This window comes from Ascaphus truei, chromosome 1 (assembly GCF_040206685.1).
Source record: "Ascaphus truei isolate aAscTru1 chromosome 1, aAscTru1.hap1, whole genome shotgun sequence".
Lineage (NCBI taxonomy): Eukaryota > Metazoa > Chordata > Amphibia > Anura > Ascaphidae > Ascaphus > Ascaphus truei.
The window spans coordinates 465,423,345-465,495,433 of NC_134483.1; positions in this window are offsets into that span (position 1 = coordinate 465,423,345).

Consider the following 72,089-nt stretch of genomic DNA (forward strand, 5'->3'; position numbering starts at 1 on the left):
CTCTCCCGCGTTAAACCTTTCTCACTCACTGCCCCACACGTCTGGAATGCCCTTCCCGTCAATATCCTACCAGCACTCCTACCCACCTTAAAACACACATCTTTAACAAAGCATATGGGTAGCTCCGTGGCTGATACAATACACCTCCTACATCCACCTTGGCCCCTTGCAGACGCACTTACCAGAACACCTTCCTACTGTCTCTGTACAATCCGCCTACTTACCACTTAGATTGTAAGCTCTTCAGGGCAGGGATTCAGTTTCCTAATGTTACTTTCTTTACTGAAGGGCTTATTCCCATTATGTGTTATACAGCTCAACCCCCTTATAACGCTGTGCTTGGGTCCAAAGAATCACATCGCGCGATAAGCGAATCGTGTTAGAAATAATGTACAATTGTATGCATTGTTCAATAAAGTATTTAAGTTACCAATAATGGGTCTTGTTCCTGCAGCAAGTGAAATGACCTTCCAAGTTAAAAGGGTGAAGGAGGAGGAGTGAGCTCTGGGGGGAGGTGCCACAGCCTCCAAAGAGACATAGGTTAACACAGATACCCAGCAAGCTCAAACTCCCCCACCCACCACAAAGTGAATATATATTTATGTCAACCAGAGAGCTACTGAGCGTGGCAATTGTATATAACAAGAGACAGGGGGTGCCCAATGCTGCATCCAATTGACAAAATATATAAAGTAAAATACTTCAATAATAATAATTGGTTATTTAGTTAACCCTTTGGCCAAAGGCGTCATAAGCCTGCATACCAACGTCAAGGTATAACCAAAATAATGCAGGTCCTACACTACACTGTGAAACCTTTCCTTTTACCTCTGTGAGAGGGGAAAAAACCATAATGGGTCTTGTTCCTGCAGCAAGTGAAATGACCTTCCAAGTTAAAAGGGTGAAGGAGGAGGAGTGAGCTCTGGGGGGAGGTGCCACAACCTCCAAAGAGACATAGGTTAACACAGATACCCAGCAAGCTCAAACTCCCACACCCACCACAAAGTGAATATATATATATATTTTTCCCCTCTCACAGAGGTAAAAGGAAAGGTTTCACAGTGTAGTGTAGGACCTGCATTATTTTGGTTATACCTTGACGTTGGTATGCAGGCTTATGACGCCTTTGGCCAAAGGGTTAACTAAATAACCAATTATTATTATTGAAGTATTTTACTTTATATGTTTTGTCAATTGGATGCAGCATTGGGCACCCCCTGTCTCTTGTTAAGTTACCAATAATCGTGTTGTAAAGTATTCATATATACAAAAATTGGGAGCCACGCTTGCATCGCGTTATAAGCGGATTCGCGTTGTAACGGATCGTGTTTTAACGGGGTTGAGCTGTATTATTATGTCACGTGTATTACGGCTGTGAAGCGCTATGTGGATTGTGCTATATAAATAAAGATATACATATGTAAGGATGTAGTAGGAACCTCATGTGTGTTCAGTGTGTGCTGCCTCTGTTCAGTGAGAAGCTTGTGGAGTGTTGCAACAGTGTTGCAGTGTGCCCTAGCAGAGTGAGACAGGCAGTGTGATGCAATAGCTGAGCTGTGTGTCTGTGCAGATTAGGCAGAGAGGCTCAGTGGAGAAACTACAATTCCCATGAGCTCCTGGGCAGTCACCTGATGTGAAGAACCAATCAGAAGGCTAGGATGACAGGGACAGGAAAGGGAAGCGTGGGGGAGAGGTCACGCTGAGAGAGAGGGAGGTGAAGGAGGAGGTTGGCGGAACCTCGTGTGCGCGAGCGGAGGGTCAGTGACCCGTCCGCTTAGGTGAAAGGTATTCCCCCGGCCCGAGGAGTATTCCCCTGTCATCGTAGGGTGCTGTTTTATAAGGACGGCCTTAGTTGGTAGGGACATTTCCCATTAGTGTGATTTGGCTGCGGAGCTGCGGCCGCCATCTTGGATTGGATACAGACGGCGCTGCAGCAAGGAGTGACGGCGAAAGGCTGGAGCAACGCAAGGACCCTGCGTGGAGTGTGATGGTCATCGCAGTGACCGGAAGGTATCATTGTTTATAAGTGCACCTACACCGGTCACCAGGCGCTGATCCCGCCTCCCACTAACTAATTGGGCCAACTGTGCAAATCCTATGGTACCATACCTATACTGGTTATAAGACATACTCCTAGGGAGAGTGGCAGAGCCACCTATGTACAGGACATTATCCCTAATAAGGTGTGGCCGAGCCACGGTGTGTGTGTGTAATGTTATATGTTTATTCTGCAGATCATTTGTTCTTTATGCATGATATATAAAAGGTTGCTGTTGCATAATGCTGTTGTGATGTTCTTGCTCAGGGTATAATCTCTATCATGGGGATCCCGGGCAAGTGGAGGTGCTGCACCGCGATTAATAAAGGTATGACCCCAGGCTCCCAAATAGCGGAGGCTCAGAGCTCCTGAGGACACAGGTACATGCACCACAGTAGTTCCTTATTGCAGGCGTTCACAAAAAGGGCTACATTTGGAGGCGCTGCTGAGATATCAGACCTGGGGTGCCCTATATTTTTTTTACTGTGCAACCAATTTTTTTTCCCGCCATGTTTGTGCCCTCGCAGCCTGAGGTGCGCAAGTGGGCCCAACGGCATGAAATTCCCCTGACACGTGCCTTCGGCCTGGGACACGTGCCCGCTACCCTCTGCCTGGGCACTGTGACCGATCTTGTCAGGAAACTCCCGCTCATGGACACTGCCCGAGTGCAAGATCACTATTACGACCGGGAACAGGACTGGCGCAAAATACTATTTGTCACTGACCAGGACATATGCCCTAAAGCCCTGCCCTTAGTATTACTTCTGCCCGAGGCTCCCGGCATCCACTGTCCGATAGTACAGGTGGATTCCACCGAACCACTGGCTGCGGCCACACCCCAGAGGGGATACCCCGGCTCGTTAGGTACCGTCACAACCAGTTCTGAACGCACCCCTGAGAACAGTTTGAACCCCCGGTGGCCCGCCGCAATGGGCCTAGGCACTTCGTTCACTCCCTCGGCCTTTAGGCCCGCGCTGAGCAGAACCAGCCTGTCAAGGCTAGATGCCTATTCACATGCTGGGAGTAGACTGCCGGATAACGCCTCCATCCCTGCGCTAGCAGAAGCCATTCACCACACTATACAGTCCCTCCAATACCGAAAACTGAAGGCGTTTTCTGGGGACAAACCCATTTCCCTGGGAGAAGTCGGGTTCGAGGAATGGCTAGACCACACGGAACAGGTACTACCCGAATGGTCATGCACAGATGCCGTCCGGAGGCAGCGCATAATTGAATGCCTGAGGGCCCCAGCATCCCACATGGTGCACTGCTATCGGGATGACCACCCGGATGCTGACGTGGCTGGCATCATCCACTGCCTGACCAAAGTGTATGGGGTTCCTGTGGATGTTTTTGCGCTAATGGCAAGGTTCCGCGCTCTGGCCCAGAAAGAAGGAGAGATGGTGTCTGACTTCCTTCGACGGTTGCATCTGGACCTGTGGACCCTGGTGAGGAAGGGGGTGGTGCAGAAGACGGATGCCGACGGCCTACGCACCACCCAGCTACTGAGGGGACTCCTCCCCTTGCACCCGGTGTCTATACGCGTCAGCAGCTGTCTCACGCCGGGGCAAGCACTGGCGTTCGACGACTTGATGGATCGGGTTCAGGCCCATGAGACTGTGCTACTGGGGCGTGAGCTGACCCCGGGAAAGAAGGCGGTGGTTGCGGCTAAAGACACCAGGACGTCGGATGCTAATACTGAGGCGCCCGGGAATGCGAACCCGAAGAAGGAGGACCTGGAAGCGCCTGCAGCCGCCAGGGAACGCCCCGCGTCGGGGCGAGCATCGCCGACCTTCCGAGACAACTCCTACCGCAGTCATCTCCAGTGCTATGCTTGCAGAAAAATGGGGCACATTCGTGCGCATTGCCCCTCCCTACAGAAAACGGGGTCCCGACCGGCCAAGTCTATGCTGTGTACTCCGCAGACCGACGAAGCAGTGGCCTCGTCCTCGCCGAGTAGTCGAATAGGGCCAGCGGCCATCGTCAAGGTGGTGATTGAAGGCATCTACGCCTCAGCGCTGATGGATACTGGGTCCCAGATGACCATCGTGTATCGGCCCTTCTACGATCAACACTTGCACCGGCTGCCGCTGCTATCTGCTGACTCCTTGCGGTTGAGAGGGTTGAGCCATGAAGACTACCCTATTGACGGTGTGGTGAAGGTACATCTGGACATTCCCCAGTTGAACACAGGCAAGCATCACCCCATGGAGGTGGAGGCCTTAGTATGTCCAGAACCCCAGGATCATCCCAGCGCCCCGATAATCATGGGGACCAACACAGACATCGTACAGGATGTGCTCCGCAAGTATCTACAGGAAACGGGTGAATCCCCATTGCTGGCTCTAGCTGCTTGCCCGGTGTTGCAAGAGGTTTGCGGTAAGATTGCGACCGAAGAGGAACATGGGATGCTGTATAGTCAAGAGCGGGGGCTAACCGAGATCCTGCCCGGGGAAGGAAGAATGATGATCGCCGCCTGTCGTTATCCGGCCAGACGTCCGGAGGATCAACTGTTCTCCCTGGAAAGCTCGATCCGCGAGGACCAGCGACTCGGCTACGAAGTATTGGCCTCGATAAAGAAGTGGTCGGGAAAAATTCCGGCTCGAACCCAGGTGTACGTACGGAACCTTTCTCCCTACACCATGTGCATTGATCGGCGGCAACCATTGGGTCGCATCTATCCAGTAACCCCGGTGGAGAATAGTGTAGGTGAGCGCCCGGTGGTCACCACTCATGCCGTGACCCCAAGGTTGGCATTCGACTTTGGAGATTCACCCTTGATGGAGGGCTGGAAAGGAAGACTGCAGACCAAACTGGAAGAACGACGGGGGGTATTCTCCATTAGTGATATGGATGTAGGGTGCAGTCGCAGCGCCCGCCATACCATTCGACTGAGCGACCATGCCCCGTTCCGGGAACGTTCTCGCCGCCTAGCACCCCGAGACGTGGAAGAGGTGAGGAGATTACTAGCCGAAATGGAGGAAGCTGGTATCGTTCAAGGATCACGCAGTCCCTATGCCTCCCCCATCGTAGTGGTTCGCAAAAAGAATGGGACCGTACGTCTCTGCGTGGACTATAGGACCTTGAACAGCCGTACGGTGCCTGATCAGTATACCCTCCCACGCATCGAGGACCTCTTGAACGCCCTGACGGGAAGTAAATGGTTCAGTGTACTAGATTTGAGGTCGGGGTATTATCAAGTACCCATGGATCTGGAAGATCAGGAGAGAACGGCCTTCATCTGTCCGCTAGGGTTCTACCAGTTCACCCGCATGCCGCAAGGGATATGCGGGGCTCCTGCCACCTTTCAGAGGCTAATGGAAAAGACCCTGGGGGACCTGAACCCGCAAGAATGCTTGGTGTACCTGGACGACATTATAGTGTTCGGAAAGACGCTAGAGGAGCATGAGGAGCGGCTGATGAAGGTGTTGGATCGACTTCAAAAGGAGGGGTTGAAACTGTCCCTGGATAAGTGCAAATTCTGCCGCACGTCCGTGACATACGTGGGTCACATTGTATCAGCTGAAGGTATATCCACCGACCCAGGGAAGATAGAGGCAGTGGTGAATTGGCCCCGGCCTAACAACGTTCAAGAACTTCGATCCTTCCTGGGGTTCTGCGGCTACTACCGGCGATTCATGGAGGGCTACTCCAGCAAAGCTAAACTCCTGAATAATCTCTTAAAAATCTGTCCTGAGGACACCGGCAGGAAAATCACCACAGCACAAACGCCATTTGGAGAGAAATGGACCTCTGCTTGTGAGCAAGCGTTCTTGAAATTGAAAGCCAGCCTAACGCAGGCCCCAGTGCTGGCCTATGCCGACCCCGACCGAGAATACGTTCTACACGTGGATGCTAGCTTCAGTGGCCTGGGAGCAGTGTTGCACCAGAAACATGACACAGGGCTCCGCCCAGTGGCGTATGCGAGTCGAAGCTTAACTCCAAGCGAACAGAACTATCCTGTCCACAAGCTGGAGTTTCTAGCCCTCAAATGGGCTGTAGTGGATAAGCTACATGATTACTTGTATGGGGTACAATTTGAAGTCAGGACAGATAATAACCCAATGACTTACATCAACACGTCCGCCAAATTAGATGCGACAGGTCACCGGTGGTTGGCGGCACTGGCCAACCATCGGTTCAACCTTACATATAAACCAGGGCCCACTAACATAGGGGCCGATGCTCTGTCACGGAGGCCGGGGCTTCAACCCACCATGGATGAGGAAGTATGGGAGGAAATTCCGGGGCCTGGCATACGTGCTCTATGTTCACTAGCAGCAGTGGTCAACGATCAGGTGGCGTTCTCAGAGCTAAGAGTAGCTGATTCATTAGGGTGTCAATCCCGAGCCATTCCCCGGGCCTACCGAGGTCGGGAAGGAATGAACATTACCGAAGATAAAATCATTTCCTGGAAAGAATTGGTGCAACACCAGATCCAAGATCCAGTGGTGGAACTAGCTCGCCAAGCTCTGCAGCAAGAGAACCCTTCTATTCTTAAGCAAGCCCCCAGAGAACTGGTGAAGCTATTGTTGAATGAGTTCGGGAAGTTCGAACTGGACAATTGCCTATTGTACCGGGTCATTCCATACCACAATCATCCCGATCAGCGACAACTATTCTTGCCTGAAAGTCTGAGAAATATGGTCCTTCGGGCCCTTCACGATGATCATGGCCATCTGGGCATTGACAAGACATTCGGGTTACTTCGAGACCGGTTCTATTGGCCAAAAATGAGAGAATCAGTGGAAATGCATTGCCGAAGGTGTACCCGCTGTATACAGAGGAAAACACTCCCCACACGGGCGGCTCCCATGGCCCATCTGAAAAGCTCTTGTCCTATGGATTTGGTGTGCATGGATTTCTTGTGTATCGAGCCAGACACCCGGGGCATTGGTAACGTACTAGTGATTACAGACCACTATACAAGGTACGCCCAAGCGTTCACTACCAAAGATCAACGGGCGGTAACAGTGGCTAGAGTATTGTGGGAGAAATACTTCATTCATTATGGATTACCGAACCGACTCCACTCTGATCAAGGCAGGGATTTCGAGAGTACTCTCATTAGGGAACTGTTGAAGTTGTTAAACATAGCTAAGTCACGGACTACCCCGTACCACCCAGAAGGGGATGCTATGCCCGAACGGTTCAACCGAACACTGCTGGACATGCTGGGGACATTAAAAGGCTCTCAGAAGACGGAGTGGAGCAGGCATGTGGAGACGTTGGTGCATGCCTATAACTGTACTCGACACGAGTCTACAGGGTATACTCCGTACTTCTTAATGTTTGGGAGAGAAGCCCGACTACCTGTGGATGTGCGACTGCGGATATCTACCGATGGGGTATCCAACAGAACGCATTTCCGTTATGTACAGAGGTTACAGGACAGCCTGCAGCAGGCCTATAAATTGGCTGAAAAGGCGGCGGCGCAATTAAATGCGGGTAACAAAAGGCGCTATGACCACAAGGTGCGACATAAGGAGATTCGCCCGGGGGATGCTGTTCTCCTTCGTAATTTAGGCATTCCCGGAAAGCACAAACTGGCTGATCGGTGGAGAGATGGGGTGTATGAGGTAGAATCACAGATGCCTGGCCTCCCGGTATACCGCATCAAGGACTCCGATGGGCGGGTAAAGGTGTGGCATAGGAATCACCTACTCCCCATACCTCAAGTAGGGGACAACGAATTGGAGGTACCCACTGTTTCAATTGATGGAGAAACTGAAAGTACAGAGGATGGCCTAGAGACTGTAATAAATGCCACCTCTGAGAATCCTATGGAGGGAACCTCTCAAAGGGGCCTTCCGGCCGCGGGGGCATCTCCCGAAGGAGCTACGGGTAAAGAGCCCCTTGGTCCAACGACAGATACGCTGACTCCCGTGAGCCAGCCACTAGACCCGCAGAGCCCGTGCTTTGTGCCACAAAGAGACTTTGCAGACTTATCAAGCCCCTCAAGAGCAGAGTTGGAACTGCCAAATGGGAATTGCTACTCTCCAGAGGAGGTAGCTGAAGAGCAAATTCGCAGAAGCCAAAGAGCTAGTCAACCTCCAATGAGGATGGCTTATGATCAATTTGGGGCACCCCATTATGAGGCTCAGCAGTGGTCTCGGAGCAAAATCCAATCTGTGATTGTGATGCTCACAGAATTGTGCAATATCGTATAAAGTCAATGCGAATGTGCTAAGTTATATAATTGAACTGCATTTTTATTATATAACATTCTGTGTATAGTTATGTAGGTGTAGCCCAAGCGAGGACGTTGGATTCTGCAAGGGGGAGAATGTAAGGATGTAGTAGGAACCTCATGTGTGTTCAGTGTGTGCTGCCTCTGTTCAGTGAGAAGCTTGTGGAGTGTTGCAACAGTGTTGCAGTGTGCCCTAGCAGAGTGAGACAGGCAGTGTGATGCAATAGCTGAGCTGTGTGTCTGTGCAGATTAGGCAGAGAGGCTCAGTGGAGAAACTACAATTCCCATGAGCTCCTGGGCAGTCACCTGATGTGAAGAACCAATCAGAAGGCTAGGATGACAGGGACAGGAAAGGGAAGCGTGGGGGAGAGGTCACGCTGAGAGAGAGGGAGGTGAAGGAGGAGGTTGGCGGAACCTCGTGTGCGCGAGCGGAGGGTCAGTGACCCGTCCGCTTAGGTGAAAGGTATTCCCCCGGCCCGAGGAGTATTCCCCTGTCATCGTAGGGTGCTGTTTTATAAGGACGGCCTTAGTTGGTAGGGACATTTCCCATTAGTGTGATTTGGCTGCGGAGCTGCGGCCGCCATCTTGGATTGGATACAGACGGCGCTGCAGCAAGGAGTGACGGCGAAAGGCTGGAGCAACGCTAGGACCCTGCGTGGAGTGTGATGGTCATCGCAGTGACCGGAAGGTATCATTGTTTATAAGTGCACCTACACCGGTCACCAGGCGCTGATCCCGCCTCCCACTAACTAATTGGGCCAACTGTGCAAATCCTATGGTACCATACCTATACTGGTTATAAGACATACTCCTAGGGAGAGTGGCAGAGCCACCTATGTACAGGACATTATCCCTAATAAGGTGTGGCCGAGCCACGGTGTGTGTGTGTAATGTTATATGTTTATTCTGCAGATCATTTGTTCTTTATGCATGATATATAAAAGGTTGCTGTTGCATAATGCTGTTGTGATGTTCTTGCTCAGGGTATAATCTCTATCATGGGGATCCTGGGCAAGTGGAGGCGCTGCACCGCGATTAATAAAGGTATGACCCCAGGCTCCCAAATAGCGGAGGCTCAGAGCTCCTGAGGACACAGGTACATGCACCACAGTAGTTCCTTATTGCAGGCGTTCACAAAAAGGGCTACACATACATAGCTACTTACTGAAGTACCATAGAAAATTATTTATCAAAATCTACTTTTGCAGTTGGGAGATGTTGAGAAATAGCCTCCGTAGTTAGAAATACTCCAACAATGCATGCAATGTCTTGTATACAGTATAATGTATAAGGCCAGGGCCATGGTCAAAAAGGCCGTGCTGAGCCGCGCTGGGCAGATGCACTTACCCCCTGCATCTGTAATGAGCGCGGCTTTAGGAGCCTCTTCCGCATTCGTGCGGACGCGTGTGGAAATGCAGGAGACAGGCAAGTTTAAATTTTGCCGCTGAGTGAAGCGGAGGGCCCGTCACGTGACTGCCAAAAGCCAATGGCAGTCCGTGACGTCGGCGCCGTGACGTGGCGCACTAGCCCCACCTCCCGCCCGGCTCCCACACGGCATTTACAAACGCGCACGCTGACGCTCATGCAGGGACACTAAAAAGCTCCTGCTTGAGCAGGAGAGCATGAGCGTCAGCGCTGCCCAGCGCTCTTCTTCTCACCATGTCCGAGGCCTAACCCTGTTCACTTAATGTAACTACTGTATGTATTTGTAACCATAACTCTATGCCCAGGACATACTGTACTTGGAAACGAGAGGTAACTCTCAATGAATTACTTCCTGGTAAAACATTTTATAAATAATAACAAAACATGCAACGAGAGCAATGTATACCAAGCAAATTTGGAGTAACAGATAAATAAAAAATAATATTTCCCATCCCCTCCCCCTCATGGGAAGCAGGGGGTCTCTGGAGCTGGACCGATTTAATTTCAGCTCCGCTGCCCCCCCAAGATATTTACAGGAGAAGGTGCTGCCGGTATCCCTCTTCTGTTTAAAGGTCCCGCGTCATCCCTTGCACCTTTCTATTAACAGGAGGCGTTACATAACACATAGATTATAATGATATGTATCATGTGTAATGATATACGGATCTCTGTGCGTCACATCTGCCTATCTGTCAGGTCTGCAGTGGCGCAAATAAACTGGCTAACAAATGAACTGTTTTTCTTATTCAAATGAACTTTTCCCAGGTCTTTCAGGTGTGTTCCCAGTTATCCCTACATATAGGTGAGTGTTTTGGGAGTTCCCTGAGGACTGGAGTTGAGAAACACTGACCTACGGTATCGTGCAAATTATATAACCAATTGACCCATGCATGTTACCGATGATTTAAACACAGACATGTTTTCATAATATTACTCTAAAGTTGATGATAACAATAGCAGAAAATCCATCTACTTTAAAAGGGCAAACCAAGCCATTTTCTTTCTTACTTTTTAATAAAGGATTTTGGCAGGGGGTTTCTGGAGCTGAACCCCATTAATTTCAGCTCTGGGGACCCCCTGATTCCAGAGGTACTTACTTCTGTAGTGTGTGCCAGTAGCCACCTCAGGGGTCACTATATAGCTGCTTTTCAAAGCTCACTAAGTGCAGCTTCGTATTGGCCCATGTGACGTGAGAACTGAAAACTGCAGGAGATACTGGCCCTTTGGTACCCCTTTGGAGGTCTGTGTCCCTGAAGCTGAAATGAATATGTAACATAGCAATTTATATTTACACCTTCAGTTCTATGGCTGTCTTTTCAACTTGTTACCATTTATTGTCTTGAATCTCCCTAATGATTACAAGTTACATCATCAATTGGTTTTGCAAGCTATTTTGGGATTTGTTTCCTTCGCTTGCATCCAAATATTCTTGGCATATATGGGAAACAAAAGCTTCAGGGATTGAAAAGGTAAGAGAAGAGATCAATGCACTGAATGAAATCAATGCAGCAAAGACGCAGGCAAATGTCTGCCTGGGGGGCATGCCCCCCAAAAACCAGGCGACCCACACACCATTCACAGATGCGCACACCAGATACACACACTATACACAGATGCGCACACCAGATACTGTACATGCACAATACACAGATGCACATACCAGATACTGTACATGCACAATACACAGATGCACACACCAGATACTGTACATGCACAATACACAGATGTGCACACCAGATACTGTACATGCGCCATACACAGATGCGCACACCAGATACTGTACATGCACCATACACAGATGCACGTACCAGATACTGTACATGCACAATACACAGATGCACACACCAGATACTGTACATGCACCATATACAGATGCACACACCAGATACTGTACATGCGCCATACACAGATGCACATACCAGATACTGTACATGCACAATACACAGATGCACACACCAGATACTGTACATGCACAATACACAGATGCACACACCAGATACTGTACATGCACAATACACAGATGTGCACACCAGATACTGTACATGCGCCATACACAGATGCGCACACCAGATACTGTACATGCACAATACACAGATGCACATACCAGATACTGTACATGCACAATACACAGATGCACACACCAGATACTGTACATGCACAATACACAGATGTGCACACCAGATACTGTACATGCGCCATACACAGATGCGCACACCAGATACTGTACATGCACCATACACAGATGCACGTACCAGATACTGTACATGCACAATACACAGATGCACACACCAGATACTGTACATGCACCATATACAGATGCACACACCAGATACTGTACAGGCACCATATAGAGATGCACACACCAGATACTGTACATGCACAATACACAGATGCACACACCAGATACTGTACATGCACCATACACAGATGCACACACCAGATACGATACACACACACACCATACACAGATGCCTAGACCAGATACAGTACATGTGCCATCCACAGAAGCGCACCCAGATACTGTACATGCACCATACATAGATGCGCATATCAGATACTGTACGTCAGCCATACACAGATGCACACACCAGATCAGGTTGCCGACAGATTTCTCAATGCCCAGGACCAGCATTTCGACCGGGCCCCCCCAGCGCACCCTCAGATGTCGGTGATTTTGTGAACCACCCATTTTCCTCTTTCCTCTATTACCCCCCCCCTCCCAATCTATTTAATTCCCCCAGGTATCACTCTTACCCCCATCTCTTCCTCACTCACTCTCCCCCTCAAACCTCTCTCTCTTCCTCACTCACTCTTACTCTCCCCCCTCCTCTATCACTAAATTACCTCCCTCTCACTCAAGCCCACTCCCTCAATCCCCCCGCCTCACACTTATATCCTCCTCCCCCATGGCCATTCACACACAATTCACACCCCCCAATAGCCACACAATCCCCCACAAAATACATACAACACTACCCTCCCCCCAAATACATACAACACTACCCTCCCAAATACATACTTACACTAACCCCCAAATTCATACTTACACTACCAGTGTCACGGGAGACCAATGCTTTTAACACCCAAATACCCGGATCCTTTGATTGAGCAAAGCAAGAGATAAAATAAATTGTAATTTATTTACAGAATGAACATACACAGCTTGATTTACAATTACAACGAAAAATACATTTACTAGTTACGCTGTTAAGTCTGGTTACAGGATGGATCTTTCACTTCATAACAAATCTTGTTACATGATGGAACTGCTTCCCCATGGGCTGCAGGGTTTTTTATGCATTAAACAGGCCTATACTTAACCCATGCAGCCAATCTACTCTGTGGGAATAATTCCTTCCCTGTCACAGAATTGCCACTACTTTGCAAACCTGGCAGAGGGGCTTCTCAGTCTGCTCTGGGCATGTGCCAACTTTGCACCTTGGCTGCATAGCATATGAGACCCGTCAGCCAATCTACTCTGTGGGAATAATTCCTTCCCTGTCACAGAATTGCCACTACTTTGCAAACCTGGCAGAGGGGCTTCTCAGTCTGTGCCAACTTTGCACCTTGGCTGCATAGCATATGAGGCCCGTCAGCCAATCTACTCTGTGGGAATAATTCCTTCCCTGTCACAGAATTGCCACTACTTTGCAAACATAGGCTGCATAGCATATGAGGCCCGTCAGCCAATCTACTCTGTGGGAATAATTCCTTCCCTGTCACAGAATTGCCACTACTTTGCAAACCTGGCAGAGGGGCTTCTCAGTCTGCTCTGGGCATGTGCCAACTTTGCACCTTGGCTGCATAGCATATGAGGCCCGTCAGCTCTACCTGGCGCCGCTCAGTCTGGGCAGAGCAGCCATTTGACAGGGTGGCTTTGAAATTCTCTTCCATGCTTACAAAAGGTTTAACACCTCCATATCCTGGATCGCCTTTGAAGCTGTTGCTAACAAAAGGTTTAACACTCCCATATCCTGGACTGCCTTTGAAGGCTGGAGTAGCCACTCTGTCTCTGGCGTGTTAGATGAAAATTCCCATATGCCTAACATGTTGGTACAATTAAAATAGGGGGACTTTAATTCATCCATTTTTTATATAACTCTATAAAAATTGTGCGACATGATAGTTCCTGATTTTACCCGAACAGTGCTCACATCAAATCTCACGGCGCTAGGAGCTCCCTAGCGAAAGTTAGCAAAAAGCCGCCTGCTATGCTGCAAGGTTTTAAAACCATTTTTCCTGTCACACGCTTACACGAAAACACTGCCACAGTTATACACATAATCTTAAAAATTACTTTACTCTGAACCCCCCCTGGTTCTGGGGTACGCGGGCATATACCGGGGGACCTGAATGTAATTCATTCCCCTGCCCGGTCTTACTATTCTGGTCTGTGCTGAAGCAGCGAAATGTCCACTGCTTAACACTCCTGGAATAATAAGACATACATATACAGTTTTATTACAAGACACAGTGTTTCTGCCATGATTGGGTTGCAGAGCTGACAATCACAATTCCCCAATATGGCTCAGGGGCACCCAGCCAGGGCCAACTACCTTTATTTACTGGCCTGGGTACCCCTTCAACGTCACAACCACCCCCCAAATACATACTTACACTACCACCCCCAAATACATACTTACACTACCACCCCCCAAATACATACTTACACTATCACCCCCAAATACATACTTAAACAACCCCCCTAATACATACTTACACTACCCCCTAATACATACTGTACTTACACTACCCCTCCAAATAGGCAGCAGAATCCAGACGAGGAAAAAGCAGAGCACTAAGAAAACAAGTGAGAGGGGGCTACGAACCTGATGTAAATAAAAATACCCTTTATTGATCCAGCGACAGAGGAAAAGATATGTGCAGCTCGGACGCGTTTAGAGCAACAGCGCTTTGTCAACGAGTTCCTCCTACCTCACAAACATGTACATTAATATAGAATATCTCCCTAGTCCACCCGGAAGTGACGCCACTCTAATTTTGGCACCAAAAATCTCCACTTCACTTCCGCGTCCGAGCTGCACATATATTTTCCTCTGATGTCGCTGGATCAATACGCTTTTTCCTCGTCTGGATTCTGCTGCCTATTCATCCCTTTCAGCGTGATGCACATGAATCAAGCTTAGGGTGACCAGATTTTCAAAATGAAAAACCGGGACACATTAAAAAAATTTTTATAAAACAAATTACATCACATGACGCACCCCGTTGCCATGACAACGAGACACTGACGTCAGGCGGTGACATGTTGCCATGACAATGTGGCATCACGTGATGCCTCTGTGCCATAATGCGTCTCGTTGTCATGCCAACTTGATGCCGCGTGACATCACGGAGCGGCTCGTTATTATGGCAATGTGCATTACGTGATGTCGCGCGGCCATGTTAACGGAATTTGGAGGGGAGGATACAGCCAAAGGCAAGATAAATATATAATAAAATATATAATATAAAGATCTAAAAAAAAAATATCTCCACACAGAGCCACTGACCCACACACCCACTGACCCACAGAGTCACTGACCTACACAGAGAGCCACTGACCCACACACGGAGCCACTGACCCACACACACAGAGCCACTGACCCATAACACCCACACACACACAGAGCCACTGACTCCCCCCCCCCACACACACACACACACAGAGCCACTGACCCCCACACACACACACAGAGCCACTGACCAACACACACACACACACACACACAGACACACCGAGCCACTGACCCACACACACATCCAGAGCCACTGACCCACACACACACACACTCACACACACTGAGCCACTGACCCACACACACAAACAGAGCCACTGACCCACACACAGAGCCACTGACACACACACACACACACAAACACACACACACACACACACACACAGAGCCACTGACCCACACACCCACACACACACAGAGCCACTGACCCACACACCCACACACACAGAGCCACTGACCCACACACCCACACACACACAGAGCCACTGACCCACACACCCACACACACAGAGCCACTGACCCACACACCCACATACGGAGCCACTGACCCACACACACAGAGCCACTGACCCATAACACCCACACACACAGAGCCACTGACCCCCCCCCACACACACAGAGCCACTGACCCACACACACCCAGAGCCACTGACCCCCACACACACACACACACACACACACACACACACACACACACACACACAGAGCCACTGACCCATAACACCCACACACACACACAGAGCCACTGACCCACACACACACACACACACACACACACACAGAGCCACTGACCCCCCCCACACACAGAGCCACTGACCAACACACACACAGAGCCACTGACCCACACACACACAGAGCCACTGACCCACACACACACACAGAGCCACCGACCCACACACAGAGCCACTGACCCACACACAGAGCCACTGACCCACACACACACAGAGCCACTGACCCACACGCACGCACACACACACCCAGAGCCACTGACCCACACACAGAGCCACTGACCCACACACACACACACAGAGCCACTGACCCCCCCACACACACACAGAGCCACTGACCCACACACAGAACCACTGACCCACACACACACAGCTACTGACCCACACACACAGCCACTGACCCCCACACACACACACAGAGACACTGACCCACACACACACACAGAGCCACTGACCCACACACACACACAGAGCCACTGATCCCCCCCCCACATACACACAGAGCCACTGACACACACACACTTACACAGCCACTGACACACACAGAGCCACTGACCCCCCCCCCACACACACACACACACAGAGCCACTGACCCACACACACACAGAGCCACTGACCCCCCCCCCCCACACACACACAGCCACTGACCCACACACACACAGCCACTGACCCACACACACACACACAGAGACACTGACCCACACACACACACAGAGACCACCGACCCACACACACACACGCAGAGCCACTGACCCACACACACACACACACAGAGCCACTGATCCCCCCCCACACACACACACACAGAGCCACTGACACACACACACACACACACACACACACACGCACACACACACACACAGAGCCACTGACCCACACACACACAGAGCCACTGACCCCCACACACACACACACACACAGAGCCACTGACCCCCCCCCCCCCACACACACACACACACAACCAGTGACACACACAGAGCCACTCTCTCTCTCTCTGTGTCCTACCTGTCACTGTGGAGCATGGAGGGGGGGGAGCCATCTTGACTGGCAGCAGGCATCTCACTTCCGGCTCTCACTGCTGAGGCTCCGCTGACACTAACCCCGCCCCCACCCTCTGCAGTCAGACCCCGCCCCCACCCTCTGCAGTCAGACCCCGCCCCCACCCTCTGCAGTCAGACCCCGCACCCACCCTCTGCAGTCAGACCCCGCACCCACCCTCTGCAGTCATACCCCGCACCCACCCTCTGCAGTCAGACCGGCCTCCGCTCTCCTCCTGCTCTCCTCTCTGCCTGCATTCTGTGCTCTCTGCTGCCCCCCTGCTCTGATGGCCAAATCCAGAACAGCCACAAAAAACGGAACATTTAAAAAAATGCGGGGCAGCCGGGACAGCAATTAAAAAACCGGGACTGGCCAGGCTAAAACGGGACACCTAGTCACCCTAATCAAGCTGGACAGTTTGCAGAACATACCTGCCGTACATTTTTATTCCTTCAGCTGGAGAGACTGTATCAGAAGCGTGTGACTCTAGGGAGTTAGTCCAGGATTTTTGACAGAGTGTTTATATACAGTCTATTTCTGTCTATATCCAGGACACATGTATTATTCACTCACACATTCATACATATAAACACTCACCTTTATAAAGGTACTCACCTTTATTCATACGGTGTTTCTTATTGTCAAAGATGCTGACATTTGAAGCTTGAGCACTGACACAGGGAACTCCGTTTCTCATCACCAATTACCCCTCCAAATACACACATTTATCTTGGGGATGGTCTCAGGCCGCAGGGCCCTGGCTTTCCCCAACTGCTGCGGGCCTGCCACTCCCACACTACTGTGGGCCTCCCTCACTCCCCTGAGCTGGACCTCATTCCGGTGGCTATGGGGGGCACGTCCGGCGAGCCGGCGTTAGAAGTTGGGCCCGGTCAGAGGTCAGACTCAACGCCTGCGTCCGGTGAGCCCCGGAAGCTGGGCCCAGCTTCTGGCACGCAATGGTAAATGAGAGAGGCCCGACATGACAAAGTGAAAGAGGCCCACATCAGTATGGGACAGCTGGGGCCTGGTGGCAACGAGATGCCCAGCAGCCGAATACAGAAGTTGGGCTCAACCTCTGACCCCGCCCAACTTCCAGGTGTGGCCCTGCACCAGATACACACATGCACACAAGAGATGCGTGCACACCATAAACAGATGCGCGCACACCAGATACGCGCGCATCCCCACCATACACAGATGCGCGCACACACCAGATACGCGCGCACCCCCACCATACACAGATGCGCGCACACCAGATACGTGCGCATCCCCACCATACACAGATGCGCGCACACACCAGATACGCGCGCACCCCCACCATATACAGATGCGCGCACACACCCTATGCACGCACCCCATCATGTACAGATGTGCGCACACACCAGATAAGCGCTCACCCCCACCATACACAGATGCGCGCGCACACCAGATACACGCGCACCCCCACCATATACAGATGCGCGCACACACTCTATGCACGCACCCCATCATGCACAGATGTGCGCACACACCAGATACGTGCGCACCCCCACCATACACAGATGCACGCGCGCACCCCCAACATACACAGATGCGCGCGCGCACCCCCACCAAACACAGATGCGTGCACACACCAGATGTGCACGCCCCCACCATAAACAGATGCGCGCGCTCACCCCCACCATACATAGATGCATGTACATACCAGATACACGTGCACCCCACCATACCCAGATGCGCGCACACACCAGATACGCACGCAAAGCCACCATACACAGATGTGCACACGCACACCAGATATGCGCGCAACACCACCATACACTGATGCGCGCACACACCAGATATGCGCGCAACACCACCATACACAGATGCGCACACACCAGATACGTGCACACCTGCACCATACACAGATGCGCGTGCAACATGTTCTGGGAGCTGTAGACTGGATCCACAGAGCACAGGTGCATAGGGCCACAGACAGCTCTCCTGGGGCCCAGGACAAGAATTTCCAATGTCACCTCCCAGTGTTGGTGGCCTTGAGAGACCCACCTCTCTTCCTCTCTTGCCCCCACTTCTCTTACTCTCGCCCCTGCCTCTCGCTCTCTCCCTCTCTTCCCCCACTTCTCTTACTCTCGCCCCTGCCTCTCGCCCTCTCCCTCTCTTCCCTCCACCTCTCTCTCTCCGCTCTCTCCCTCTTGCCACAACCTTTCCCTCTCTCCCACTCCACCTGTCTTCCTCTCTCGCACCCACCCCTCTCTCTCTATCTCTCTATCTCTCATCCCCCACCTCTCCCTTTCTCTACTCCCTCTCTCTCCCTCACTCTCTCACGCCACCTCTCTCGCCCCCAACCTCTTTCTCTCTTCCTCTCTCATCCCCACCTTTTTCTCTCACTTTATCGCCCCCACCTCTCTCTCTTTCCCTCTCACGCCTCCACCTCTCTCTCCTTTTCTCTCCACCTCTCTCCCTCCCTCTCTCGCCCCACCTCTCTCCCCCTCTCATGCCCCCACCCCACACTCTCTTTCGCCCTCATCTGTTTTTTTCCCTCTCTTGAGCACAACTCTAATGCAACACCATAACCCCCCTCCTTCAATCCAACGTAATAACCCCCCCCATCCAACACAATAACCACCATCCAACCCAACAACTCCCCCCAATCCAACACTATCCCCTAGTAACACACATATACTTAACTTGGGTGGGAGGCCACCGGTGGAGCGTCGTTCCGGAAAGCAGGCCCAACCTCTGACGTGCATATTGGGCCGGTGCTTACACCTGAGGCCGGGCCCAGCAGCAGGAGAAACTGGAGAGGCTCGCTGCAGAGGGGGAGAGCTGGGGCCAAGCATCTGAAAACGGATGTTGGGACCGACCTTTGGCTGAGCCCAACTTCCAGGGCCAGCTGGCTGGGCTCGACACAGTTGTCCCGGCTTTCCCCCCTTGTCAGCGACCCTGCTGGTGCATCTACAGACGGGCAAAGCTCTTCCATTCCATAAATGTCCAGCTTATTGGTAAGGCTTCACTTACCATCACTTGTCTTGTTGGTAAATACCCTGGCTGCACCCATGACTTTTGATTGCAAAAGACATTAAAATGACGCATAGCCAGTGGCACTAATCTAAGACCTAATTATCACATTATACGACCAGCTGCTAATGACTGTAGTGTTTAACTCTAAATCAGCTCCTAATTCCAGAAATAGAGATGTCGCAGTGCCCGCATTTTAAACTCACTATTTTTGTGATTAAACGGAAACTCTATATCAGGCTCACAGTCCCTAAATGTGTTCTGGCAAGGTTTTATTATACTGTATCAAAGCATCTATACAGTAACAGTAGAATGCAATGTGACACTGTCAAAATACACTATCATAATGAGTTAGAGCACTCTAATAAATACATAAATGGTACCTAAAATACTTAACTGTCAGCAAAGAATTTTAATAGTTACAGCACATAAATAGTGAGTTAGAATAGATATATACTGTAGAAGAATTTGTCTGGATTATGAGGTTGAGACAGTGGTTAAAGCAGATCTTTGATTATTATAACTAAAATATTTCACATTCTTTTCAAAGAATTATATGTTGCCATAATTTACCATGTTTACGTATTATTTATGATAACGTATTACAGTTTAATAGAGTTTAACAAATTAATGGTTAGTGTTCTGTAAATTACAATCATTTTGACCACTATAACTATTAAATTACAACTGTAAAGGCAAAACTTCTTTTTTTTTTTTTTACATTTTATACTTTGCGTGCCAGTTTGATTCTGCATAAACAACTGTGTGGTTATGTCTTAATCTTTCATCCTGTGGCATCATTTTCCTCAACTATCAGTTTTATGTAACATTGATATTGGCCTTTCCGTGACCTTGTCAAGAAAGCTATAATAACATGGTCTCATTTGAAATAAATGATCAAAAACCATATTATATGGGTTCAACAAAGACTTTACATTTCAGAAAGGCAGATTTTAATAAACTGAGTTGTAATCTACAAGGAATAAATTGGGATGACATTTTTGCAGGAAATGTGTTCTCTAGTATTAGATAATACTGATTGCATTTTTGTTAACTCCTAATGCCATTTTTAATGACTTGGTTAATGTACTGAGAATCCTTTGGTTACTATAGCAACCATTTAGATTGTAATATCCACTTCCTCTTTTGAAATAGGCTCTGACACACACCATTTTTAGCTCTGGCCATTGGCAACAAAGTATCACAAACAGATCTGTTGCTGTGTTCCAAACAGCAGACTGTCTATTACTCTGAAAGCTGTAACAATAATATGTTACACTTAGTAATGTAATGTTATATATCAGCTGCAGCATTTCACTGCTACAGTCAGAAGGTAGCCATTTCGTCACACACACACAATCGGGATTTTTACAGATTTATAACAGGAGCACCAAACAATTGCCTGAGTCAATGTGACGCGCATGGCGCAGCGTCTGTGGTAAAAACGGAGATGGATTTGGTGATCAACAATATTTCGCCTGACCACAATGACTCCCTCTGGATGGAGGATCAAGTTACTATGTTAGTCACAACATATAAAAAAATGATAAAACAATGCTATCTAACAATGCTAAATCATTACCAAAAAGTCTAAACAAAACAAGAGAACCTGCAATGGAATCATCATACTAAGGCATGATCAGACATATACATATAGACTCTTGATAGTAAATAAGATTAAATCTCAAGTACTAGCATTATAGGTTATTGCTGCACATGTAGAATAATGAAATAAGAAATCCCTTTCAAAAAGGATATAGTAGTATAAAAAATGTTGTATATATTAATAATCACTGTTTACCAAAAGGATTTTTGTATTCACCAACCGCAAATCAAACCCACTGTAGCTAAAGAAGTGAACTTGTCATAGATAGAAATAGATGAAGACCTCAAAAGACCCTTGTGTTATCAATGATCTTCAATGTTGTAGATGGTAATAACGTTCTATTAGTATGTATATATATATTTTGATATCTAAAAGTATGATCGCGGTTTTGAAAGCAAAACGAGGATCCACTTCAATACAGGATGTATACCCTGTCTATATTATTTCAGATGATAAAAATAGCATTCAAGGCTCATGCCAGTTTTTTAATGTTGAAGGTGATACAAAAAGTGGTATACATGCAAATAATTATATGTTTAATGATGATGCATAAATGACATAAATGATATTACTCTCCTGAGGTGACACATCGATCGGCTGAATCTATTTTAGCAGAAAGAAAACAAAATAAAATAATACCGTATATGAGTATAAAGAAATTCTTCTCTCTAAGAGACGATTCACAAAGCAGTGATAAAATCAGTGCTTTTGCGTCAGAATATGAATTTTTTGATCGTGCTATAAGAAATTAAAAAACATATAGGACACCCACAAGCTCATATTGAACCCCCAAAATAACCACAACATATATATAAGCATATAAGTGTCACAGAGGAGTGCTACTGTGCATGGCAATATATATATTTAAAACCAGAGACATAACATAAAACACAGACAGAGCTCAGTGCACATCCAGTAAAACTTATACACGGTACAGTGCCTAAATATACATGTATAGATATCTATTAAATAAAATGGTCTTTTAGTTTAACATTTTGGCCAAATTGTTGTAAGCCCCTGAGCCACTACACGGCAGACCACATCTCAAGGGTCCCTAACACTAATATGAATTCTTAATAACCTGTGCATTACCAGGAAGAATGATTTATAATAAATCTGTCAAAATTAGTTGCAAAGTTCTAAGTCTGATTGAAGCTTTTATTAACCTGTACATTACCAGGAAAAGCACTCTGTATTAGATTTGTCACAATCACATTGCAAACAAGCAAGTTCCCCTGAGAATGGGAGATGCTATGGAGTGAGCTTTTAACCATTTAAATGTGATAGCATCTCCTACTCTCAGGTGAATTTGCTTGCTTGCAGTGTGATTGTGACAAATCTAATAAAGAGTGCTTTTCCTGGTAATGTACAGGTTAATAAAAGCTTCAATCAGACTTAGAACTTTGCAACTAATTTTGAGAGATTTATTATAAATCATTCTTCCTGGTAATGCACAGGTTATTAAGAATTCATATTAGTGTTAGGGACCCTTGAGATGTGGTCTGCCGTGTAGTGGCTCAGGGACTTACAACAATTTGGCCAAAATATTAAACTAAAAGACCATTTTATTTAATAGATATCTATACATGTATTGTGACAGAGTCACTGACTCAGTAGGCTGGAATAGTGAATGGAGAGACGCTGCAGCCAGTTCACAGAGTGTTAATCTCAGACAGAAGGAAGCACACCTGCAGCCTAATTAAGTAGGAGGCCTGAGAGACTGCAGGTTTAAAAGCAGGAAGTGACACACACACAGGGAGCTTGTTTTTCCACAGGAAGGTGGAGAGAACTCTCCTGGCTGGGAAGCCGTTGCTGTTGCTCTGGTCCCCAGTCCTGCGAGGAGCTAGGCTGCTGGGACCAGCTGGGACCCCAACCCAGGATAAAGATCAAGATTGCTGCGAGGCTGGACACAGCCTGCTCCCTGGAACTGTGTTCCTGTTTGATGTTGGAGCTGCAAAACAGATAAGACTTTATTCTTATTATGCTTATTGGTTATCGTTTGTGTAGCATGTTTTGGGCATGACCAGATTAGCTGGCTGTCCTGTTAGTAAGGGCTCAAGAAGTGAGTTAGTGTCCCTAACGGGACTAGGCTTTAATTTGCAAGAAAGTAGTTTCTTAAAGGGACAGTGCACCCGTGCTTATTTTGGTTGTGGCTAATAAACCACTAGTGTTTGAAGTTTCCCATCGTGTCAAGCGTCTTATTGACCCCGCTGCGAGGCCGTCCTGCCACAGTATATTTAGGCACTGTACTGTGTATAAGTTTTACTGGATGTGCACTGAGCTCTGTCTGTGTTTTATGTTATGTCTCTGGTTTTAAATATAAGAAATTAAGCCAAAAGTGGGATTCACTAAAAAGTGAAGGCCATTTTTTAAGGCCAATAAAAAAAAATCACTATTGTGCGACCTGTTTTTTGTATCAGTGCTATTGTGCTATAAATTCTATCGCGTGAAAGCTGATAGAAAACAAAGCAGACAGTTGAAAAGCAAAACCTGCGCCGAGTGTTTTTAGAAAGAAAGAACTAGAACAGCCACAACAGTGGTTACCAAAACCTATTGTTTTTTTCAATTGTTTTACATGTTGTGACAAACGGCTTACTCCGGGGCTCCGCCGTCTGTCCGGGACTGTTAGAACACGGTCTTTTAGGGTAGGTTAAATGATGAGACGTCACGTACTGTTCCTTTAAACAGGCTATGCCTGGTTTATTCAGTCCCAGGCACTGAGACTGCCACAGTTTAAACAGAAAACAAAGCCAAACAAAAAGCTGCTCGTCTGAGCGATAACTTAAACTTAGATGTCCCTGACTCAGAGTTGGAAGTGGCTTGTCCACTTCCACCAACAAAATAAGTACCTTTGCAGTCTTTAGACAAACTAACAGAATGAATGAAGCGATTTGGGAAAGAGGCTTTCTCACCCCTCTGCAGTTCAGCAGCCTTCCAGGCTCTTGGGCGGGGCCCAGAGGAAACAGGAAACAGGTCTTATATACCTGAACTCTAATCAGCATGACAGGTGACAGAAAACAGGCAGCAGACAAACTGTGGAATGGAGTGCCTGTACCACGAGGCTGCCCTGTTCAGCTTAGACAGGACAGAAACTGTTCAGTATCCTGGGAGCCCTGTATATGGAGTTTATTACCAACCCCTGGTTTCTGTCACATATCCTCCCCCCCAGCTCAGACCTCGAGGGGTGAGCGACCATGGATATTAGGGAGTGCATCCTTGACAACCCGTCGGCATTGCCATGTTTGTGCCCCGACCTGTGTTCCACAGAAAATTTAAAGGGCTGTAGGCTTAGGAACCACCTGGTCACCCTAGCGTTCTTCTCCCTATTTTGACACATCCAGGTAAGGGGTGCATGATCTGTGACCAATCGGAACTTTCTCCCCAACAGATAATACTTGAGTGTCTCTACAGCCCACTTTATTGCGAGACACTCTTTCTCGACTATGGAGTAATTTTTCTCCTGGGGATTTAGTTTCCTACTTAAATAAAGGATGGGGTGCTCCTCCCCTTGAGACTCCTGGGAGAGTACCGCCCCCAGCCCTACCTCAGATGCGTCGGTTTGGACTACGAACTCTTTGGAGAAGTCAGGTGTGACCAACACTGGTTGGGCACAGAGAGCTTCTTTCAGGCTTCTAAAGGCCTGTTCGGCTTCGGGGGACCACTTTACCATTAGCGGTCCTCTTGCTTTTGTGAGGTCGGTTAGTGGGGTTGCCTTAGTTGCAAAATTGGGAATAAACCTCCTATAGTAGCCAATTAACCCCAAAAAGGTCCTTACTTGTTTTTTTGTGACTGGCCTTGGCCAATTTTGTATCGCCTCTACTTTGAGTGTTTGTGGTTTGAGTAACCCTCTACCAATAGAATACCCCAGATACTTGGCCTCCTCCAGACCAATAGTGCATTTAGCGGGGTTAGCAGTTAGTCCAGCAGACCGAACTGCGTCGAGCACAGCTTGGACCTTTGGAAGGTGGGACTGCCAATCTTCACTATGGATTACCACATCATCCAGGTAGGCGGCAGCATACCGAACATGTGGTTTTAAAATTTTATCCATCATTCTTTGGAATGTGGCGGGAGCTCCATGTAAGCCAAAAGGCAGCACCTTATATTGAAAGAGGCCGTCTGGGGTTGAGAAGGCTGTTTTTTCTTTTGCCCTTTCTGTGAGGGGAACCTGCCAGTACCCTTTTGTTAGGTCTAGGGTTGTGAGATATCGGGCTTTGCCCAGTCTCTCTACAAGTTCATCCACCCTGGGCATAGGATAAGTATCAAATTTTGACACCGCGTTTAGTTTCCGGTAGTCATTACAAAACCTTGTTGTACCGTCTGGCTTTGGGACTAAAACTATAGGGCTGTTCCACCCACTTTGGGATTCCTCAATTACGCCTAGTTTTAGCATTTTTTTAACCTCTAAACTTATAGCCTCTCTCTTGGCCTCTGGGATTCGGTACGGTTTAAGGTTAACTCGGACCCCCGGTTCAGAGACTATGTCATGTTTAATTACGTTAGTTTTACCTGGCTGTGTAGAGAAGATTTCTTTGTTCCTTCTCACTAAACTCTGGACCTCTCGTTTCTGATGCACGGACAGTGTTTCAGCTATGCTAACCTCTGGGTCAGTTTCTTGATTCTCTGACGGACCTGGGGGTACTAGGGTTAACAAGACCTCTCTATCTTTCCAGGGCTTGAGTAGGTTTATATGGTAAATTTGCTCAGGTTTCCTCCTACCTGGCTGCCTTACCCTATAATTTACTTCTCCCACTCTTTCCAAGACCTCATATGGCCCATGCCATTTAGCAAGGAATTTACTCTCCACGGTGGGAACCAGAACTAGTACCCTATCACCTGGAAAAAAAATTCTGACCCTAGCACCCTTATTATACGTATTCCTTTGTGCTTCTTGAGCTTTCTCCATGTGTTCCCTCACTATGGGTAGGACTGCAGCAATGCGGTCCTGCATTTGGGCAACATGCTCTATTACACTTCTGTAAGGGGTAACCTCGTGTTCCCAAGTTTCTTTGGCTATATCCAGTAAGCCCCTTGGATGTCGGCCATACAATAGTTCAAACGGGGAGAAGCCTGTGGATGACTGGGGAACTTCCCTAATGGCAAATAACAGGTATGGTAACAAACAGTCCCAGTTTTTCCCATCCTTATCGACCGCCCGGCGTAACATGCTCTTTAAGGTTTTATTGAACCTTGCCACTAAACCATCTGTTTGTGGATGATAGACTGAGGTTCTGAGATGCTTGATTTTTAGGAGTTTACATAGCTCTTTTGTTACTTGGGACATAAATGGTGTTCCCTGGTCAGATAAGATCTCTTTAGGAATTCCGACCCGGGAAAACAGAAGTACTAACTCTTTTGCTATGTTTTTAGCAGAGGTGCTACGTAGGGGAACTGCCTCCGGATATCGGGTAGCATAATCTAATATTACCAATATATGCTGATGTCCCCTAGCAGACTTTATTAGGGGTCCTACTAGATCCATAGCAATCCGGTCAAATGGTACCTCTATTATGGGAAGGGGTACCAATGGGCTGCGGTATGCTTTGAACGGGGCGGTGATCTGACATTCTGGGCATGAGGAACAATAGTTTGTAATTTCTGCCAGAACCCCAGGCCAATAAAAGCTTCGGAGAACCTTTTCTTTTGTCTTTTCCACCCCTAGGTGTCCCCCCAATGGATGACTATGTGCGAGGTGTAATACTACGTTACGGAATGTCCGTGGTACCAACAATTGTTTAGTTGTAACTGATTTTCTTTTATCAACCCGATATACTAGGTCATTCTCTACCTCGAAGTAGGGGTAAGCAAGTGACCTATCTGGTTGGCCATGAGTACTATTCTGGTCCCGTATATTTCCCCTTGCTACCGCTAATGTGGGGTCCTCCCACTGGGCCTTCTTAAAACTCCCAGGACTGACCTCTAGGTCAGCGAGGGTCTTATCCTGTACTGGGGTGGTAAGTGCCTGATCAACATCTTGATTTGGGGTATTCCCTACCAAAGTAGTGATGGGGAAGGGAATTTCACAGCACTCCTCCTTTTCCCCTTTCTTATTTGGGCCCTCGTCAACCTCCATTTCTGAAAAAGGGAAAGGATTTGTTTCTTCTAACACTTCGTTATGGTCTGCTATTGAACTCTGGGCGCTATTCTGAGCTGGGGACCACATTTTTAGAAAATGGGGAAAGTCGGTCCCTATTAACACATCATGTGCCAGTTTGGGTACAACACCCACCTTGAAATCTAAAGAACCAAATTCTGTTTCAAAAAAAACATCAACAGTGGAATATTCATGATTATCCCCATGTATACAACAAATTGCCACTCTTTGTGAACTGTTTACCTGTTTCTTCTTAATGGGCAATAGGTATTCGGACACTAGTGTGACCATACTCCCAGAGTCAAGAAGTGCCCGAACCCTCTTACCATTAACCTTTACAAATGCCCACAGATGGTTATTCAAGGGGTCCTCTGGGCTAGGGCCCATACATTGGGACAACAGCGAATAAGGTTCCACGCTGTTGCATTGCATGGGCTCATCATTTAGTGGGCAGATTTTTGCTGTGTGGCCCCTCTCATGACAATTTACACATTTAGGTACATAGTCTGTGTCCCACTTAGAGCCTTTTCCCGGCTCCCCATGTTGGCTATTGCCCTTAGTGTGCGAACCACTGTTGCTGGTGCTGCGTGAAGGTGGTCGCCGCTCTTCAGCTCCCCTTAACCCCGGTACCCTTTTACCGTCTCTGGAAGAGTCCTGGAACCTCGGGTAGTGGGGTTGCTCCACGACTGTGGGTTGCGGGTGCTCTCCTGCTGCATTGTACCTTTCTACGAGGGCCACAAGCTCATCCGCATTGTGGGGGTCACTCCGACTGACCCAATGGCGTAAGGCAGAGGGAAGTTTCCTCAAGAACTGGTCCATGACCAACCGTTCCACGATGTGGCTTGCTGAGTTGATCTCGGGTTGTAGCCACTTCCGGGCGAGGTGGATGAGGTCATACATCTGGCTTCGGGTGGCTTTATCCATCGTGAAGGACCATGCGTGAAACCTTTGGGCGCGAACAGCCGTGGTTACGCCGAGGCGGGCGAGGATCTCGAACTTCAATTTTGCATAGACGTTAGCTTCGGCTGGCTCTAGATCAAAGTAAGCCTTCTGGGGTTCGCCGCTTAGGAAGGGTGCGATTAGACCAGCCCACTCAGCTTCTGGCCATCCCTCTCTCTGTGCCGTGCGTTCAAACGTGAGAAGATAGGCTTCCACATCATCCGAGGGTCCCATCTTCTGAAGGTAGTGGCTTGCCCTGGTCATTTTCGGAACTGGGGCTGCCGCTGCCAGTGGAAGGTTACTGATAGTCTCCCTCAGGATCTCGAGTTCCTGCTGTAAGCCCTGAGCGAACCGCTGTTGCTCCTCTTTCAGCAAGCGGTTTGTCTCTTGCTGGTTTGCATTCGCCTGTTGCAGGGCTTCATTCGCGTCTCTCTGGACAGCGACATTGCGTACCAGCGCACTCACCACGTCTTCCATCTTGTTTGGAGATTTTTTTTAAAGTTCTTTAACCCCCAGACCTTTTAGTGTTCTGCCCGCATTCTCCACCATATGTGACAAACGGCTTACTCCGGGGCTCCGCCGTCTGTCCGGGACTGTTAGAACACGGTCTTTTAGGGTAGGTTAAATGATGAGACGTCACGTACTGTTCCTTTAAACAGGCTATGCCTGGTTTATTCAGTCCCAGGCACTGAGACTGCCACAGTTTAAACAGAAAACAAAGCCAAACAAAAAGCTGCTCGTCTGAGCGATAACTTAAACTTAGATGTCCCTGACTCAGAGTTGGAAGTGGCTTGTCCACTTCCACCAACAAAATAAGTACCTTTGCAGTCTTTAGACAAACTAACAGAATGAATGAAGCGATTTGGGAAAGAGGCTTTCTCACCCCTCTGCAGTTCAGCAGCCTTCCAGGCTCTTGGACGGGGCCCAGAGGAAACAGGAAACAGGTCTTATATACCTGAACTCTAATCAGCATGACAGGTGACAGAAAACAGGCAGCAGACAAACTGTGGAATGGAGTGCCTGTACCACGAGGCTGCCCTGTTCAGCTTAGACAGGACAGAAACTGTTCAGTATCCTGGGAGCCCTGTATATGGAGTTTATTACCAACCCCTGGTTTCTGTCACAATGTAAAGCTTGTACTCACGCCACAAAATAAAAGATGCATGACAGGCCAATGGAGCGCGAACTGCGCATGCGCGAGCCTCTTGAGAGGGAAGGAAATAAATAATGAATGCGTCTGCAGGAGAAGCACTCGATCGCGATGTAGGTGCAACTGCGCATGCTCAAACTGTTGAATAGCGCTAATGGGCAAGAGTACACTGCAGGGCAGTCAGATTACGTGCAGAAAACGGGCTGATGGGAATATGCATCCCTGGACCACCAAATTATGCCCTATTACTCTGCCTGACAATGTCTGAAAGTGCCCAATGTTGTGTCATGTTGTAAAAGGATGTAACACCAACCCCAGGGGCGCTAATACAAATTAGAGGCATGTAGAATAAATGTATGAAGTCAGATGGTTGCACATAACTGAAACACCCAAAGTGCAGAAGTGTACAAACAGGGAAAAAATTAATAATAAATATGTACATAAATGATGAGGTGGGCTGGCATGATCAAATCCATATGTACACAGTGTATCTGGCAAGGTAGCTGGTATCAGGAGCTAGTAAACAAAAAGTCTGTGAAGATAATCAGTTCATAATGTGGCTGATAAGTGGCAGATTGCCACTAAAGCCACTTAGTCCACGAGAGGCATCTTATGTAGCAAAACGACTGTATCCTGAGAAAAAGGAGGCAAGACATAACGCGTAACGGTGAAGTGAATTAACCCAGAGCATTAAGAGTCACATAATCTTGAACCGGCATCCGATCCACTGTTGGTAAAACATACCTAGAGTACAGTGGGAATAAAAGGCAATTGAATCACGTAGAAAGCAAGATAAATGTGCAACAGTAATATCGGCAAATATTGAATAATTGACCGAGATGACATTCCTGTGCAGGAAACGTAAAGAGTCCTAATATGGACAGGAATGCCGTTCATGCGCACAAACCAAACCAGTACAGTAAGCGCAGTCAAATAGACTCCAATCCTGGGGACGATAAGTCACCTAATGTGGACGAATAAATGACTGGACAACCTGGTTATAGGAAACAGCTCAGTGTGAAATCCTCGTTTAGCCCACGTGGACTGAGTGTGTCCAAACTGTAGATGGTTCTTGCTTCCAGTTGAAGTAAAGCTCTATTGCGGTCCCCTCCTCTTGGGGATGCATGGATCTGTGCAATCGGCATGCAGCGCAGGGTTGCTAGGCTATGCTTCATTGCTTTGAAGTGACGAGCCACTGGTTGTTGGGTTAAATCTTCTTTGTTCTCTGTGTCCATTAGAGCCTTTCTAATGGCAGATCGGTGAAGACTCAGTCGTTCCTTTAACATGCGTATAGTCTTGCCTATATAGTAGAGCCCACATGGGTTATCTAATGAAGTAGATGACAAATTTTGAGTCACAATTAAAAAAGTCTTTGATTTTGATACAATGTCCCTCTTGAGGGTGTGGGTATGGTTTGCCAAGTATCATGTACTGGCAATTAACACAACCCCTGCATTTATACACTCCCATCGGTCTGTTGAGCCAGGACTGTTTTTTGGTATATTTAGAAACAGGATCTGCTTTTGTGAGGAAGTCACCCAGATTGCGACCTCTACGATAACAAAACCTTGGCGGTTCCTTGAAAAATTGTCCAATTTGTTCATCCTTTGCCAGAATGTGGGTATGGTGCAGAATACTCCGTTTGATGTAGCTAGATGCCGTGGTGTAAGTGCTCTTAATATTGAAGTGGTTATCGTATGCCTTGATGGTTTGTGGTTGTAGCAGGGTCGATCTTTGTATGTTTTTAGCATCCTGTAGAGCCATGGTCACCTCCTGATCGTCATATCCACGTTCCAAAAAACAGTCTTTCATTTCCTCCAAAGCTATCTCCAACCTAGAGGGATCACTTGTAATTCTTATAACTCTTGAGAACTGTGAAAAAGGCAAGCCCTTCTTCATAGGTACTGGATGGTGACTCGATGCCAATAGCAAGGTGTTTTTATCTGTGATTTTCCTATAAATCCTCGTTGCCAAATGCCCATTATCTTTGTAGACTACTGTGTCAAGGAATGCTACTTCAACTCTACTAAAGCGTAAAGGCTATTGTAGAGGGTAGACTGTTTAACATGTCAACAAATGCCAATAATTCTAACTCTGACCCTGGCCAGAGAAGAAACAGGTCGTCAATGTAGCGAAACAGCCTGGTAATATGTTTATTGTACTGCTTATTTTCAAAAAAATGTTTTCGTTCATAAGAGTCCATGAACAAATTTGCATATGATGGGGCCATATTAGACCCCATCGCGGTCCCCATGAGCTGTAGATAAAAATTATTTTCGAATTTTAAATAATTTTTGTGTAAGATCACGTCCATTAATAACAGAAAAAAATCAGGGGGAGGGCCAGTAAAAGCTCAAAAGATGTTCTCTGCTTGCCTCAATACCGTCAGCATGATTGATGTTTGAATACAAACTTGCGACATCCATGGTAGCCAAAATTACATCATCATTGATGTCAGTAAGGATACTTAATTGATTAATAAAATCTGTCATATCTTTTATGTATGTTTTCATTTTCGCGACCACTGGCTGAAGGAAGAAATCTACGTATTGGGAAAGGGGATGAGTTAATGAACCACGAGCTGAAATAATTGGCCTTCCTGGGGGTGTTGTGATAGATTTATGGATTTTAGGTAAAATGTATATGACAGGAATACAAAAAAGACACAGCGCACAACGCTCATAGTGCATTAAAAAATATTATTCACATAAACAATAACATGGGTGAGTATTGTGCGTACATCAATTGCATAAAAATCAAGCAGTTTCGGGATATGTTACCCAACGCCTCCTGGAACCGGATCAGGTGTCTTTACAGGGGTATGGATGTTGTCCTCGGTGGTGCAGGGTCCTATTGTAGTAGTTGCACAGCCTCTGCTGGTCCTTGCTCCCCAGAGCACGAGTGGACCGGGAGCTGCTGATCCCTGCAGTACTTCAGTGAGTCAGATCTGGGCATCAGCTGGGCGCTAGCATTCTCCTCCGCGTAGGGCGCTTCCGGTTTGGTGACGTCACCGCGGGGATTTCGGCGCCGTCAGGACACGATCGGATCGCACAATAAAGTGCAATAAAGTGCTGGTCAAGAGCTAGAACATTTGTCACGTTGTCCTACGCGTTTCGAAACGAAATGTTTCTTCATCAGGGACTGAAATTAGGTGGATTCGAGTGAAATCTAAATACCCCACGATCGAGTCTCATTGGCTCTGCTATCAGTTCTATTGTCCAATGGGAAGGTAGCTGGGGCGGGGTAAAAGACCCGATTAGCATACATCACTTGCAAGGTTTAACAAATGCAAAAAAAACTTCAACAAACTTTATTAGCAAAAGCAATGTTAACCGTGACGCGATTGATGTGCTAAAACAAAGAAAAAAATGTTAAAACAAGGCAGAAATACAGAATATCTGATTGTATATTATGCCCTATGGACCTGGATGACTAGTTAATGGATAAGTGATATAAAAGAAGCATAAAAAATGTTCAGTGGGCTAAAAACATATACAGCAGCAAATAAAAATGAAAAATATTAGAATTAACTCTAAGTACCATAAATTAGTAAAAGGGCATGAGATAATTTATACACTACTTAAAAAAGAGTCACAATTATTTTTATAATAATTAATACAGAGACCAGATATCTATGTCCTCATTTAAACCTCCTGGATGCAAGGTGTTTAGTTTGTGTATCCAGAAGGTTTCTTGCCTGGAGAGTTCCTTAACCCTATCCCCCCCTCTCCTGTTTTTAGGGATATGCTTGATACCCCTAAACAGGAGGGTTGAGGGATCACTATTGTGACACATAGCATAGTGTTTCGAGAGGCTATGTTTCATGAACCCCAGTTTTATATTCCGCAGGTGTTCTAAAATGCGTACTTTTAAAGCACGCTTTGTGCGTCCCACATAGGAAAGGCCACAGGGACATTCTATTAAATAAACTACATGGTCAGTGTTGCAAAGAATAAAATCATTAATATTAATAGTATCACCATTTGGACATTTAAAAGTTTTTTTGTCAGGATGCATAAATTTACAAACAGAGCACTTGCCACATTTGAAATTTCCGGTTGGTTTAGTACTCAGCCAATTTCTCTCCCCACTATGTTGTTCTTTTAATTTAATATCGCTGGGGGATAGCGTGTTCTTTAAGTTTTTGGCCTTTCGGTAGATAAATTTTGGAAATTTCGAAAGGTGGGTGCCCAGAAGTGGGTCATTAGAAAGAATTGGCCAGTGTTTTTTTATGATTTTTTCTATCCTGCCTGTCATGGAATTAAAATTTGTAATGAAAGATACATTGCACTTGTCCTCAGTTTGGGATTTTTTATATAGTTTACTTTTGTCTTTAGGTAACAGCATCGATTTTCTTTCTATTTTTCTTATTTTCTCTAAATCCCCGTTTAATTTTTCTAGATGGTATCCCCTCTCTAAAAATCTTGTTGTTAATTTCTTAGCCTGATCCTCAAAATCTCCCACTGTACTACAGTTTTTCTTCAATCTGTAATATTGGCCACTGGGGATATTCGATATCCACGTTTTTTTGTGGTTACTTGTGGCCATAAGGAGGTTGTTTGAATCAACCTCCTTGAAATGGGTCTTTGTTACCACAGTCCCATCAGGTGATGCCTTCAGATTGAGATCCAAAAAGTGTATTTCATTTTCATGTTGTACATGGGTAAAGGTCAGATTCCTGTCATTATTATTTAGGTACTGTAAGAAAAGATCAATTGAGCACTGGTCGCCATCCCAAATACATAGAATATCATCTATGAATCTACGCCACAAAATGATATTCGATTTGTATGGGTTTTTATTATTATTATAGATATAATCTTCCTCCCATTTTCCCATGTACAGGTTTGCGAAACTGGGGGCAAATCTTGTGCCCATCGCAGTTCCGCAAACCTGCAGGAAGAAGTCATCAAGAAACATAAAATAATTATGCCTCAGGATAAAATCTATTGATTGTAGGACAAATTGGCTATTTGAGGGATGCAGGGTGGTGTCATTCAATAAAAAAGATTGAACTGCATTTAAACCTTCTGCGTGTGGGATGTTTGTATATAGGGCCTGCACATCGCAGGTTAGCCATCTATAGGAATCCTTCCACACAACTCCTTCCATCAGATTCAACACTGATGTTGAATCTCTCAAATGAGAGGGTAGTTTTGCCACATGTGGTTGGAGGAAAAAATCCACATATTGGGATAGGTTGGATGTTAAACTATCGATTCCCGATATAATCGGTCTACCTGGCGGGTTCGTTAAACTCTTGTGGGTTTTTGGGAGGTGATAGAAGATCGCGATCTTTGGGCAGCTACAGTGCAAAAAATCATATTCTCTTTTATCGAGGACATTCTCTATTAGGGCGTCATCTAGGAGTTTTTTCAAGAGGGCTGAAAATTCTTTAGTGGGGTCCCTCATAAGCTTTTTGTAGGAGGTGGTGTCGTTTAGGAGTCTGAGGGCTTCACCCTCATAGTCCTTCCTATCTTGTAACACAACACCACCCCCCTTATCAGCCTGCCTAATGATTAGGTTTTTATTTTCTTTGAGGAATTTAAGTGCTAGTGCTTCATTCTTATTTAGATTATGTTTAAAATCATTATTATTTTTAGCGTCGTTGGTTAAAAGGTTAAAATCTTTGTTGACCATGTTAAAAAACGTATCTATATGGTGGCCTTTAGAATGGGCTGGGTAGAAAGTTGACTTCCCCCTAAAGTGGGTATGTGTGCAGGTTAAATCTCCTTCTCCGGTTTCAGTCTGAGTGGGATCTACATTGCTTGTTTCGGCTATTGCTTTTTGTGACATATTTTCTGTGTCAGATTTAATAAAGTGTCTCTTCAGAGTGAGATTTCTTACAAACTTCTGAAGATCTGAATACAGCTGAAAACCACTCGGACCACAAGACCGGGAGAAAGTGAGACCTCTGTCTAAAACTTTTTTTTGGTCATTTGTCAGAATAACAGTAGACAGATTAAAAATCCCATTAGAGGGTGTAGTTTTTACGGCATTTCGCAGTCTCTTTTCTTTAAGTCTGGCCCCCCCTCTTGTTGCCCGCCTGACAAGACCCTTTTCCTTCTTTCTTTTACCTCTGGTTTGTGTACTCCGCCCGTAGTCTCCCCCTTTTTCTGGGGATCTATATGTCTGTTTTTGACGGAGTCTAAGAAACCCGAGGGTGAGGGATGGGCTGGTGATCTCTGTCTGGGGCTTGGTTTAAAAACTCTTTGATTAAAATTCGACTCATATCTGACAAATTCTCTTTGCCCATATTTAAAATTTGGAATATAGTTCTTTCCCTTATAATTGGGGTTCCTAAAGTGGCCATCTTGTATATGTTGACGGGGATACCCATTATTTGGGTTATAACCCCTCCTATCCTCATAGGATTGGTTATCCCTGCCCCTCTCATTCCAGTTTTCCCAACCTCTTTGGTTAGGGGTAGGTGTAAAATTTCTATGCTGCTCATTGTTTCTAGTTTGGGATTGGGAAGAGTCCCTTTTTTCCCCACCTTTCTGGTTTACTTTTACAGACCTACTTCTTTCTGGGTCTTTGGCCCAATTTCTTTGCCTATTATTATCATAGTCGGCCTTGTCTCTGAAAAATTTTTCATGCTTCTTTTTTATAATTTCTTCCTCCGTATGTTCAAGTTTCATGCGGAGGTCGTGCTCCAGCTCCGAGCAGTCATATTCGACCACCAGGGGCTCAAGCACTTTAATAACATCAGAAATCTCCTTATCCATCAGTTTAAGCGTTTTCGTTCTCTCGTAAATAATAAGCTTCATTAATGATATGGAGCAGTCATCCAAGATCCTGTTCCACTCTTTTAAAAAATGCTCATTCTCCTTACCGAAGGTGGGTGATTTTCGAAAACGTAGGCCCCTAGGGACCCTATCACACTCCACATACTTCTGAATAGTTCTTTTTTCAAGGTGTACTTTTACTTCGGTAAGGAGTAATTGCTCTAAAATTTTAAAATTCTTTTCAATGGATCCCTTAATGTTTCCTTCGCTAGGAACTACAATACTTTCCTCACTAAATAGTGAGTCAAAATTATCGTCACGTTTCTTCCTGCATTCTACCAGGCTCCACACCATAATTAAAAGAGGGTGTAAACCACACAATAAAGGTGTATACCGACAGGTGTAAGTGCAGCACCAAACAGAGCAATATAATGAGTGAAAAATAAGGAAATAAACAGTGCGCAACTAATAGAACGTGACGTGATGAAGTGAAATAAGTGAAATGTATAAAATATACAACTTATCCTAGAGTGGAGCGTCTGCAGCTGTGATGAAGGGGGGGCTCAGGGACCCCCTAGAGCTAACAGATAAATACAAAAAAGACACAGCGCACAACGCTCATAGTGCATTAAAAAATATTATTCACATAAACAATAACATGGGTGAGTATTGTGCGTACATCAATTGCATAAAAATCAAGCAGTTTCGGGATATGTTACCCAACGCCTCCTGGAACCGGATCAGGTGTCTTTACAGGGGTATGGATGTTGTCCTCGGTGGTGCAGGGTCCTATTGTAGTAGTTGCACAGCCTCTGCTGGTCCTTGCTCCCCAGAGCACGAGTGGACCGGGAGCTGCTGATCCCTGCAGTACTTCAGTGAGTCAGATCTGGGCATCAGCTGGGCGCTAGCATTCTCCTCCGCGTAGGGCGCTTCCGGTTTGGTGACGTCACCGCGGGGATTTCGGCGCCGTCAGGACACGATCGGATCGCACAATAAAGTGCAATAAAGTGCTGGTCAAGAGCTAGAACATTTGTCACGTTGTCCTACGCGTTTCGAAACGAAATGTTTCTTCATCAGGGACTGAAATTAGGTGGTTTCTAGTGAAATCTAAATATCCCACGATCGAGTCTCATTGGCTCTGCTATCAGTTCTATTGTCCAATGGGAAGGTAGCTGGGGCGGGGTTAAAGACCCGATTAGCATACATCACTTGCAAGGTTTAACAAATGCAAAAAAAAACTTCAACAAACTTTATTAGCAAAAGCAATGTTAACCGTGACGCGATTGATGTGCTAAAACAAAGAAAAAAATGTTAAAACAAGGCAGAAATACAGAATATCTGATTGTATATTATGCCCTATGGACCTGGATGACTAGTTAATGGATAAGTGATATAAAAGAAGCATAAAAAATGTTCAGTGGGCTAAAAACATATACAGCAGCAAATAAAAATGAAAAATATTAGAATTAACTCTAAGTACCATAAATTAGTAAAAGGGCATGAGATAATTTATACACTACTTAAAAAAGAGTCACAATTATTTTTATAATAATTAATACAGAGACCAGATATCTATGTCCTCATTTAAACCTCCTGGATGCAAGGTGTTTAGTTTGTGTATCCAGAAGGTTTCTTGCCTGGAGAGTTCCTTAACCCTATCCCCCCCTCTCCTGTTTTTAGGGATATGCTTGATACCCCTAAACAGGAGGGTTGAGGGATCACTATTGTGACACATAGCATAGTGTTTCGAGAGGCTATGTTTCATGAACCCCAGTTTTATATTCCGCAGGTGTTCTAAAATGCGTACTTTTAAAGCACGCTTTGTGCGTCCCACATAGGAAAGGCCACAGGGACATTCTATTAAATAAACTACATGGTCAGTGTTGCAAAGAATAAAATCATTAATATTAATAGTATCACCATTTGGACATTTAAAAGTTTTTTTGTCAGGATGCATAAATTTACAAACAGAGCACTTGCCACATTTGAAATTTCCGGTTGGTTTAGTACTCAGCCAATTTCTCTCCCCACTATGTTGTTCTTTTAATTTAATATCGCTGGGGGATAGCGTGTTCTTTAAGTTTTTGGCCTTTCGGTAGATACATTTTGGAAATTTCGAAAGGTGGGTGCCCAGAAGTGGGTCATTAGAAAGAATTGGCCAGTGTTTTTTTATGATTTTTTCTATCCTGCCTGTCATGGAATTAAAATTTGTAATGAAAGATACATTGCACTTGTCCTCAGTTTGGGATTTTTTATATAGTTTACTTTTGTCTTTAGGTAACAGCATCGATTTTCTTTCTATTTTTCTTATTTTCTCTAAATCCCCGTTTAATTTTTCTAGATGGTATCCCCTCTCTAAAAATCTTGTTGTTAATTTCTTAGCCTGATCCTCAAAATTCTTTGCAACACTGACCATGTAGTTTATTTAATAGAATGTCCCTGTGGCCTTTCCTATGTGGGACGCACAAAGCGTGCTTTAAAAGTACGCATTTTAGAACACCTGCGGAATATAAAACTGGGGTTCAGGAAACATAGCCTCTCGAAACACTATGCTATGTGTCACAATAGTGATCCCTCAACCCTCCTGTTTAGGGGTATCAAGCATATCCCTAAAAACAGGAGAGGGGGGGATAGGGTTAAGGAACTCTCCAGGCAAGAAACCTTCTGGATACACAAACTAAACACCTTGCATCCAGGAGGTTTAAATGAGGACATAGATATCTGGTCTCTGTATTAATTATTATAAAAATAATTGTGACTCTTTTTTAAGTAGTGTATAAATTATCTCATGCCCTTTTACTAATTTATGGTACTTAGAGTTAATTCTAATATTTTTCATTTTTATTTGCTGCTGTATATGTTTTTAGCCCACTGAACATTTTTTATGCTTCTTTTATATCACTTATCCATTAACTAGTCATCCAGGTCCATAGGGCATAATATACAATCAGATATTCTGTATTTCTGCCTTGTTTTAACATTTTTTTCTTTGTTTTAGCACATCAATCGCGTCACGGTTAACATTGCTTTTGCTAATAAAGTTTGTTGAAGTTTTTTTTGCATTTGTTAAACCTTGCAAGTGATGTATGCTAATCGGGTCTTTAACCCCGCCCCAGCTACCTTCCCATTGGACAATAGAACTGATAGCAGAGCCAATGAGACTCGATCGTGGGGTATTTAGATTTCACTCGAATCCACCTAATTTCAGTCCCTGATGAAGAAACATTTCGTTTCGAAACGCGTAGGACAACGTGACAAATGTTCTAGCTCTTGACCAGCACTTTATTGCACTTTATTGTGCGATCCGATCGTGTCCTGACGGCGCCGAAATCCCCGCGGTGACGTCACCTAACCGGAAGCGCCCTACGCGGAGGAGAATGCTAGCGCCCAGCTGATGCCCAGATCTGACTCACTGAAGTACTGCAGGGATCAGCAGCTCCCGGTCCACTCGTGCTCTGGGGAGCAAGGACCAGCAGAGGCTGTGCAACTACTACAATAGGACCCTGCACCACCGAGGACAACATCCATACCCCTGTAAAGACACCTGATCCGGTTCCAGGAGGCGTTGGGTAACATATCCCGAAACTGCTTGATTTTTATGCAATTGATGTACGCACAATACTCACCCATGTTATTGTTTATGTGAATAATATTTTTTAATGCACTATGAGCGTTGTGCGCTGTGTCTTTTTTGTATTTATCTGTTAGCTCTAGGGGGTCCCTGAGCCCCCCCTTCATCACAGCTGCAGACGCTCCACTCTAGGATAAGTTGTATATTTTATACATTTCACTTATTTCACTTCATCACGTCACGTTCTATTAGTTGCGCACTGTTTATTTCCTTATTTTTCACTCATATGACAGGAATGATGGGACTGGCTTGTTTGAGAAATTTACTAGTTTCCTCCGAAATCCATCTATTAGTAAGACCAAGATCTATAATGGTATCTATCTCCCTTTTGTAGCCAATCGTGGGGTCTGAGTTAAGAAGTTTGTAATGTGTGTTGACCCCTAGTTAGTTCTTAAGCTCTTGTTTGTAGTAAGTATAAGGCATTACTACCACTCCACCGCCTTTATCAGCTGATCTGATTATAATGTCAGTATTTGTGCTGAGGGATTTGAGTGCTTTATATTCTTCTCTGGACAGATTAGAATAACTGGTTTTGTAATTCTTTAATTTATCCCTGGTATCTAGTTCTATCATGTGCATGAAGGTATGAATACTATGATTATGTGTCTGAGGGTCAAAAGTGTTGCGTGGTTTGAATTTGCCAGTGAGATCAACAGGATCAACATTGGTTCTACTCCCAGTGGATCTGCTGAAAAAATCTTTAAGTTTAAGTTGTCTATTGAGACGGTATAAATCAATTTCCCATTCAAAGGGATCTTGTTTGAATGTGGGAACAAAAGAGAGGCCTTTATTGAGAAGGCTAAGTTCAGCGGGTTTAAGTGTATATTTGGACATATTGAAGACTACACACTCTATGCTTTGTGTTTGTGTGTTCCTCTGGATGTCGCCTGCCTTAGTGGATATCTTGCGCTTGTATCCACCCCTCCGGGTTTTGTGCCTAATGCGCCTGATTTGGGGATGGGGGGGGGGTTTCCTTGTCCTAAAAAAGAGGACCCTACAGAAGTTGTATCCTGAGTGTCTGATTGATCAGTGTCACTTGTGTTACAGGCACCACTAGTGGCTGGTGTTTTTTTGTGTTTAGAAAAAAATCTCCTCTGTCTACCTTTTATCTGATTGGATTCGTTAATTCCCAACAACCACCTGTATACGCGTCTCTCGGTATAATCCACTTTAACAACTTTAAGTTTCTCTCTCTTATACTTAATAAGATTGTCCCTATATGAATCAATAATGTTTTGAATTTTATCTTGCCAATCTGTGGATGTATCTGTGTCTAGTGTGTCTCCATGTTGTTGGGTGACGGTCTCTATATTATTCCTGATTTTCACCAATTCCTTACTAGACTGTTCAAATACTAAGATCATTAAATCGAATGAGCATTTATTAAGGATACCTATCCATTTTTTACAAAAAATGGGGTCCCCCCGGCCAATCGTTGGCTGATTAGTCACACGGAAGCCCCTAGGAATAAGGCCTTCCTTGTGGTAATGTGAAATAGTCACACCATGTAGATAAAAATCCACCTCTTTCTTCTTCAATTTAATAAGGTCATTGAACACGTCAGAAGGCTTGTCAGGTCCAAAGACAGCTTGAATGTCATCCGTATATCTAATTTGTGCGATTTCTGTATCGCTAAAACTCACCGTATCAGAGATACTTGCAAGTATGCCAGCCACATCATCAAACTCCTCCATAAGTCACCAATAGAAAGTCACGAAAATAGTCACAAGAACAATCAATGTAATCTTCAACCCTGTATGTCAGCAGAGTCAAATGAAGCAATTAGAGGGTGCACTTGGTTCATAATAGGATACAGTATATAGCAAGGAACAGTGAGCACTCCGTCAGGTCAATCAATAGGGTGGGTGCAGATCCTGTATAATAAAATAGGCAATACGATACCGTGTTGACGAATATCAAAGGCAGCACTCCAAAGGTTGGTCAAAAAAATATATTGTAATTAACAGACATCATTCCAACGTTTCTGTCCGCGTGCGGGACCTTTATCAAAGTGATGTGCTTGCAAAGTGAACATGAACACATAAAAATACCTATAAAGACCTATAACAAACAGGTGCAACATATATCAATGATTAAACAGTACTTAACATACAATATGATTGCCTCTCACATACCTGCCAAGCCTCCAGCGTTGCCTAAAACGCAAGGACCCGCCCGTGTGGTGAAACGCACCCACTGCGCACGCGCGGGTCAGAGGTGAACAGCAAGAACCTCCGTCGCGTGTATCTCAATCTGAGAGGGCGTCTGAGGCTAATGGAACGCATGACAGGCCAATGGAGCGCGAACTGCGCATGCGCGAGCCTCTTGAGAGGGAAGCAAATAAATAATTAATGCGTCTACCGGAGAAGCACTCGATTGCGATGTAGGTGCAACTGCGCATGCTCAAACTGTTGAATAGCGCTAATGGGCAAGAGGACACTGCAGGGCAGTCAGATTAAGTGCAGAAAACGGTCTAGATGGGAATATGCATCCCTGGACGACCAAATTATGCCCTATTACTCTGCCTGACAATGTCTGAAAGTGCCCAAATGAAGCACAGCCATTCTGATTGGCTGGCATCATTCCCTTTAAGTGACGTCATGTAAAAAAAAAAAAAAAAAAAGGCGGAATATGGTTTTAACAGCCAATCATGTGGCTGATAACCATTTTGAGGCTAAATGTGATGTCACTAGCCATATTTAAGGCCGTGACGCCTCCTTTGAGCCCAAGAAGACGACGGGACAACATCGGTTGGGATTTAACATGGGGTATTTTGGATTGACAGATGAAGATAGAAGATAGAGAAGATGAAGAAATGGTTACAGATGAAGATAGAAGAAGGTGAGTAAAGAAAGAAAAAAGAAGATTGGGGTACCTGAGCCGGATCTTCATGGCGGATGGCATCGGATGCTGTTGGAGGCCTTCAAGGTACGTGAGCTTCCTGTTACCCCGGGAGTCGGAGGGCCACCGCTTCTAATGGTAAGTAATATATTCAATGTTTGTAAATGTCTCTTTTTACAGGTTTTTTCATTGGATGTGATTTTTGATTTTTTGGGGCAGGCATATTGACTGATAATATATTAATCTGTTCCACTTTAGGGTACAGATTAATACATTATTATTACAATATTTGGGGGGCATTTGTGGCTTGTTATTGCTGTTGATTTTTTTTATGTCAGTTTCTTATGTGGATGTAATTGTTTGTTTTTTTCATGCTTAATGTAATAAAATGTTTGCGATTGGTGTTCGCTTGTAGTTAATGTTGTATTATGTTAGCTAATGTGTTTTATGGTTCTTTCTGAGATTGTTTGAATGTATTTCTTTGTCTTTTAATGTTAACATTTATTAATTTTGTTGTAATTAATAGGTTTGATTGGTTAGTGTTACTATTCATTTTGAGTTGGTTTAGGAATTAATTGGTTTCATTGGTTAATGGTTTAATTAATTCATTGTTGATGTTGTTACTGCTTGTATTCATTGGATTAGCTGGCTGCTGTTTTTATTGACTTTATTTAGGTATACTAATGCAGTGTTTAATAATGGGCAAATAATCTATTATCCATATCTGGATAATAGTAATTTTGCACATTATTGTACTGTATGTGTTAGGGCGGGGGGGGGGGGGGGGGGGTCGTGTATTTATGTTTGTTAATTCTTTTTTTAATATACATTTTAATTATAGTGTAGATGTGCAGGGGGTGTCTGGAGCTGACCCGCGTTAGTTTCAGGTCCAAGGACCCCCTACTTCAGGAGATACAGGCCCCATTATGGGGTGCCGGTATCCCCTGTACTTTCAAGCGTCCGCGTCACGTGACTGGGACATTGAAATTCTGCAGGGGATACCGGCACCCCATAACGGGGCCTGTATCTCCTGAAGTAGGGGGTCCTCGGACCTGAAACCAATGCTGTTCAGCTCCGGAGACCCCCTGCACATCTACACTATAATTAAAATGTATTTATTTATTGTATGATCGCCTGTAACAGCCTTGCATGGAGATGGCAAATCTCCATGCAAATGTTACAAGCGGCTTTTTTTTCTATCAGCTAGCGTACGTAAAGGTTAAGAACGCTAGCAGTGGGAAATACATTGCACGCACGATAAGCCAGTTTTGGGCACGTCCGATAAAAAAATGGGCTGAGGGCCTTAGTGAATTGCGCCGCCGGCTTCATTTTTTATCGGACGTGCTAATTTTTTCCAGGCCGGCGCGAAAGCTCGGAGCTTAGTGCATAGCCCCCATCTTCTGGTCTGTAACTGTTACATAAGCCTATAATATATATTTTCTTTAACTGTGCATGCAATGTCTTGTATATAATGTGTACCCTGTTCATTTATGTAACTGTATTTGTAACCATGTATTATTTGTCTTAGCTCTATGCCCAGGACATACTTGAAAACGAGAGGTAACTCTCAACGTATTACTTCCTGGTAAAATATTTTATAAATAAATAATAGAACATTTAAAGAAAATGGCCCCAGTGAATCTGACTTTTGTACTAGATCGTTTTAATGGAAACAATGATGACGGAAAGAGTTGTTAAATGTCTAAAATCCCTGAAGCATACAAGACTGTAGACACCATGGATGGAATCGGAATAATTCCTTTGAGTGTGTAATTGTGCAAGTACAGTAGATGTCGAATTGTGGAGAAGTGGTTCACCTGGATTCCAGTTAAGCATTTAACACTGTTGCAGATAGAAGACTGATATACAATTTGAACAGCATGAGATTGCATTCTAATGTGGTAGAATGGATAAGAACTACTGTAGGCAAAATACTTGTGGTAAATTGAGTTCATGTTGACAGTGCCTCGGAGATCAGTGGGGGGACTAGTCATCTTAACTGTTTTTTTTTTTTAATGACATTACGGATGGACTGGAAGGGAAAGTGTTGGTGTTTTTTTTTCAGTTAACATGAAGATCTGTACCAGTGACGACACTCCAGGAAGAGCAAAAGAAAAAAATAATGATTATTAGTACCACATTGTCAATTACCACACAGAAAACGAAATGTATTAAATGAAATTACTTAAAACTATGTAAATAATGTTGAAAGACCTCAGCTACATTATTGTGTTCCATTCGCTAGGCCATATCTCCAAAAGAACACGTGTCAAATAATTTATAACAAAAGAATTTGGTGAGTTTTAACCTACCAATATAACAAATATATTAGTAACACCATCTTGAAAAAGGTCCCAATGGGGACCAAAACATCTAATAAATCACCATTAATTCTTCTTTTACTTTGAGTGTGCAAGTTCATCTGTTCATGGATATGTAACCCCTATATTTACATAGTCTATATGTGATGTGGTGCAGCCTGAGACCTTCCTCCCTTAGAACATGATAATTGGACACCTTGAATTAAACCAGACAAGACTTGTATATATCTACTGTTAATTTATGATCCTTGGACAACCTTAACCCGGTGGCCCTTACTTCTTATTTTAGCCAGGCCTCCTTACCTCCGTGGCGGGCGTGGGAAGAGGGGGGAGGCTGGAGCGGTGGTCGTGTGCTGCCGGAGCACCACGGCGGATCGGCGGCACAGGCGGTGGCCATCTTGATGTTTGCGAATGCGCAGAAGACGGAATGCGCATGCGCAGTGGAGCAGTAGTGCGGCGGTCATTACAGGCGGCTCTGCCAGGACTACAGGTCCCATAGTGCTCAGGGGGAGATGGACATGTGGGGTAGGACAGCCAATAGGGCTGGGGGATCCACGCAGAGGCAGAGCAGTAGGTTTGGCACGAAGAGAGGGACCACGCCTGTCGGAGGGAGGCAGCCAAGGGAAGAGGTAGTGTCCCAGGTGCCAGTAGCCCTGGGACTAGGCCAGACCCCCTGCAGGCCTCAGCTAGTTCCCCATCCTCAGTTGAGAGGGACGCTCCCCTTAGCGTTGCACTATAGAGTGTTACTGCGCCGGTGGATGGAGCCACGCGGCCTGCGGCCTGGGACCAAACCACAGGCACACTATAGACTCTAACGGGAAGACCCTCCATCTAGAGCTCGCCCCACGCGTTGGACCGGATAAGGTGAGAGGGGGATTGGCAGGCCCCACGTCGTGGGACCGGATAAGGTGAGAGGGGGATTGGCAGGCCCCACGTCGTGGGACCAGACTGATCCCTTGCTGACGGTGACACCTGGGTACAGGAATGCCCAGGGAGGTATCCCAAGTGCACCAACGATCTCACACAGGGGTAGCGCTACTCCACACACACTTTGGATGGGCTTTGCTTTGTGGACACCAGGGTGGTCAGGTGCCCAGGGCACCCTCAGTATTTTGGGGGAATCTCACTGGGGTGTGGACATTGTGGTGGATTTTGTGTTGGGCATATACCATGTGGGTATTGTGTTGGGGAACACTGGGTACTGTTACTATTATTATTATTCGTGTGTGTGTGTGTTAGTAAACTGTTATACTATACCTGTGTGTGTGTATTTCTCATTACTGTATTGGTTCCTGTGAGGGGTTATCCTGCAGAGCTAGGATCCCTCCCAGGTGGAGGCGCTGTACTGAGGAGAACGAGAGCTCACCCCAGGCTCCCAGCAGCGGAGGCTTAGGCCTTCTGTGAGCCAAAGGTAAAGGCAGCACGCGTAGTTCCCTTAGTCACGGGGAAAGGGGGCTACATTATAAAATACAATATAGCTACATATGCAACTCACAATAAACAATAACCCTGCACTGCCTATTTTTTTAGTCCCAGTGTCCGATATAGAAGCCACTTGGGCCAATATTATTTCCAGCACTGCGCTGGAGCTCTTATGTCACATATTGGTGTGTAGTCGTGTTGCAGGCCTGTTAAGGGTTAAATATTTGTGAGGAGTGCGGGTTATTTGTAAAGGCTACTCGAGTTGCAGGAAAAGGCAACCCAGATTGCTGTTATCCGGTCCCTTTTTAACAGCCTGGCAAATATCTGGATCTCTCTTACTGTAGACTCTTCTCATAACACACTTCTCTTTGTGTGTAGGAGATGTGTTTCTGATGCAGTCTCTCACTTTCTCTCTCCTTGGCTAGCCTACTGTACCCTTTCACCAACTGTGAGTGTCAGGCTCTCTCTCTTAAGGATACAGAAGAAAAATATGTACCGGGTGCAAAAAAATAAAAGTAAAGATAAATAAAGAGTGAACTGTGTAAAATCAATAAAGAAATGTGATACCTATATATATCATGTGAAATACAATACTTCAATAAGTGCAAAAACCCATCACCCTCAAACAAGTGACAATGTGGTAATAAGTGAAGTAATAGCTGCTATACACCCTTGTATGGGACTGTTCGCTGTCCCCGTAGTAGTATTCTTGTCTTCCAGGTAAGGGAGGAGCGCTCGTTCGTGAATGGTATATGAGAAGAAAGAGAGAAAAACAATAATAGTATAGTAGTAGAGACAATTGTCCTGGTTTTCTCTCTCTCTTCTCTCTCTTAAGCACTGCTCATTGTCACCTGGACTGTCACTACTTATCTCTTATAACTGTGTGGCTGGCAGTTGCACTCCTTTTGTGTCCCTCAAGCTGACAGTTTGTTTCAACATTCTATCTGTTTGTCTTTTTATCCAATCCCATATCTCCTGCTGTGTTGCTAGACAGAACTGGGTCCTCCTCGAGAAAGCACCACGTAGGTGCGAAATGTGTGGGAGACAAAATCACTACCATTTTGTATATGTATATGTCCTAATAAAGAACTCTATATATGTTTTCTGCAAACCGAGTTCCCTGTGCTACCTCTGGTCTTTGTCAACTGGTTTGCTGTTGTAATTTTCTTCTACTTCTGTCCGTTCATTGCTATGGAAGCACACACTTTGGGATGCACAAAGGCTACAGGTAGAGAATTGGTACTAGCATATGAAAGGTCCTGGGTTCGATTCATGTACGATATGGTATAATTTATACATTATTTCATTTTTATTTTAATTATAATGAATAATTTATAAATTATACTATATCATACAGGAATCGAACCCAGGACCTTGCATATGCTAGTACCAATTCTCTAACTGCAAGCCACAGGGCTTGTGAAATGTCACAGACTCTAAAACAAACTTAACATATAGTACAGTGCAGTCCACTAAACTGTGCTGTAAATGTTAGTATATTTATAGTGGGGGGTGTGTGTGTGTGTGTGTGTGTGTGTGTGTGTGTGTGTGTCCGTTAGCAATAAAGCACTGAATGTTTAAAAAAATGGAGATGTTTTTAAATCGGGACCGCATTATTAGCGAATCCATGTTGTAGCTGATCGCGTTATAAGGGGTTGAGCTGTAATATTGCGGAGGAAAAAAATAACAACAGTTTTTTGCTACCTTTTGAATGTGAGAAGAGAATGTGAGAGAGGAGTCTAATGTGACCCCTAGGCAGCGTGCTTGGGCTACTGGGTGAATGATAGTACTTCCAACAGTAATGTGGAAGGAGGAACTAGGGCCAAGTTAAGGAGGAAGTATGAGGAGCTCTGTTTTTGCCATGCTAAGTTTACGTTGGCGGAGGGCCATCCAGGATGATATAGCCGAGAGACATTCAGAAACTTTAGTCATATAGCTGGTGTAAGGTCCGGGGTAGAAAAGTAAATTTGTGTGTCATCAACATACACGTGATATTTGAACCCAAGAGATGTGATTAGGTCACCTAGAGAGAGTGTGTAAAGAGAAAAGAGAAGATGTCCCAGGACAGAGCCCTGGGGTACCCCCACAGAGAGATCGATAAAAGTAGGAGGTGTTAGCAGAAGAGGTAAGACTATCACTTTCCTTAAAGGACTCAGTTAGATGTTTAGGGGTATGATTGCAAGACACCCTTATCCCAATACTAGGACATACATTTGATTATACTACTCAAGCCATCTCCAGAGCACATTACAGTATTTTCATTTTCTTACTAGAACAGGGACAGTGTCTCTAAGTCTATGTGGCACCATGTGATAAGTGGAGCAGATTAATTATGTATTGTCCACAGTACACATATATTTGTAGCAGTGGTTACATTTACATAGGGTTGCCAGATGTCTCCTATGTATGAGATTGTCCTTTATTTCATTACATTGTCCCGTTGTCCTGGAACGTCTGTCAGGATGCATAATTGTCCAATGTTTTAGTGCCTTGAAAAAGGAGGGAAAGCTGGAACAACTTTCTAGGCCTGGCGGCTGCATGGTGCCTTTCCACCCACCAGTAAGCGCCAGAAGCTGGGCCCAATTTCTGCATCCATGCGTGTGAGTGGCACAGCATCAGAGGCCAGTCCCCCCCCCCCCAAGGTGTGCGTATATGTTGTGGTGTGGGTGTCACGGTAGCTTATGACAAGATATAATAAACACCAAATATCTGGGTTGAACTGAACGAGGCTTAGATATAATAAAATATAATTTATTCCTTGAAAAAGGTGAACACATCAATATAGTACAATTAACAGGCAAGAAGGTAACACTTACTTAGGGTTGGGGGATGGAGAAGTATCAGCTAGCAATTCTCCAGCAATCCGGTGACATTCCAGGTGGAATCAGAAGCACAACTGAAAACTGTAGGGTTGACACAGTTTATATACCTGTGTAACCCTATTCTTAACATTGAATACAGACTATTGGTGAACAATTATCTGTATCCAATCCCTAACGTGGAGACACAGATTAACCCATGCCCTCCAGCTAGTTAGCCCATGTGTACTGGGACGCTGAGGGTCTTATTTCTGTAGCCCCATAATTAAATCAGGGGCGAGGATCCGTCTACCAAATGAAGTATCTGGCAGGAGCTTCATTGTTTGTAGGTGTAGACATAACACTTACAAACCACTCCAGTTTGATGTTCCTCCGCCTTCAGGTAACAATTAGAGTCTGTTGATCAGGACTTGGTTCCTAGTGTTTGGGTAAACAATCAGGGCAGTTAACTTTTGATCACAGGACTTATGACATGACAAGGTGTAAGCCACATTACTTGACCGCAGTCCAGTTAACCCCTTGCCTCCCTGGTGAGGTCAGGGGGTGGCCATATGGGGTGCAACCCCTTTAATACCGGGCCAACCCCCTCTCCCTCTACAGTGGGGAATTTTGTGTGTGTGTATTTTGAGGTAGAAGGGGGGCAAGCATCGAAACTTAAGTGTGTATATATAAGTATATATAGGAGGGATAGCCAATATAGTGAAGTATGTATACAGTATTTCTTAATACACAGCGCAAATATCCCTTTATGTTTGCCTTTTTTCCATTTTTATCAATTAACTTTTATATATATATTTTTAAGATATTGGTTTATTTAATTAAATGTATTTTTTATGTTATTGTTCTATTATGAAACACATGGGTTCTTAATATTGTTATCTTATATTGATTGGTTTAGGTGGCTTGGTTTGTGACCTATCGCAGCCCTGGTCTACCTGCTTAATAGCCTCATGCAGGTGAGATGACATACGCCCTGACAAAGTCTTTTGAGATGAAACGCATAGGGCTACGGTAGTCCACTCACTGATTTTTATCACTTTTGCTGCATGCCTTATTTAAGGCAATTCCTCCAAACAAACAATGAATACAAATATAATGTTCCCAGCTTGTAGGCGCTTGTGGATGTCTGCTAGGCTGACGGTCCTTCTGCGTGAGAGTGAGCAGTAGGACCGTCAGCCTAGCAGACATCCACAAGCACCTACAGGGTTTGCATGAACATCAAAGACTATCACTGGTCGGTACAGCCATATTATTTCTGTGCTATTTTGAGCATTTTCCTGTGCTCTTGTTCCCTTTTGCCTGCCAGTGAGTGAGCACTAATTAAGCTTTATTAAGGTGTGCACAAAGGATACTCTAAAACTCTTACCTTGTGGTCTATGAGACTCTCACTGATCTTTAGTCAGGAGCTGCATATCCATCCAGGTACTGGATTGTTTGCTCACCCTTTCCCCTTGGGGATTAACTTTATTTTTGCTTTTTGCATTGTATCATAAGGAGTTTTTACAAGGTCAAGGGAAGTACCATTGGACATTTTTTGCCTTTTGGGAACGGGCCTGAAGAAGGGATCCTTTCCCGAAATGTTGCCCTCCTTCCCCTGTATTTCTACCTTGCTTGCACTTTTTTGTCTTTTGTCTTTGTCTTTTTTTGCCTTTTTTTCCATTTTTATCAATGAACTTTTATATATATATATATATATTTTTTTTAAGATATTGGTTTATTTAATTACATTTATTTTTTATGTTATTGTTTTATTATGTAACGCATGGGTTCTTAATATTGTGATCTTATATTGATTGTTGTCATCTGTATCAGGCTTTTATGTGATTGGTTTAGGTGGCTTGGTTTGTGACCTATCACAGCCCTGGTCTACCTACTTAAGAGCCTCATGCAGGTGAAATGACATACCCCTTGACAAAGTCTTTTGAGACGAAATGCGTCTTTTGAGACGGTAGTCAACTCACTGATTTTTATCAGCCTACTTTTGCTGCAACCTTATTCATGGCTATTGGGACTATTCATACCGCATTCCTCATATTGACCTAACCGACAGAGACACTACCGTGAACTGACATCACGATCCAGCATCATCGCGCTACCATCGCTAGATTTGGAGATGGAGGAGGAGGGCGTCTGGAGCACAAGCATCAGAGAGCATACGGCGTTCTCCGTGAGCCGTGCAAACAGATCCTGTGGTTCACATTTCCAGTATTGCGGCTAAAGATTAGGATTTTATCCTGAAATGCCCATTTTTATCTGCCACATCGTAAGTAGCATCTGTACTTGCGCTGTGTATTACTAACTATACATACGTCACTATATTGGCTATCTCTCTCGTTTTTAGGCAATATCCTGTCCCGGATACCACTCTTTGGACTTTCATTGTATCTTATCCCTGCAGTTGTTTTATATCCTTATATCGGCTTTGCATTGGTCTGCACCTTTTGTTTTTGTTTCATTTATATTATTTGGTGTTGTGTGCATCCTACACACTGTGGCAGCATCCATTGTTTATTATTCATATATTGTTTGATTACATTTTTTGCGCACCTTATAATTTTTTTCCTATATATGTATACATGTATATCTTTTTTAATGATTTAGGAGTGCTGCTAGGAAATATAATAGGCCATACATTAATGGAAAACAAATGTGCTACCTCCAAAATGGGCTTGCAATATATTAGTGGAACTATACATATTTGATATTAACAAAAGAGTAATTTGGTTGCAACTTTTGATCAAAAATTGATTTACGCTTCCTAACCACATCCAGGTAAATTCCATGTGAGCAGGTATCTACACTAAAACAATATGTATCATTGTCTTATGGGCTTAACCTCTCCTGCTCCTGCAAGAAAAGGCAACAAACATGGGTTGAACAACAAGCGGACATGTAAAATATGTGAAAGTGCCTGAAGGGTTAAATAAATTAAGCATTTATGCTATCTGCTTTTCATAGTGCATTCAAAACTGTCATAAACCAGAAAACAAATTCCCTTGGCAATATTGTGTTTTTGTTTTTCATGTAAGTGTAACGGTGTTTCTGGCCCGGCCTGACCCACCCAATCTCACATTGGCCCCTGTGGTCTAACCGGACCCCATTACAGTGTGAATATGTCATATGGTGCACCTGCTGGCTACAGGACTCCTGAGTCTCCCGCATGGTGGTGTGTGGGGAGAACCCGTCAGACAGGCAGCTGAGGTAGTGTGCTGAGTCTCACCTAGTTCCAGTGCAGCGCCTCCACCTCACCAGGGTCCCTGCGTCCGCAAGGGGATGATCCTGGCGAGGAACTCCTCCGTGGTGCTCCTCTCTGTACACTCATTCTTGATAGATACACGAGAGGGTTTCTGGCTGAACTCATCTTTATTGACACGGCAGGGCAACTGCCCTCCACAAGGAGTATCTTCAGCCGCTCATCTCGCCAGTGCTCCCTTTAATTAGGTATGTCACCTAGATCAGGGATTCACTATTCCCGCAGGAATCACTGTCCTGTGCCAGGTCCCTGGACACAGCCTCCCATGGAGTTATTACAACATAACTGACTCAACTCTTTCAGCAGAACTTGAACTAGACAGCAACCAGAACTCCTCCCAGACTTGAACTAACTTTAGAACACAGTGCTGTGCCTTATGTAAGCTTCTGAGGCTGACACATCTCTGACATCACTAACCATGGAGTCAGAGCATGTGACCAGTCCCAGCCATACACAGAGCACCCCACCAGGGTGTGAGGGGAAACCTCCATAATTACTGCTGGCATGCCCACACTTACCAGGCCTTACTGCCAACAGGAGAGATGACTGTAGGCATTTTACATGACCGCTACATTCTCCCCCTGGTGAATCCCATCGTCCACGCTGGGACCTAAATTTGTATACCTCTTTCCAGGAAACACTGTAACGGAAAACATAATTAACATCACACAAATTTCCTCATAATACAGTACATATGAATACAGTCATCCGCCAAGCCCGCCCCGACCAGCAGCCACGACCCCGCGTAATGTCTCAGTACCCCCTTAATAATAGTGATCTGGGTCAGATTTCCTCACTTCCCGGTTACCCATATCCAGGACCGTAACATAATAATGCCTAGGTGATCCTCTCTCTGGCACATAGGTCACCCTATGTTTGTGAACATTTCTCCCTATGCTCCACACTCGCATCAGGGTGTCTATTCTTTCTTCCGCCTTTTTACCTACAATGTCGCTCCCCCTATTGGTTAAGTACAGCTCTATAGTTTCTTGGAGCCACGTTTCCCTATTGTCCTCAATTTCATCCATCAGGGGCTCCGGAACATAGGGATACTCCAACCCATGGGATTTTTTATATTTGGCTATTATAGCCCTCTCTGCCCTACTGACCCTGGTCAGATCAGCATTACCTGCCCTCCCAGGTAACACCCATGATAGGGGCTCATCAGAATCTACTGGATCTGACAGTGTGTCGGGACCCATGGGCGCTATGTCTCTACGCTCCAGCTGGAACCACCTCTCCTGTAATTCCCTGTCCCTCTGCTCGGGTGTAAACTCTCCCTCTTTCCACCAGAAATCTACCACGTCCTCCCGCCGGATGAGGAACCGAGTACGGTCCATCCATGCGGAGTACCCCTCAAATAGTGGAGCCCACCTCCGGGTCTCCTTAAAGGGATTAGGCCCTGGTTCCCGGTCATCATCAAACGAAAACACCCCTGACGACCTTGTGGATCGCGGTTTGGACCACCTCGAGGACCCCGGAGCCTTTACGGCCGGTTGGGGTGCTGTATCCGCCACCCTCAATTCTCCTCCTCCCCTTGAATCACCTTCCGTAGCTCCACTGAGCTGCCTCTCCCCAGTCCGTTTTTCCTCCCCCCCCAAAGGTATGTCCACAAGTTCCAAGCTGGGCGGTGAACCCGGTGACCGTGTGATAGGGGTAGGGGCATTAGCTAGGGCATGGGGTTGGGTATAGGGGCATGGGACGGGACCCCACGGGGTTACGACCCGCTCCTGGCTGTCCGTAGACTGGTCCAAGGATGATGTCTCACCCTCCTCAGTCCTGATACCGTCTCTCCATTTTCTGGGCAATACGAGCGGTCGGGGGCCTTCCCCCAATCGCCGAAGCGTCGCTGCTTCCCCTTCCTGGGTTCCGCCGTCGCCACCGGAAGTGACGTCCTCCCCGGAACCGGAAGCGTCGCCATCTCGCGTTGGACCCCCATGCGGGATCTCTTCTCCCACGACATCCGGTTGCTCCGCCGTCGCCACCGGAAGTGATGCCGTCCCTCCACGTGCGCGTTGGGCCTGGCGCGGCCCTTCCAGCGCTTCGCCGTCTGTTGTGACCAGGTAAGAGATAGGGCTTTTTGGCTTACCCATCCGCAGGGGTGTAGGCGTCTCTCTCCCATCTCCGCCAGGTCCTGGGATGGCGGGACTCCGTCGGTCGGATCGCCGATCTGCGGGGGACGTCCGGTCACTCACTCCACGGGGCGTCGTTCTTCCCGTCTGTCTTTTCCGCTCCGTTTTTGCTACCGCCAGCTCACGAAGGTCCTCATCAGAGTAGTCCCCTCGCCCCGACCTAGGGGTCGCGGGCGTGGTGAAAGTCTCTTTGCCCCTGTCGCGGGGTTTAATCCAGCCGCCTCAATGGCCAGTGACCCAGCCGACTTGACCGGCTCCAGTCCCCTGTCTCCGGGACTCGCGCGGTTCATCCACAACGCGCCCGGGGACTCAGCAGAGCGCCGTGTCACATCCACCGGGGGGTCGGCAGGCTGTATTGGGACAAACGTGGGCATAGGCCACAGATACAAAGTCCCGCAATGAGGGCAACGTGCCATCGTATTCACTGTACCTCCGGGCAGCCCGCATTGTAGGCAGAGCCCGACTACCGTCTCTGTATTGGCCACCCTCACCACCAGCACCCCGCCGGGCACTGAGTAGGGCTGGGTGAAGACCATAGTGCCCACAGTGCAGGAGCAGGCCATTCTTGGTACAGGAGTCACTTCCTGTACAGGTCTCTCCTTCTCTGTGGTTCCTCGCAACTGACTGGTGGAAGTTGCTGGATCCGCCACTCCCTGCTTCGGCTCCTCCCTTCTCTGACAGAGTTGGAACCCGCCTCCAGGGGTTGCAATAATGGGCGGGTCCCACAGGGGAATATCATGCCCCTTAATTAAGGCCGCACCTCTCTCAGTCCTGGTGGGCGCGGTCTGCGTTTTCGCGCCAGTCTCCTCCCCAGAGCTGGAGTCCTTTCCCGCGGCTAGTTCCCGCCTTCTCCTTGCAGCAGCTTTTTGCACAAGGTACCTTTGCTTGCAAATCACCTCCACGGCCGGAACTACTTTTTGTAGTGGCGCCGTCTGGATATCAGTCCCTGGGCCCAGTGGGTGCATCCCCACAGGCCATAATTGAAAGTCACTCCCCCTGGTAGAAATCAGGGGAGGGTCCCATAAACTCAACGGTTGACTCAGCACAGGGGCTGAATTAGTCACTGTCCATCCCGGCGCAGCCATAGCTTTCGCGCCATGCCCCCCTTCAGGGCGGGGCTCTGCTGTTCGCGCCATTCCCGGCCAGCTCTGTGCAAGTCCTGCAGCAGCCATTTTTTCTGTAACTGTCCCATGCGGTTTCCCTAGCAAGCGGGAACCGCCATTTTGGTTGGTTTTTGCACCCAAAAAGTCCATTCGTTCGCTCTCCTCACGGGGTTCTCCCCCAATTATAACAATTTCTTCACACTCTTCAAGGGTGGCCCCTCGCTGTCCCATACAGGATAAAAACGGGGCAGCCATAGCCTTCGCTCCGCTCCAGAGCAGCCTGGTCAATGACAACTCGGCGACAGTCTGCTCTTCAGTGGGTTGCACGCCACGGGTGCCCTCCCCATCAGCCTCTGTCCGCCATTTTACGTTCTCCGCGCCACGCGGATCCTCCACTCTCTCATAACAGTTGTCGTACATGAGGCTCCACTCTGCGGGGCAGCCACCACACCGGTACAATAAAGATTAGCTCAGATGCACCACCACATGTGTACTTTATCTAGGTGTGACTCAGGATTGCACTACCTCAGGCTAGGCTCACTCTCTCAGTGTCTGCTGTGACTCCTTCCTCCCAGTCTGTGCTCCCTACGGTGAGTGTCTGGAATGGCTAGGTACTCTGGCTGGCTCTGCCATGCAGTACTTGGGGCGTCTACCTGTCTTGGTCAGCCTAGCGCAGACCCTCTCCAGGACTCCTGACCAAGTTAACAGGCTGTCCCTTCTGGCATCCTACCAACTAGTACTGCCTCAAGGTGACTCGGTCAGCTATAGCCCGCTCCAGACCCCTCACTCCCTTCAGGCCCCTAGGTTGTCCCTGCGAACTGACAATATCCCGTCAGCCCCCTGACCACCCCTAGGTCCGTCCCTACGCAGCACAAAGTGGCAGCAGACACTCTCCCTGTTTCCAAGTGACCTAGCTAAAAGCCTGTCCTGTTGACGGATCTGATCTCAGCAGCTCGCCTCCAAATGTAACGGTGTTTCTGGCCCGGCCTGACCCACCCAATCTCACATTGGCCCCTGTGGTCTAACCGGACCCCATTACAGTGTGAATATGTCATATGGTGCACCTGCTGGCTACAGGACTCCTGAGTCTCCCGCATGGTGGTGTGTGGGGAGAACCCGTCAGACAGGCAGCTGAGGTAGTGTGCTGAGTCTCACCTAGTTCCAGTGCAGCGCCTCCACCTCACCAGGGTCCCTGCGTCCGCAAGGGGATGATCCTGGCGAGGAACTCCTCCGTGGTGCTCCTCTCTGTACACTCATTCTTGATAGATACACGAGAGGGTTTCTGGCTGAACTCATCTTTATTGACACGGCAGGGCAACTGCCCTCCACAAGGAGTATCTTCAGACGCTCATCTCGCCAGTGCTCCCTTTAATTAGGTATGTCACCTAGATCAGGGATTCACTATTTCCGCAGGAATCACTGTCCTGTGCCAGGTCCCTGGACACAGCCTCCCATGGAGTTATTACAACATAACTGACTCAACTCTTTCAGCAGAACTTGAACTAGACAGCAACCAGAACTCCTCCCAGACTTGAACTAACTTTAGAACACAGTGCTGTGCCTTATGTAAGCTTCTGAGGCTGACACATCTCTGACATCACTAACCATGGAGTCAGAGCATGTGACCAGTCCCAGCCATACACAGAGCACCCCACCAGGGTGTGAGGGGAAACCTCCATAATTACTGCTGGCATGCCCACACTTACCAGGCCTTACTGCCAACAGGAGAGATGACTGTAGGCATTTTACATGACCGCTACATAAGTAAGGCCAATTCGTTTCCAGCTGCATACTCCATAAAGGTATTGAATTATATAGTGTTACTGATGCATACTGTTATAGGGGTAGATCTGAGCACACCTAATTCTGTTTTATTAGATTACTTTTGGTGACAGGTGGTAATGTTCCCTCAATGGTAGGGTTGCTTGCTATGTCATATAAACAGGCAGTGTCATTGACAAGGTTAATTATTAGACAGAAAGGATGTATAAACAAATGGTCTTTGGTCTTTTTTTCCCATAAATGAAAAGTGACTTACTTTTCATGTGATAAACATGTGGGATCTAGGAGCAAAATATATTTTTATGTCACATCATAGAAACCGATCCTATCCACTCAAACAATAATTAATTAAATCTTCAGCAGATATTATCTTTATGAGATTGTATAATGTACCCACACATTTATTTTTGCCTGTAGTAATTCATCAATATCACTTTTTCATATTGGTGTTCATAATAGTATATCGTTTCATATAGTGCTTATTACAGATTTTGGCTCTGAGGGCAAGCACTCAGCTAGTATAGTATGTAGAGATCTATCATCAACTCATTCGACATTGTACATGTTACAATTTACAATTATCAAGCTTGCATCAATTTTGATTAATAACAAAGCACACATTTACATAACAGAAATGCTTCATTTAGGGTGTTCAGCTTTGATGTAAAACTTGGACATAATATTAATTTTGTAAATCGACAAAAAACTATTTAAAAAAAAATGATGTGATTAATGGTTCTTACATTTTTGTTCTGTCTCATAGTTGATGTGTTGTCTCTAGCTCTTTGCTTTGCTTCTTCAAAGTATGTCTTATCACAGTACACTCCCAAGGAACGACCTTAAAGGGCTACAAGAATGTACACCATCCTCGATGATAAAAATAACTGGTTATTAATCAGGCAGAGTTGTTTAAGTTAAACAACATACTGTACAAGACAATGCTTCTCCTTACATGCTCAGAACTTGCGCAGGACTGATGGAAACATCAGGGAGGAGAGCAATGGATGAACTTTGAGGTTCTACACTTTGATTTTGTTAATTTATCTAAACTACTAATCTACTCACTACATTGTGACTTCTATAGATGTTAGAATGAAGGTACAACTCCCTACCTTTATTGAGTGTAACTAGATGGCAGAAAATAGGAGCGAAAGTCCCACACCAAACATGGCACATCATAACCCTCACCTCAGGGGAATAACACAAAACACAGCGCACAACGCTCATAGTGCATTAAAAAAAATATTTATCAATTGTATAATACAGGTGAGTATTAAGCGTAGATCAAAAGTGAATTATAACAGCATTTCAAGGGTTGTTACCCAAGCGCCAACCAGGTCTCTCCAGCACAATGTCATCTGGGTTTGCCACAGGTTAATGCCTCCGGGTCTTGGGATATACCTCTAGTACCTTTAGGCAGTGTCTGCAGTGGGTTCAAGGTTTCATCGCCAGTCCTGTTATTGCAGGTGGAAATATCTCAACACAGTTGCTACTGAATGATTAAACGAATTCCGTTGGTGGGAGTGATGGCTGGCGGTGATTCCTGTGTGCCTGCAACCGCCCGTCTCTCCATCTCACAGTCAGTGACATCACTCTGCCGCGACAGTGAGTATCGCACGCCTCAATCGCCTCACCGATCAGAAATTCACAGCAATAACAGACTTCAGGTTGTACTAGTTCACTTGAATATCGAATCGCAATCTATTCCAACGCGTTTTGAAACCGCAAGGTTTCTTCATCAGGGAATAATATACCTTAAGTCTCATAGCATTGAAATACCCTACGCTCGCTCCCGATTGGTCCGTGGCTCAAGTCCTCCAACCAATCCAAGAGGAGCGGGGAGGGGTCAATGACTCAAAGCCTGTCACATCTGCTGCAACTCCGGGCGGAGACCGCCCCGCTGACGCGTCACGCGGCGGACCCATGCGCCCACGCACTGCCAGGGCGGTACACGCACGCTCGGAAAGGAGCTGCCGGCGCCTCCCACATGGAGGGAACTCGGCCGCACGCCCGCGTAACATCAGCGCTCGCGACGCGCATCGCGCACGCGCGCGGGTTGCTCGGCAACCAGGGTAATCACCAGGAAAGCCTGACCTGCAGGCTGTTTCAGATTATTGCCTCCCGGACACCATTGGAGGACCGGATCACACCCCTGCAAGGTATTTGGATCCTTCCCACTTATATACCTGCTCCTGTCTGTCATTCGTTGCTGAGCATAAACTCCTGTTTATGCATTGTGCTCACCGCTGCTGTTTAGTTGTCTTGAACCTTGCTTGGCCTTACCTGTCTGTTCTCTCCTGTCCTGATCCTGGCTGTTCTTTGGATTCCTACACTCTCCAGCGCTTTGACCCCGGCTTCGTCCCTCGACCATTCTACCTTCTATTACCCTGGACCTTGGCTACGGAAATCTACCATCCTCTACTCTCCAACCCAGAAATACGGCAAGTACCCTGACTACCCTGACCTCTCCAACCCTACAACGCTGTACGACTTGGACTACGCATTCCGGACAGGACTGCGTGGTTGTGGGTCGGTGTCTTTCTATCCCCACCTCAGCCCCGCGGTCTTCCGTCCTGTTTGTGGTGAGCGCAGCGTGACAAAGCCGTCACTCAGTGTGTATAACAATTGAATCAAACATTACATTTGTTAAACATTACATATATTTTAATCAAATAAATCAAATGCATAAAAATCACTATCTAGCACAGAAATTGATGCTGAAGGGCTGGAATGGAAAAAGAAATAAATATTAAAAATCATAAACCATTATAAAAAACACATACCTACATAATAAGGTTCTAAAAAAACAAAGCACAAAAATAGAAGACACAAGATATGGAGATGTCACATCCAGTGAATGGATATGATAATATTGGCATAGATTAATAATTAGTAACATCTACATTCTAGTGTATTGAATTCATGAGAATGGAGAGTGATTCTGATGCATCACAACTCCAATTAGTATAAAGACCAAATATCAATTCTTCATTGAGGCCTCCTGGATACAAGGTATTAAGCCTATGTATCCAGAAGGTCTCTTGCATGGACAATTCTTTTACTCTATCACCACCCCTTCTATTTCTTGGGACATATTTAATACCTTTAAATAGGAGTGAGGATGGATCCTTGTTACGATGCAATGCATAATGCCTAGAGAGGCTGTGTTTAACAAGACCATTTTTTATATTGCGTATATGTTCTTGAATACGCTCTTTGAAACTGCGTTTAGTGCGGCCCACATATTGTGAACCGCAAGGACACTCTATCAAATATACTATATGGTCCGAATTACAGTAGATGAGGTCTGTGACATCAAATACCTTCCCAGTGGAATTGGACTTGAATGATTTTTTATCAGGGTGAAGATGTTTGCACACTGAACATTTCCCACACTGGAAGTTCCCCCATAGGCTTAGTTTTTATCCACATATTCCCACCTAAACCATTATCACTAATGTTGATATCACTCGGAGATAGGATACTTTTCAAATTCCTGGCCTTTCTGTAAATAAATTTGGGATTTCTTGAGATATGGGCCCCCAAAATCGGGTCATTTGATAATATAGCCCAATGTTTTTTTAACAATGCCTTCTATTTTAGTTGTGAGTGATAGTGATTATAAGGCGCTAACAACTTAAATAATAGTGATAGTGTACAGGGTAATAGTGCAATAAACAATAAATTTGTGCTCAATATAATATAGATCCCTGCTCAAACCCTCTGGTAGAACCTGTTTCCCGGGTTCCAAGTAGAATGATATGTTTCAGACAGTCCAGGAGGAGCAAAATATGGGGAATAAAGGAAACAAAAAAACAGTGCAAATTTAAGTGCAGACGTTGAGACTAAAATCCAATATGATGTCAGTGTCTTGGCTCTACTGGTTATTCTACTCACAAGATGTTATTTGGTATATAAGCAGTTGGCAGATTGGGCTGCCACCCCAGGTGAATGCTGAATACTGTGTGACTCCCTCCAGGCTCGTCTCATCAGAATAGTAGATACACATGCAGAGGAAGAAACAGAACTACATAGCGCGATCTGTCTTTGAATTGACTTTATAAAAGGTATTAGGCATATAAAATGTGCACTTACACTGTGCCAAAATTAAAATTGCATTTTTCACATATATAGTGACTCTAGGGGGTACTCCGCCGTTCTCACCACCTCCTCTCTGGCTCTGGATCTCCTCCGTCTGCAACCTGGGACTCTGAACTCCGTGTCTCCTCCGGTGCGTGTGACGTCACTGCTCAGTGGATGGTGCAGCTACGGATCCCTCACTAGACCAAAACACCACTCTACGCGTTTCGCCCAGCTCTTACAAGCTGTCAATGGCTTCGTCAGGAGTGTGAGTTATTATTATTATTATTATTGATCCCCATCCCACATCAAAACTCTGTAGGCCACATTATAGAATATATTATTACTAATAATAATAATAATAATAAGAAGAAGAATCTATCCTTCACCTATATAGAAAATTCAAAGGAAATTAATTTCCTAGATTTAAAACTAATAGCCACAGATGAAGGGAATTTGATTACCAAAACATACTTCAAGGAAGTGGACACCAACAATTTACTACTAGCTTCCAGTAATCATACAAAACCTGGATTGAAAACATTCCGGGTGGTCAGTTTATTAGACTAAAGAAAAATTGCAGTACAGAGGATGATTTTGAAGCACAAGCTACCAAATTACGCTCAAGATTTCTTGAGAGAGGTTATTCTTTGCAAAAATTAGATAAGGACTTGGAAAGGGTAAGAAAATTGGATAGAAGTCAGAAGTTAACCACCAAAATAAAATAAAAAAAATCCAGATGTTAGCAATGGACAGTGTAATGTATCCTTCATCACAAATTTCAATTTCATGACAACTAAAATAGAAGGCATTGTTAAAAAAAACATTGGGCTATATTATCAAATGACCCGATTTTGGGGGCCCATATCTCAAGAAATCCCAAATTTATTTACAGAAAGGCCAGGAATTTGAAAAGTATTCTATCTCCGAGTGATATCAACATTAGTGATAATGATTTAGGTGGGAATATGTGGATAAAAACTAAGCCTATGGGGAACTTCCAGTGTGGGAAATGTTCAGTGTGCAAACATCTTCACCCTGATAAAAAATCATTCAAGTCCAATTCCACTGGGGAGGTATTTGATGTCACAAACTTCATCTACTGTAATTCGGACCATATAGTATATTTGATAGAGTGTCCTTGCGGTTCACACTATGTGGGCCGCACTAAACGCAGTCTTAAAATGCGTATTCAAGAACATATACGTAATATAAAAAATGGTCTTGTTAAACACAGCCTCTCTAGGCATTATGCATTGCATACAATAAGGATCCATCCTCACTCCTATTTAAGGGTATTAAATATGTCCCAAGAAATAGAAGGGGTGGTGATAGAGTAAAAGAATTGTCATGCAAGAGACCTTCTGGATACATAGGCTTAATACCTTGTATCCTGAAGGCCTCAATGAAGAATTGATATTTGGTCTTTATACTAATTGGAGTTGTGATGCATCAGAATCACTCTCCATTCTCATGAATTCAATACACTAGAATGTAGATGTTACTAATTATTAATCTATGCCAATATTATCATATCCATTCACTGGATGTGACATCTCCATATCTTGTAGAACCCAGTGACTATAAAATAAAACAATATATGAATTGTTACACTGAATATATAATTTATGTCCTAGAATGCCCTTGCGGGCTACAATATGTGGGAAAGACAAAAAGAGCTATCAAAACACGCATTTTGGAACACCTTATCAATATTAGACGCGGTGTACAGACACACAGTGTTTCAAAACATTTTGCAAATTTCCACAACTCCAGCACTAAAGGTTTGCAGTTCACTGCAATTGAGCATGTAGCTCAACACTGGAGAGGTCGCAATAGAGATTTGGATCTAAGCAAAAGGGAGATGTATTGGATACATAGACTTAATACCCTGATGCCTAATGTTCTCAATGTAGATTTTGAAATTACACCTTTTCTCTAATATTTGTTCGCTTCCATTAGTGCACTAGTATGCTATCTCCTCTCCCTGAACCTACTGTATACACTTATATATCTATAAGTGTTTTGTATATATGTCTGTCTATGCTATATTATATTATATGTTTTGAAATTGTTATTAGACTTTTTACTAATCGATGTTTCCTTTTTCCTCTCTATCCCCCATGAATTGAGTAATTTTATGTATTGGATTAAACGTTATGTCTTTTTAAATATATTATTAAATTTATGCTTTTTAAATGCTATTTAACTTGTGTTAAAGTATTATCTTTACATTTTAGTGCGTCGTTTTTTGACCACAGGGTTATGTCCCCCTTTATGGGGAGAACCTGTGTGTAATTAATTAGTTTATTGTTTTTAATTAATTATCTAATTGTATGTACCATATATACTGTGAGCCCATTGGGGATGTGATTACTGCTCCTGAGGAAGCTGTTTTACACAGCGAAACGCGTAGAGCCGACTAGCAGCACAGTTGAATCTCAGTCTGGAAGCTGCTTCATCCCTGAAGGCACAGAGTCGACACTGCGATCCTGCCGTCCCTTCCTCTATCCGCTCCAGCCGGAAGTCGTCAGTCCAAGGCCCGGACGTGACGTCAGACGCTCTCCACCAGCGACCGGACGAGGGGGCACCCTCGTGGAGGGACATTGAAGGGACTGCAGTTGTAACACCTCGAGTGCTGACCCACTGCCTCAAGTAAAACCTTACATGATCCTGATCTATTTACTTATTGTGAGTACATGTCCTAAGTGCTTTTAACATAAAATTTGGTGTTTTTCTGGTCAACACTATGGTTTCTCCCTGTTTTGCATGAATTTGACTGCATGAATTTGACTGCAATTTGAAATCTCCACGAACAATCTCCTAGTCCAACACCAGTCTTTGCTGCTGTAACATCTACCTGTCATTGCGAGTTGACGTCCACACGAATCATCTCTTACCACTTGCTGTTTTTTACCTTACCTATTGTAAGTAGGCAATTCATTAGAGTCAAGTTTCTCTTGCTGCACTATTTTTATGTTAACCTGCTGCACTATCATTACCCCTTTTTTCTTTTTGGGTGTTCCTGACGCCATCGCTCCCTTCCTACCCCGGATCCAAATCTCCATATCTTGTGTCTCTATTTTTGTGCTTTATTTTTTTAATTTTTTTAGAACCTTATTATGTAGGTATGTGTTTTTTATAATGTTTTATGATTTTTAATATTTATTTCTTTTTCCATTCCAGCCCTTCAGCATCAATTTCTGTGCTAGATAGGGTTTTTTATGCATTTGATTTATTTGATTAAAATATATGTAATGTTTAACAAATGTAATGTTTGATTCAATTGTTATACACACTGAGTGACGGCTTCGAGTCACTGACCCCTCCCCGCTCCTCTTGGATTGGTTGGAGGACTTGAGCCACGGACCAATCGGGAGCGAGCGTAGTGTATTTCAATGCTATGAGACTTAATGTATATTAATCCCTGATGAAGAAACCTTGTGGTTTCGAAACGCGTTGGAATAGATTGCGATTCGATATTCAAATGAACTAGTACAACCTGAAGTCTGTTACTGCTGTGAATTTCTGATCGGTGAGGAGATTTAGGCGCGCAATACTCACTGTCGCGGCAGAGTGATGTCACGGACTTTGAGACGGAGAGACGGGCGGTTGCAGGCACACAGGAATCACCGCCAGCCATCACTCCCACCAACGGAATTCGTTTAATCATTCAGTAGCAACTGTGTTGGGATATTTCCACCTGCAATAACAGGACTGGCGACGGAACCTTGAACCCACTGCAGACACTGCCTAAAGGTACTAGAGGTATATCCCAAGACCCGGAGGCATTAACCTGTGGCAAACCCAGATGACATTGTGCTGGAGAGACCTGGTTGGCGCTTGGGTAACAACCCTTGAAATGCTGTTATAATTCACTTTTGATGTACGCTTAATACTCACCTGTATTATACAATTGATCAATATATTTTTTAATGCACTATGAGCGTTGTGCGCTGTGTTTTGTGTTTTTCTTTTTTCTAGCTCCAGGGGGTGTTTGAGCCACCCCTGTTTCCACGGCTGCAGATGCTCTTTTCCAATTATTCTGTAGGATCACGTAATATTGTTATTATTTGGTTTATCACGTCACTTGGTTTTTATAGTGGTTAATATTGAGTTAGATTTTAGTTGCACACTTTATTCACCTTTCCTCAGGGGAATAGCTGATTATATCCCACTGTTAGAACAAGACACTCAGATCTTACTACTGCTTTGGCAGGGATATTTTACGGTACATAAAGTCTGTGAACAGCACAATGGATCCCATAATGCCCTGTATGCCCTGGTGTGGATAATAGTGTGCAAAGTATGCATTGGCAATGTGCACAGACATATAATTGACGTGCACCTCTCTTCAAACCATGTCCTAACCATTTCCATGTGAAAGAAAGGCTTGGCAACAAAGAGAAACAAAGCCATACCACTGAAACATACAAAAAGATCTTTACAACAAAGAAGGGCGGTAATTGCCTAGGATATGCAGCAGTAGGACTACAAAAGATGATCATTAACCAGCTTTGTCAATGGAAGATAAAGATTTCCTGAAGATGATGGATAAAGAACTCTTTAAAAGATTATTCAAATAATTGGGTAGCTCTGCTTCCATTTCGTTCACCCAAAAGACATCTCCCAAACAGAGAAAAGACCCTCTATAGCTTTGCTTCGCTACATCGCAACTTGGAGACAAAGTGTCACTTTGTGGACTTCATGGAGAAGATATTTGACAGTGGTCATGCAGAGCCCACTCCTCCACTAAAAGAAGGTGAAGAATGCTGTACTTTCCATCCTTTGGCATATACCATCCCCAAACACCTCATCAAATCTGGGAGTATTTGACTCGTGCCCAATTCCAGGGAGTTTCCTTTAAATGATATTCTCCTTACTGGACCAGGCTTAGCAAATCATCTTCTAGGAGCGTTAATCCACTTTTGGAAGGTGCCTATTGCCGTAACAGCTGACATTCAACAGATGTTTCACTGTTTCTCTGTAAGAGAAGATACCAGAAGCTATTTAAGGTTCCTGTGGTACCATAACAATGTGATGACCAAATCAGAGAGTACAGGCTGAAAGTGTATGTTTTCGTATAAATCCATCACTCACAGTGGCTGTCTATGGACGCAGATGGACAGCCCAAGGGGAAAAATAACATAGTATAAACGCAAAAGATTTAGTTGAAAAAGATTTCTATGTAGACGATGGACTCAAATCAGTCCCTACAGAAGAAGAAGAAGCTATCAACTTACTCAAAAGAACACAAAAGATTCTAGCAAATGCCAACCTAAGACTCCATCATATAGCTTCTAATAGTGCCATAATGATGAAGGTGTTTGATTCAGCCGATCATACGAATGAAACTGTATATATTACTGTGCTCCTCCCTATAGAAGTTTGCTGCTGGTAAAAAGATTGGCCTTACATATAGAAAAACAAAAAGAACGATTCCTGCGCTCTTACCAATTAGGCTAAAATACAATAATAATCTCATGAAAAAGGGTTATTTGGTTAAACCCTTTGGCCAAAGCATTTATAAGCCTGCATGCCATGACAAGGCATACCCGTATGCAGGTACCTACACTGAATATATGTAATAATTGTCCCATGGACTGGTGAAAAAATGTGTGGAAGCCATGAAGGGGTTATTATAAGATTATGGTAGGAGTGCAGGAATCGTTCTTTTTGTTTTTCTAGCAAAGTTGTGCTAGACTATATATGTAACCAAACAAGAAGATTCTACGTATATATTGGCAACAGGGTGGAACAAACCAGACTCCATGATCCTAGAGGCCGGTTCAACTTGACTCTCCTATGAATTTTTGCCTGAAGTCTCTGCAATTGTCCAAACCTTTATCAGGCCCAACACAGATACAATCTTTTTAATGTCTCACCCCCAAAGAGACATCAAGGAGCCCTAAGCCGTCCTTAACTGATGCAACTGTCTTTGCACCTGTTCCGCCAAAAAGACTTTGAAGATTTAGTGGTACCAGCTAGTACCACAAATTTAATATGGACTATGGACTTTGCAGTTAATGTTTCCTATGTTAATTTTGTTATGTTCAACATATGTTAATTATAGTGGTATCTATTGATACCAGGCAGGGTGTGTGCTGTCAGTAATGAGGAGGCATCATCTGATTAAGGAATTGGTACCACAAAACATCACTCAGTAATTTTTGCATGACGTATTTTGTATATTGCGGTGTATTTTTTCATTATATATTGATTTAACCAAATAATTTTTTTTTCTGTAGACTTACAATATAGTTCTTTTAAAATATATTTTGAGAGTGCAGTGTCTTTGCTGTGTTGATACATACCAGGTTCACAAATAAAGTAATGGTGAGTAAAAAAAGTGTCAAACCCCCTAGCGTACAGCGTACAGCGTACAGCAATGAGCACATCCACGTGCTAAGCCAGTACTTTAAACCTGCCTGACCCAATACTCACACAGCATATAGTGCTTCCCCTGCAACCAGGGATTCTGGGAAATGACATTCATATAAGCGCTCACAGTGGGTAATCTTGAGCTTCCTATCCGCATTACATGGATCTCTTCAAACTTATACCTGCAGTTTAAACAGCTTTAACGCAAAGCCCTGGTCAAAGAAGTGTATGGCCAACATGCCTACTCACAGACAGCTGTTGTGGAAGCACTGTGGGAATATGGGGTCAGGCAGGTTTGAAGGACATGCCTGAGACATGAATTTGCTCATACTGTATGTGTTCTGTATCATTATTACTGTTGTCATTTTTTTAGACATATTTAGTGTTGTACACACAATTGGAAATATTTAATTACCAAACATCAGTTGTTGTAATGTCTATGTATAGAAATGTAATAATAAATTACTGTTGCTTTGTGGATCTGCGTTAATCACATGGAAAATACCATTCGGTAATAGTGTTAGATAACAGCCCAAATTAACAGACCTCTTTGGATCTGGCTCTCAGTGTTGGATCCCCTCCTACACCCAAAAACAGTAACACAGATTCTGCATTTAAAAAAGCATTCATGTTAAATTCAGATATGTTATTGAATTATTTCAATAATATTCTGTTTGTTCCAGAAATGGACAATTTAAGGAATACAATTCTTCAAGGGTAAAGAAGAAAGTTTACGCTGTGTGTAATCTGATATCAGACACCTCAGTGAGCCTGTGTAAGCATGTGTTATATACCCAGGTGCTGTGCTGTGCTGAAAGGTATCAGAGAAGGGTCTATTCATCAAGTTCCTGCTTACAATGCCTTTCACTATGGGAGACTCTCTGCAGCAAAATGTGGATTTATCTATGTTTTGACAAGTGAGGAATCTAATCTGACACAAGTCAAATGATGCAAATATGCAACACTGACATACAGTACAATGCCTTGTTAAACTCTGTTCAGGTATTTCAATTCTTCAATTAGCATAAAGATATAATACACTTCATTGTCAGTCTACACATCACCCTCCACTGAAGAGCAGGTGAGTGTTTCTGGCTGACAGAAAGAAGACATATGTGTAAGTTTTAATATTTCACACTAGGGTATTTGTGCACTCCGTTTACCCTTATAATAAGGGAACTCTGAAACTGGTGTAGCCAGGTCCGCTCTGGCTCCCGGGTTCCTCTATTTCCCCCCGCCCAACCCCCTTACCTCCAGGGCGTTATTGGATGCGCCGGCTGGGTGCTAGTTGCTGTGGGGTCTTGCTGCAGGGCGATCGCGTCGCCGGTGGCTTCCATAGCAGGGCGCCACCATCTTGCGCATAGTTGCGCATGCGCTGATAAGTTCCCAATGTGGCTGCCATTAGATAGCGAGTCGGACATGCGCAGTACGCCAGGCGCACGAGGAGGCCATAAGATAGAGGCTCCATGGGGACTACAGCCCCCAGAAGGCTTAGCGAGGCTGCAGTCACATGGGTAGAGTAGCCAATAGGGCTGGAGAAGCTTCTGCTGCAGTTGATACATTTGGCACGTTAGGAGCACAAGGAGGCAGTCTTGATCCGGATGAAAAGGGTGAAGGTACTGTCCAGGGAGCAGTGCTCCCCTGTACTAGGCCAGATTCGCCGGGTGCGGCGTCGCGTGATTCCGGCAATTTGATTGGTTTAAGGGCTGTCACGTGACGTGTCGCCGGCACTATAAGCGCGATGTCGCAGCAAAACAAATGCATTGCCGCCGCCACATGCGTTTCTAGTAAGAGCGGCGCAACAGATTCGTCGCGATCACTGGAAGTCATCTCTATTTGATTTTCCAACGACCGTTGCCTGACCGTCGTGTCGCCGGCACTATAAGCGTAGCCTTAGATAGGGACCCTTTTCCAGTAGTGTGTCAGTAGAGGCTTCAGCTGCAGGACCTTATCTCTGAAGGTGAAGGGCGGCCTGCTCCCCGTGAGCAAAGCAAGGACACTTCAATAGAGACTATCTTAAAGGGATACACTCCAGCTGGAAGCCCCTCCAGGGGGACCTGCCCAAGGATTCACTCAGCAGAGGAGCCGGTGAATTGCAGTGTAGGACCACGTCGCGGATCTACGGAGTCTTATAATATACCTGTGTGTAATAATTGTGTATATTGGTTTCCGGTGAGGGACTCCTCCCACTACGCTGGGATCCCTCGCCGGTGGAGTCACTGCACCGAGACGATAAGTATACCCCAGGCTCCCAGTGGCGGAAACTTAGGCTTTGGTCCCGCTGCGTCCGGCGGCGCGCGCGGCAGCGGGCCACCAGCTGTTTTCCTCCAGTCTGGCGGTCCCCGCTGGCTCCTTCAGACGGGGCTGACTGCGTGCTGTGACGCGTCAGTCGGCCGATGCTGCAAGCATCACGTAGTGCAGCAGTCAGCCAATGAGGGAAAGGAGGCTACCCTGTCCGTGCAGCCGTGCATAGCGCCCCCCCCTCCTCCTCTGGTGCTCGTTTCGCAGGCTGCCCCTGCTCCGGGAGGGGGGAGAGGAAGGGGGAGAGGAGTGGGGCTCATGGAGGGGGGGAGAGGGACCGACAAGTTGGGGGGGGACAGCACGAGAGCCCTCCGCTCAAACCACGCCCCAGCTCCCTCTCCCTACAGACCGCAGGGAGCGGTCAATTGCAGGGGCTAAGGGGCTGCTGTGGAGCTGAGGGGCTGCTGTGGGGCTGAGGGGCTGCAGCGCTGTGCTGTGGGATGGTCCCGCCCCCTCACGTCATGGCTGCGCCCCCCACCCGTTTTGGCCACGACGCCTCCCCCCCCCACCCCGCTGGAAAAAAATCACTGCAAACCGCAGATCGGCAAGCAAGGCGGCCGTGCAGGCGCGTGCAGCGGGGCCTTAGCCTTAGGACCTCTATGAACCAACAGGTAGCGGCAGCACCAGTAGCCTTCTTGTTTAGGGAGAACCAGGGCCACACTGGCTTTGGCCAGCTTCTAATTGCACTAAGTGACAAAAGCACATGCTTAATTTATTTAACCCCTTCAGGGCACTTTTACAAATTTCACAAAGGTTAATCCACAGGACAATAAGAAATGACATATATTCAGTATAGGTACCTGCTAAATGGGTCTACCTCGATGAGGTTGGCGGCTTGAATCATGTTTTGAGCTAAAGATGCAACCAAAAGACTCCTTTGTCACACAGACTTAGGTTCTAAATGTAAACATGTCACTAGTATATTTTAGCCTAAGAGCGCAGGATCTGTTCTTTGATTTCAATTCTTAATACTGAATCACACACAGGTAAAATGACACCTATTTGTATACTATTTAGCTATAACATGAATCATTCTGTATATCATACATATTGAAGTTTATTATTACTTAATTCTAGATTGAAATAGATCATGCCCTTTAAATTAAACAAAATTGTAAAAAAAACTAAATTCGTTCTATTTTTACTTTTTCAGTCATATTTATAAGTCTAATGCATTTGTCTTCAAATTATTCTGTACATCCCTGAAATATATTTAACCACCGGTGGTAGAAGTTGAACACTGATAGACACAGTGGTATGAATTCTCTTGTATTTATTGTCAAAAGTACATTTTTACCTTTTTCTTACAAAATAAAATGATTCAAAAATATGTTGGGACTTTTATTTTGTATTGCATAGGTCTTTAAAAATTGGGCGTAAAAGGCTTGTACTCCTTGGCGACACACAGGATCACTACTCTGTTTCTCCTGCACTTTGAACTAGAGACGCTAGTAAATCTCCAAGAGAATTTTTGCAAACACAACCGGGAGTCCAGTTATGTCTTCCCCTTATGTATCATATGAAGATAGAAGATATGAGAGGAGGGGGCCATTGGACTTTTTAACCAT